Source organism: Ornithodoros turicata, unplaced genomic scaffold (assembly GCF_037126465.1).
Source record: "Ornithodoros turicata isolate Travis unplaced genomic scaffold, ASM3712646v1 Chromosome17, whole genome shotgun sequence".
Classification (NCBI taxonomy): domain Eukaryota; kingdom Metazoa; phylum Arthropoda; class Arachnida; order Ixodida; family Argasidae; genus Ornithodoros; species Ornithodoros turicata.
Window position 1 is genome coordinate 3,562,520 of NW_026999326.1, and position 70,616 is coordinate 3,633,135.

Sequence of the window (70,616 nt, forward strand, 5' to 3'; positions counted from 1 at the left end):
TTCTGTCAAACACAACACCGAGGAACTTCCGTTCAGTGCATACGGGCAAGTTTTGACCATTGATGGATAGTATCGGGTCTGGGTACAGACCACTTCTCCTTCAAAATGGAACACAAACAGTTTTCTCGGGTGAGAAACTAAACCCGTTTTGATCTGCCCATTTAACCAGTTTGTTAACTGTAAGTTGGAGCTGCCTTTCGCATGTACTCAAGTTTGTTGACGAATAAGAAATCTGGACGTCATCAACATATAAGCAACAGGAAGTGGACGGGGGAATTGCAGCAGCTATTGAATTCATTTTTATAATAAAGAGAGTAACATTAAGCACACAGCCTTGGGGAACTCCATTTTCCTGGATGAAAGGACGTCAACTAGTTGTCCCCAGTCGAACCCTAAACGTCCTTCCCTGGAGGAAATTCATCAGGCAACGTAGAAGTCGCCCTCGAATGCCAAGCGCATAGAGATCCCTGATAATACCGTAGCGCCAGGTGGTATCATATGCTTTTTGGAGGTCAAAAAACACTGACACACAGTGATGCCGTCTCACAAACACCTCACGGATTGTGGATTCTAGCCTAATCATATGGTCCAACGTTGAACGTGCAGGTCTAAAACCACACTGGGGGTTGTTAAAGCAGTTACTGTCCTCTAGATAGTACGTCAGCCGGTTATTGACAATTCTTTCGAATGTTTTACCGAGGCAGCTAGTTAATGCAACAGGTCGGTAACTTGTTGGACTGGACTCATCTTTCCCGGGCTTCAAAAAAGGAATGACTGTGGCTACTTTCCACGCTGATGGCATCTGTCCCTTGTCCCAGACCGTGTTGAAGAACTTCAGTAGATGCTCCTTGGAATCATCGGACAAATGACTAAGCATTGGATATGCAATGCGGTCTGGTCCAGGAGCGCTGACTTTTACTGAAGCCAGCACTCGTTCGAGTTCTACCATGGTAAAAGGCTGGTTGTACTGGTAGTTTTCATTGCCTTTCGGCTTGCTCCTTAATACTAGCACTAGTTTCTATCATAATGTGAGGAACTCGATACGTCCCCAGGTGGAAAATATCTGCAAGTGGAACCACTTACAAGTTGTTTATGAAACAAATACCCCTTTGAGAAACCATTTAAAAATTGTTCACTTTAAAATCCACTTGGAAGCCGTTCCACCTTGGAAACCACTTGGTAGTGGTTCCACCTCGGAAGCCACTTACATATGCTTTTCCACTTTGGGACCTATTTGCAAATGGTTCCACTTGCAGAACCAATTGCTATGTGAGTCCACTTCAGTTTCCAGCTTACACTCTACGCCCAGTAACGGTTACATACGACACGAACATCAGGTACATTTTAAAAAATCATGATTCAAGAGGTACGGCGAACGTGATAAAATATGAAGTACCGCGCACGTACCGTTTCGTGCATGAGGTACATATGCGATACGCTGCGCCTTCGCCGCGTACAAACGAGATCAGGCAAACGTCAAACATTGTCAGTTCTCATTTCAAGCTTCCAACCTGACATGGACAAGGGAATCGTGCCGCCAGCGAAGTCCAAACTGAAACAATCTCACACATTCGCGACGTGCATAAAACACACCCACACTATTTTATTACGAAAAGACATACCTTGAAAGTGGCATCCAGGCCGATACGTACGTATCAGCCTGGTACGTATCAACATTTCTCTGATCAGAGAAATGTTGACCAAGGACGTTAGCCTGCTCTTCTAGGCTCTGACACGGGATGCCATTAACCTGAAGCAGGGGAATGGAGAAACTAGTGTAATCACCCTTAATTTTTCGAAGTCTATCCCACACAACCTTTGACGGTGTTGTGCGCGTTAACGAAGAGACAAAGTTACGCCACGACATCCGTTTTGCTTGTTTTCTGGTTCATTTCGCCCTGGCTCGTGCCCTCTTGAATGTCAGTAGGTCTTCAGGAGTGGGGTATCTGCCGAAGATACCCCATGCTCTATTTTGTTGCTTTCGTGTCTGTGTGCATTCATCCGTCCACCAAGGTTTGGGACGCTTGGGGAGCCGACCAGATGTCTGCGGGACAGACTGTTCAGCGGCACCTATGATGGCCGTTGTGACAAACTCGTTTGCCTCTTCAATGGACATGTGTTCAAAGTAAGGGGGATTCAAGCTTTGCCTCGTTCTGGAAAAGGCTCCAGTCAGCCTCTGGAAGTTTGCAGTTTCGCGGTCGCATCGAGTGTTCGCATCGAGGTCGCATCGCATGTTTATGTGCCTCTCACAACCTGTATCTTTATGCAAAAATACTCCAAAAGCCGGGAGACGACATAACTAGACAAAAAGTAGAGAACTTCGACTTAACATAACAAAATAACAAGGTTTACTCAGACGTTTCGTCTGCGACGGACATCATCAGTGCCAAACTGAATAAAAGATTGCACAACCGGTCGCTATTTAAGGAGATGGGAGTATTGTTCGGGGAGGGGCCATGGTTTTTGTTACAAACCGAGAGGTCACGTCATCATACAGTGAGGAATACTGCAACCAACTGCGACACACTTGATTAAAAGCATTGCTGCGAGTTAGCTTGTTTCCTGACTGAACTTGCATTCTTGTGAAAAAACTTGAATATAACAACAACAACTTTATTTTGACTTTGGAGAGTGGGGAGGTTCATCGCCAGAGGCAATACTCTGCCCCATTGCTGGTGGGGATGTGAGGGAAAATAATAATAAGTTGTAGCGAGATAGTTTCCTTGGTTTTGTGGCACATTGCGCTCACTTCATCCGCTTTCTCTTGGGCCCCGCTTGGGCTATCGCAGCCTCAATGGGGGTCCTGACACATGGTTTGGGAAACACTGAGGCATATTGTTACATGTGACATATTGTCGTGTACTGAAGCCTGCCTCACTGTTGTATTGTTTCTTCGCATGGTTATTTCTTCAACGTTATTTGAACGAGGAGAATGAGGAAATGTATGCCTTGCATGTTCTTGATGTTCTCTAATTGCTGACCCCCGCTGTTGGGCTAAAATTCAGCAACGACACAAAAAGATTAACAAATGTAGAACAGGAGACAGAAACACGGACACAATGACATGATTGAGATCATGATATGCTGTCAACTTTTTTTCTGTGTCTTTGGTTCTACATTTTATGAACATGTCCACATTGCCAGCACCCTTTCCCTCTTGCTACGAAGAGATTATCTCAGTAATAGAAATGCAGGTTCTCAAATGCACGTAAACAGTGCTTACAGTTTGGGGGGTCTTCACTCATTTAATATCTATGCCAAAAAATGCTCCCCTAGTTCACATGTCATACTGAATATGAGCGTGGTCCACAGCCACAAACTACATTTTAAATTAGCACTGCAGTATGTTTATCGGCACACATGAAATTACCCTTCTTAGTGCATCATGCAACCTCATTGATTCTGATGCTAACTGCTCATGAAATAACATGGGGTGGGGTGATAGACACTGGCATCACATGTTGCGTCACTAGCAGTGACGTACTCACCATGGCCGGTGCTAGGGGTGCGCGGAGCCTGTTTCACACAAGCAGTAATGAAAAGATAAGAAATGATAAGATTTTCGCAGTTGGAGATTTTAGCAGTACGGGAAATGGCAGCAAGAGAGAAGGGTGCTAAATCCTCGGTATAGCTTGCAGGGTTGGGAGATGTTTCTTAAAAGTGGGACTTTTTCTCATCACATGACGGAATGGCACATAGCACATTCTTCTCTCATTTCTGTTTTAGTCGAACATCCCGGATACTTGATATTTAAAAAAAAGTAATCCGTGGTCGAGGGCTTCGTGCGCGGGACTTAATGCCCCGCGCTTACCTTAGGTGCCTTACCCTATCGCCTTAGTGCCCTAGGTGCCCACGCTTAGGTGTCTTGCCTTATCGCCGGCCCTGGTACTCACTCAGCAGTGACGTCACTAGCAGTGATTTTTCACTGAAGCCTGCACATCAACGATGTAATCCACATCATGATTGCAGAAAAAGTAAGCACATGTTTGTTATTACTTGGTATACAGTTGAAACTTGTTAATGCGATGACGGTCATTCTCGTGGATTTTGGCAATAAAACCATTTTAGGATAAAGAACACCTCTTAAGGTGTAAGCTATGAAAAGTAGTAAAATGAGTGAGACATAGTGAGGCATTTTAAAATACCTTTTTTCCTTAAAGGTCAGCTACGCCGATTTCCCGATGTGTTGAAACGGTTGTGATATTCAGAACGAGCACATCCAACTGCCCCCGAAACGCACCTTCGTTTCTCAATTTTGTCTTCCTATTACGAAAATTAATTAATCAAAGAAACCAAAACAAGCCATGGGCGCAGCCATTTTTGTGACGTAGATGGGATAAACCTGCTCCATCTACGTAGATAGAGAATCGTGCGTCTGATTGGATGAAAGCTGAGGCTTTCTCTGACTTCCCTAGCGTCTTCTCCCGTTTGCGAGGAAATCCAGTTATGGCCGCCGGCTACGATGAGCGTTTCGTCCGAGGTAATCCCGAGAACTATTGAACGATTGAAACAACAACCGCGAACTCACATCAACATCATTTTCGGCGTGAAATTGTGATTATGTGCTCGAGAACTTCGCAGTTCAACCGTTCAGCTGCCATTCACGTCAACCCGTTTGCTGCTTTTACAACAAGTGCTGGAATGGGAGCGATTGAGCAACAACGCGAGACTTGGTGATTGTTTGAGAATATACCTGCAGAGGACTGGTCTTCAAAGAAAGAAGGCCGTATTTCTGCCCATGCACATCGTGCGATTGCCAGGCTTGTTACACGAGATACATATATTGTGCAGCATCATAGCGCGACTGCAATGAACGACGTAGGAATGTATCGTGACCACTCGAACTGCATTCGTTGAATCATTCGTCGGTTATATGAAAGTGCTCATTAGAGTTGCTCCGCACAAAAAGTGTTGGATGTAGTTTTGTAGTGTGTTGTTTATCTCGTAGAGCGCATCGCGGCATGTAGGTCGAGAGCCCTTATACGTATTTTTTGCATGTTTACTTGAGTTTGCGCATTGTTCTATACCACACAGGCCATATTTCATTCATAATAGTTTCGCAAATAAACACGTACGGGTTGATCTCATATTGCTTTTGAGTTAGGCATAGTGTCTTCAGATCAGGGTATGTGTATCCTGTTTGCTGGGCCCAACAGATGTTATTAAGGGTAGTGCAACATTTCCCACTTCTTGAACCATGCTAACATTGCCAGAATAAGGAACATTACACTGTGCTGTGTATTCTACACTCAGTTGTCTCGCGACGTAAACCCCCAATTATTATATTGGGTACTCCACATGTTCAACCAGTGAGCACTTCCCATATCCTATTTTTTTTTAAAACATGTGCTTAAAATTGCACAACTGCCACTCAAGTAACTTTGCCACCAAATTAGTCAGTGACAAAAGGTATATGTACTTTATCACAAATTTAATAACCTTGGTAGAAATGGTTGATGGTGTCCTCTGCCTTGTACGGTGCACTTCATAGCAAAATACACAATAGTCCAAATGTTTTCCTTGTCCACAAATGCCCTGTCAAAGCTGAAAGACTCTTATCAAAATGGGGAAGCGGGCTTGCTTGTCCAGAGAAACAAATATGAAACTGCAGTGCTCAACGTAAATAACTGCATGCTCAGCAACTAAGGCTGGTGATGCCGAAGACCTAATATTTCTAGGTTAAAGGGAACAAAGGAGAAAAGACCACTGCAGCGTATTAATGTTGTTTCAAAAGTATAACACCACAAAATTTGTGAGAGTCAGTTGGTGTATTTAGTGATGTTGGTCACCTCCTGCACCAATTTTTAATAAGATTCAAATGCGTTGCTACCAACCAGGACCTAAGCCTGACCTATGATCTAATAATAATAATAGTATCTATCTATTACCTATATGGACCTTCACCACTAGTTTGGTCTAGGTTTCACACGTGGCTTCTAGTGAAATTCGAAGCTGCTCTGTAGAGCTGACAGGAGACTTGCAGAGTAGAGAATTTTTTATTTATATTTTCCAAAGAACATGTAAAAAACAATGTGCTGTACCAACTGTATTCAAAGAAATACAAATATACTTTGTTTTAGCTATGTGCATATTAGCAGATTACAGATGACCGATGACACACAATGGGCGTCAAGGGTGAGAACATAAGAATGCTACCACTGCAGGCACTGTCCTGAAATTCGAAGTCACCATTTGTCAGAAAGCAATGACCACGCACAGCCTAAGGATCATATTGAGCTCCTTCCATTATTTTTATTAACAGCATGTTGGCTGCCATTCAGTCCATGAAAGTGACCCTTATCGTTGAAAGAACGGTTCAACAGCAAGCGAGCTAGTGATAGTGTCCATGATGGCGAGACCTGAAGAGGAGATACAAGAAGGGACATAAACACGCTATGTTGAGACATTGTGTATGTCCCTTCCTATCCCTCGTCTCAGGGTTTTTCGCTATGGACCTTCATGATGTTTCCTTCGGCAAACTTTACATATTTTTATGTAGAATTGTGAAGGTACAGCCAGGCGCTGTTAGCAAATCACACAGTACTTTTCTTGAATCAAGAATCCATGGAAGGTACACAGTCATCTTCAGCATTGCACACATCTGTGGGACATGTTAATCACTTTGGAATGTCACAGACATGTCATGGAGGCTGGCACATGATTAGTGGTGCTGAACAGACAACTATTTGTCATAGTTTTGGCATAAAAAGTAGTTTTGTCACCTGCATGTTGAGACAGATGTATCTCTACATACTTTGCCATGACACAAATATATGAAGCAACAAATGTACCCTCTACCTTATTATGGTTATTAGTCAACACTGCCAAGAATGTGGGAACACAGTCTTGTACCACCTACACCCTTCAAAATGACCTTCACACACGACACATTGTAGGTCAACGAGACTCCAGAATGATGTCCTCTCCCTCCCCATTAGCTGAAAACATTTTTCTACAACCTTGCATAAGGGGAAGTTAGTACAAGAAATGCACACATTCCTTTTTTGAGCAAATCAGTATTCAGAGCGTTACCATACTGTGGTAGGCCTGCAGTGCATTACGTGGTACAGCACACACTGTAAAAAATTTCACCGTAGAACATGTCCCCCATTCTAATGACAGTCTTCTCCAGTTTTTCAAACTGCCATTTCCCATAGTGCTTTATGGTATGACACAGTATTTCTAAACCTTTATTGTAGTTTACTGGTTGTAGCGGAAAAAAGACACCACTGTTTCCGATCACAGGACGCAAGCCATAAGTGCTATACGGAAACAGTATATGCTGCTCTCTAGCAGTTGTTCGTGTTTGAACATGGTATGGTGCATGCAGGGTAAATTCCATGGTTAAAATATCCAAACGTGAACAACTGTTAGATTACATGATGTAGAATGCTCTATAGTACAGTAAAACCTCCAAAGTCGGACACCTCCCTACCTCGGACAACTCCCCATGATTTCATTGCACGGGCAGGCTAACATTGAAACTACATGGGGACGAAATTCTCTATGTCGAACACCTCCCTATCTTGGAAGTAGGATAGGGTTTTCCCTGCAAAGTCGGAGAAAACCCTGGTCAAATTACCTCAATATCGGCCCATCTTTGCACCATCCCAAAAAATCCCAAAATGAGCCAGTGGCCTTGACTTTTGCCCCTTTTTTCCCCTATACTGGTCTCAGCATTTTGTTGCTTTAGTTTTTAGACTCCAAAAAAAAAAAAACAAGTGCTGTCAGCCTACATTGTAATTCTTTATGTGAGCACTTGTCTTCAGTTTGTCTAGAGCCTTTGAACAAACACTGCACCAAAGCTATGAGAAGTGGGCTGACGCTTCAGAGACAAGTCCTTGCTGCTCGAAAAGCTCTAGAGGTAATGCCATTGAGTAGAATCTGAACGGAATTCAATATACTAAAATCAGTAATAATTATCAGTGAAGAGTGGGTAGAGGTACCACTACCAGGAACCACCACCAGGTACCACTAAGGACCTTAAATTGAAGGAGGGGGACATTTCTCACAGCTGTGATCTCTTCCATTTTTTGTTGCCGTCATATTCTGTAACTCGGACACCTCTATAAGTAGGAGACGCTTCGGCTGCACCGCGGGTGTCCAACATAGGAAGGTTTCACTGTATTTGTGTTCCGTGTCATGTGACCACAAACAATATATGCTTTTGCTCATGCTGCACAGCACAGGCAAATTTATTTGCATGTGAGGATAATAACATGAAACCCGAGGCGCGGAGGAAAAGGCATGACTTTACGGTCTCTGTGTCAGTTGTTTCATGTTGTAATTGCGTACCAGCTGGCCTGTACCTGAGAATAGGTTTGATGCATTGTACACGCACCATAGACATGCAGTATGTGGTGTGTTGTGATAGTAATGCCAATTGAAGAATAATGCTCCAGGTGGATTGTTTCGGTACAATCTTGAACTATGCATACCAATGGGTAGGGCATCTGCGTGACAGGTTTACCTGGAAGTAAGAACGTAAATGTTAGCTGAAGTCATTGAATAATTAACATTATCAATATACTGCTGCAGATGATACAAACAATAGCACACAAGATGCTCCGATATGTTCTGCAGTAATGTCTCTGTACTCACAATATTAGTACAGCAGCTACAGAAAGGCATAAAACAAGTTTCTGTATACATGATACCACTTGAATTCAACAAAAGCTTCTGCTGCACTGCCAGAAGACAACAGCAGACAGATTTACCTTACTTCACCTGAGAAAAAGTATGTACTGTTGCACACATGATGCTGTTTGAATGTCTTGAAAAACATAATTTATGACCGAAAGACATCAACTGGAAGATTTTGATTTACCTTAGTCAAAACTGAGAAAAAGTATGTGCTGTTGCACGCATGAAACTGCTTGAACTGCCCTTGAGCGCTGTGGAAGAACACCTTATTTGTGACCAAAATACAACAGCTGAGCCAGCACTGAATTTATACCTTACTCAAAATACACAAGATGTGCTGCCGTGCATATGATACGATGATACTGCTTAAATGTACTCTGAAAGCGCTGGCACCTCAGGCATGGTTGCTATAAGCTAGCGAGCAACAGCAAGGGTATACGAACACAAGAAGTCGAGCACAAGTGGTGGAATGCACTTGATTAATCGGAAAATGAAATGTTTCAGTACCAGGTGTCACTGTTCCGTCAACAAAAACAGATGAACTTTGAAGGGGCGTCTGGTTGGCACTGGTGACAGCCTTCAGCTTGAACCCCAGACGGTGATAGTTGAGACGAGGAGTGCAAGCTTTTCGGTGGTGCCAGAATGCCTGCGAAATCATTTAACAAATAAGGCAATTCCAAATCTGTACCTGCTGGGGCGTAATCTCTAAAGGATGAAGCAGTAACTAACAGATAGCGTATTTTTCTCTTCTACGTGATGCAATTTGCACCGCATGACTGACTTGTCTAACATTACGCGTCTTACCTTTTTCTGCTGCCCAGTCCTGCCCCTGCAATCTCCTGCTGCAGATAAGGTTGGCACAGCATCCCGGACGAAACATCTTCGGCTTCTTGTGAAAGAAGTTGCGCATTGCTTCCGTAACATTCGTATGAGCCAGATGAACTGATCAAATCGCTGCTTTCGAAGGTGGCACACAGTCGAAGTTGTAACCGATTGTTGCAGTCAATAGATTTCTCTTTCGCCTTTATGAAAATTGTGGTTTGAAACACTGGAACTGCATGCTGAAGTGTTCTTGCAGACGGGAGCAAAATGCTCACGCATTCTCGGCACGCAGCACAGAACACGAACCACACCTGTACTGGCCTAGCAAATGCTTTGCAGTCGAAGGAAGCAAAACTCACGTTCCTCGTGGGTTTAGTGAAGTCCAGAAATATACTGGCTCCCTAATAGCGAACTGTTTATCACTTCCCCAATGTGAATCTGCGCAGCAGACGGCTCGGCAGAAGAAACTGGCCAGCTTGGCGGAAGAAACCAAGCCAAAAGTCATGCCAAGCCGGAGCGCGGGCAGACCACGAATGTGTCGTCGACACAGGGTTTGCGGGCCACAAGACGGGATGTCAGTGAAACTAAAAATTCACTTTTTCGGAAAACCGCGAGGAGTTTGGGATAACTATTTTGCATACATAATCAGTGTTCCCTTATGAACACATCGTGTGAGTACCATTCCATTCTGTGACACTCGAAAATCGGCGTAGCTGAGCTTTAATCTTTTCAATGTTGACATATATCTGCTTGTGTAACTGCCAATCTGGGCTACTCCGGCCAAAACCAGCCAGAGATGTAGCTTGACTCTCCTAAATATCACTGACAAAAATTTTGTGCAATTTTTAGACGATGCATAATAGAATGTACATCATCATTTTGTTTTCTTGAACAATGGTGGCGCATTAAAGGTACTATGAAATTTCCCGAACCCCATACATTTTTTTCGCTGGAAACTGTTCTTCCAGCCGAGAAACTGATATGCCACAAATTTTTTCGGACGAAATCGCTCCACTCTGCGAGGAGCGCGCGCTCGAAATGTCTCTTCCGCGTTCCTCCTCTCCCGCGCACATTCTCTCGTCGATGGTGTAACTGTACGGACCGCACTTCTGTGCCCCGTTACGTCACCTGTGTTGCGCAATGGCAAGTAATTCTGCGAGCTGTCGAGTGTCGCTGTCCAGTCGCACATAGAAGGTCACAAGGTCTCTGGGCGCGTCTGAGGGTTGAAGTTGAAGCATTACGTTTTCGTGGTTGGAGGCGTTCGGATAACACGCTATAATGAACAGCTTTTTGCGTGTGAATCGTTTGCTACAGTTGAGCTGGCAAATATGACATGTGAGCTGTACTTTTTCATCGAATGTATTCGTCCTCTGCTCTGCGGCCGTTCACAACAAGGAACTCAAGTACCTCCGTGGCTTTGGGAGTTTTGCTGACGAGTTACGTGGGCCTCTAGCGATTCACCGCAACGTGTATTGGTTGTATCGCCGTCACCAATGGAAAGTGTCTGGTGGTTGCTTGGCATTGCAGTTATATTTACGTCAGTTGCAGTTATGTTTACGTGTTGGCAATCTGACAACAAAGGAAGCGCTTTGTTATATTTGGAAGATGCCCCCTTTCTTGCTCGATTTATTTGCACGAATTATCGTAAAAGACTGGGTGGTCTAATGTTTTGTTTTACTTTGTTTCAACTCGTGTTCTTCGTCATCATTACTGTTATTATTCAAAGCAGCTTCGTGCCCTCAGGCGATTTTGATTTACTCTGCATTTATTGTTCTACAGATTGCTCTATTTCCTTCCATCGAAGGACTTCTTGTTTGCCTAAGATTATGTTTCATGCAAGAATTTATTTATGAGCACGTCACGTATTCTGTATTCAATGTTGAGCACGTCGTAAATCTGAACATTTAGCATTGCCAACAATCATGCCTACAAAAACTCAGCTGTAGCATATTGTGTAAGAGTATTCGGCACATCGTATTTATTTCTGATCAGTGTTTGTCGTTTAACAAATTTATTGTTCAACCAGGTTTCCAATACTGTGTAATACATCCATAACCCTAAGACTGAGGGACACAATCTCACGACACCAGTTCGCCTGCTTCATTGCCCTCTTATATTATTGTGTTAGGTAAGCTTGAAGTCACCAGTTGAGGTAACTGGAAAGAAGCAAAAAACCCCAGTACCGACGTAGCATGCCCAATATTTTGCAAGTAGAAAAACCACAAGTAATTGGTACTATTCCAAGCAAACTGCTTGTTGGTCTTCTGCCGGAAATCTGGTTCCTTTGTGAAAAAACTGTTCCATTTGCCACCGGGACAGAGTCCTCGCTATGCAGGCTCCTCCGAGGGTGTGGGCACACTTGTATGTCCGTCAAGGACGAGGGCATCAGGCTCAAACAGCTGATATGTCGACATTTAGCTGAAATAGTACAATAACTAAGACCTAACATCTACATATACACATTATATGCTATACATGCATAATTTTTATTTTTAATAGAACACAGGATATGTTCTATTTTACACTATCACACAGCTCATCTAACAACTGTATTGGCACCAGTGTTACCAGCATATAAGGGCTGAAGTAGCTGCACGGCCTTGCAGGATGGCCAGGGCCAGTTGAACTGGATGAACACAGCAGTACACCACTGGTATGATAATGGTTGGTAGGGTTATTTTTTTGTAATGTGAAACAAAACGCAGAGTTGTAGCAGGAACAAAATCTCATGAGGACATAGTGCATCAAAAGTAGGTTCCTTTAATTTAGAGGTGACCTGCAGAGCACTTGCTGGAGTTGTCCTGGTACGTTCCCGTGGTGAAAGACTTCAGCAGCCATACACATGGGCTGCCCTGACTTGAGAGAAGAAAATAACACAGTATACAACTCCAGTTCTGGTGAATGCAAATGATGTAATCTAACTCAGCAATGATTATAAGATAAGAAGTGTAAACAAGAAAATGCCCCCTCAATATCATATTTGTGCACATAATAAAGCAAACTGTAAATCAAATAACAAAAAAGGTAAAAGAAACTTGTGAACAATATACAGAGCCCGAATGGTAGGCAAGACACTGCATTAAAGAGGAATCTGGAAAGAGGGTGCACAGCATTTGTCTGCTCTGAATAGTAGGTTAAATGATCATGCTGTCTCACCTAGGGGGTTTCAGGCTCCGCTGAGGAAGTCACCTGTAAACATGAAAGCAGATGAGTGAAGAGAAAAGAACGGATACGTATGTTCAACATATTACATAAATATTTTGTTGAAGTATGGTTTCTAAGATCATGCTAAACGAAGTGTACTTTTACCAACAGTGTACCACCTGAGTTTAGGGACTAGATTCGGTAACTTCTATTTTCTTTTTTTACTCTCTCTGTGCGGTAAGCGGCGGCAAGGTTCAGAGTCACGCAGATGAGAGTTAACCTATTCACGAAATCCTGAAATCTATTATAGCATTTGAACCACACGGACTGAGAAACCTTTTTTAACCCCAACGAAAAATACTCACACCTTTGCGCCGTTTAGGTGGATGTTCTTTCCCCGGTGTGGACAGGTATTGTGATGGTGCTACACCTTGATTCAGACGCCACTGAGCGCGTTATCCAGTACGTTGAAGAGATTCAGCGTACCCTTCGTAAATTCGATCATGGAAATGTCCGCTACAAACACGATCAGTCGATGGCACCACATCGTCTTTCCTCTCCGCCGGTCCGATTGCTTCGTGGCATCAAAGGCTGTCCGTCTCGTCACTGGGAAGCATGAGACATTGGATACCAGGCGAATATTGACGTAAATTTGGGCAACCATTTATCCCACATCGTCTCGGCATGTCGACGAAAACCACAGGATGCGTCAATGCGACTGCGGTAGACTGCGACCATCGCGCGGAAGCTGCCGTCATGGAGATTTCCACTCCCGATGAACGCATACGCGGGATCCTACAGCGCATGCTCCTGGCGGGACCCTTCGGCTCGGCATCACGTCACGATGACGTGTTGCCGAGCCGGCCGTGGTCCCGTCAAGTTGCCCGCTGTGTCTCCGCTCGGCAGCTCGCCACGGCGCGCAGCCTGCTGTCCTCCCTTCGCCGCATGGAGGTAGGAAACTAAGGAGAGGGCTATAAGATCGGAGGGCAGTGGGACCCCTCTAGCGGTCGCTCCTGGCAATACCACGCCCATCTAGTTGCCCAGTCACGTGATCTCCACATGTTTCGGCGTTATGGCGGTCTGCGCGGAGACTTGGAAGTTTAGCAAACCTCATCTTCAGGAAACCTCTTACCTTCAAGGAGTCCATTCGCACAATACTTTGAAGGTTATGGGGTGTTTCAACATTGGCCGCGTGATAAATCACAGCAAAACAGAAGAGAAGCCAGGCAATGTCACGATGACGTACGTACCTCTTCTAGCGATTTAGTGATCCATTGCTTCCACACTGAGATGATCTATCTTGTGTTTCAACGGGTGTGATAACTTCTAACTCCGAAGATGTTATGAACGCGAAAACAAGTTATTCGGCCGCAGCTCGTCTCTGTATTCAGGTAAGGTACGCCCCGGACATGGAGGACGCCATGTTTTATGACGTCTTGCCGTGACGTTTATGGGTCACGTGTGTGGGCAACTAACCACAATGCCATGCGCGGGTTGCATTGGGAGAGGCGCTTAGGGCATCTCCTTAGTTTCTTACCTCCATGCTTCGCCGCTCCGTTTAAATTCCCTCCCGAGAATACTCCTCGCATGATGAAGGTAAAATTTTGGTTCTAGACTCGGAAAAAGGTTTTCTTTGTGATGAAAACGAGAAAAAAAATCATTTCATAGTTCCTTTAAGCTGTGCCGAAATATGAGGTTGTCTCTTACGAGCTTCCTTCTGACATCTACATTTACAGCATTTGTTTACGATAAATTTCTTGCAAATTAGCATTCTTGAAGAAGCCCCAGATTATTTATGCTTGTAAACCGCTGCACGGGGATTAGCTTGACATAAAAATATCAAGCTAATCTATGTATATTCATTGTTTAACCAAGCGTTTGAGAATATCAAGCACTTGCCAAAAATTACTTTTTTTTCAGATAGTACATTCACATTTAGGTCGTCTAAAAGAAATCTCTCCTTATTTGTATAACCAGTCCTCTCCTATAACATATTGAAAATCTACAGGCTTATTTTTCGTTACAAAAGCAAAATTTTGTCACCATGATGTGATGCAGCTTCTTCCTCGGTTGAGGTCATCTAGGAAGCGAAAAAAAAGAAAGAAGATGCCTGCCTGAAATGGCTGTCTCCTGCGAAAATCGACACTCTGCTTTTCCATTTTGATGATGATGATGTTTGGGTTTTTTTGGCGCAAAAGCAACGAGGACTAGAGAGCGCCAAAACAGAGGTGAGATATGTTATGGTCTAAACTAAAGGGCTAAAGTGGGGATATCTTATATGTCACTGAGACAGCCAATGTCTTTTAAAAAATTGCATACATTACTAAAAGGAACAACAGCCTGATCACCGAGCAAAAGGGCTGGGTGAAAAGGTAAATACTGATCATAAAATTCTTTATAATATCTACGGCGGTGCTGTTCGTGCAATGGGCAGGTGATCAGCATGTGCAGCACAGTGAGCTGCACACCACAAACTGTACAACAGGGTGGGTCCTCCCCACAAACCAAGAATCCGTGCGTGAGGTATGTGTGGCCAATTCTGAGGCGACTTCGCAAGACGTCATGCAGCCGACATTCTAAACTGCTTACACGGGCCCCACAGTGGGGCTTGATGACATGAAGCTTATTTTGTTCCTGTGTATCCCAGAGGTGTTGCCATTTGGTGTCTATATTTGCCTTTAAAGAGCGCCTGAATTCTTCATATGGGATGTCAAAAGGGGTAATGTCGGCGGTGAGAGCAGCAGTGGCCGCTCTATCTGCACACTCGTTGCCATGGATGCCCACATGGCTTGGCACCTAGCAAAGGATCAAGGAATACCCTTTATTGTCCATGTCCATGTCCATGCCAAACACTGTGCTCTGTGTACAAGGAAGTTTTCCCCCGTCCTCAGACTACATATAGCATGTAATGAGCTTAAGGAGTCTGTGTAGATTACTGAAGACTTCATGCAATTCTGCAAAATGAAGTTCAGTGCCTGGATGATTGCATAAACCTCAGCACAGAAGATAGATGCAACATTCTTTAACCTGCGATATCTTATTTCTGTCTCGGACACCATGACGCATGACACCGCTGTGTTTGTCTTCGACCCGTCAGTATATATCTCAACATGGCCTCCAAAACTCTCCCGCAGATGCTGAAACTCGTGCTGAAGCTGAATCAGAGGTGTTTCATGTTTATTGTATTTTGCCAGTGAGGTTAGTTGTTTGACATGTTGTAAAAAGGTGAGCTTGCTGTCAAAGTGAACACCAAGAAATTTATGTTCGTGTGCAACAAGCAGATTGTGACCATTCATCTTGAGGTCAGGTTCTGGGACAATTCCTCTAGCCCTTGAAAATGGCACACAAACTGTCTTATTGGGTGAGAAGGTGAAACCATTCTTTGTAGACCATTCGGAGAGTTTGTTTATAGTTAACTGGAGTTGTCTCTCGCACATGACCATGCTTCTGGAGCAATACGAGATTTGAATGGCGTCGACATATAAGGAGTAGGCTAAGGAAGGTGGGATTGCATTGGCAACAGAGTTCATCTTGACGAGAAACAAGGTAACACTAAGGATCGACCCCTGTGGTACACCATTCTCCTGGATAAAAAGGTTGAGAAAGCTGTACCAAGCTGCACTCTGAAGGTCCTTCCTTGAAGGAAGTTGGCAATGCATCGTAACAAACGGCCTCGTACCCCCAACGAATGCAAGTCTACGAGGATGCCGTGACGCCACGTGGTGTCATAAGCTTTTTCGAGGTACCTGGGGAGAATAGGTTAGGGGAGAATACCGACACGCAGTGCTGTCCTTTTACAAAGGCTTCACGAATGGTAGATTCCAAGCGGAGGAGATGGTCAGTTGTTGAACAGCCTGCTCGGAAACCGCACTGGTATCGACTAAGGCACTGGTTTTCCTCAAGAAAGTGTATCAAACGGTTGTTCACCATTCGCTCAAAAGTTTTGCCTAAACAGCTGGTGAGCGGGATAGGCCTGTAGCTACCAGGTGATGATGGGTCCTTCTCCGGTTTAAGGACAGGGATAATTGTAGCTACCTTCCACTGAGTTGGAAGACATCGTTCTCTCCAAACCAGGTTGAAGAATTGTAAGAGGCGTTCATTCGATGTACCCGACAGATGGCGTAGCATAGAATAAGTTATCCTGTCTGGACCCGGTGCTGTGTCTTTTGAAGGAGGTAACGCCCTTGAGAGTTCAGACATGTTAAAGGACATGTGCACTGTTGTCACTACCACCATTTAAAATGCTGCGTTTCTCAGCACGCATTTTGACCTTAAGAAACTCCCTGGTGTAGTGGGAGGAGCTAGAAATATTCTGAAAGTGTTCCCCCAGAACATTAGCTTGTTCTTCCAAGCTCTCACAAGGGCTATTATTAATTTGCAAGGGAGGAATAGAAAGGCCTCGATAATCTCCCCTGATTTTTCTCAGCCTTTCCCATACCTTTTTGGAAGGTGTGTTACTATTCAGTGAACTCAGTAGAACTCGCTCGAACATCCTGCCACGAACGTCAGCCTTCCTGCTGCCCCACAGTGGATTGTGCGCATTGAAGTGTCCCAGTACAATAAACGGCTCGGGTAGTTGATCTAGGGGTTTCTCAAATTCTTTTTGTGCCACGGCAACTGAAGGTGGAAGGTATAAAGAGCATACTGCTATAACAGTATCGAAACAGATTTGTACAGCAACTGCCTCGAGTGTTGTTGTGAGTGGGACATTTCGTGCAGGAAGTTCCTTTCGAGTCAGCACTGCAACACCTCCTGCTGCTCGTCCTGCGTCTACCCTGTCTCTCCGGAAGATGTTCCATTGTCTTAAAGGATTCGAAATTTCAGGGTAAAGGTATGTCTCTTGCAAACAGAAACAGATGGAATTATGTTTTTCTGAGAGATCATGGATGTCATCAATGTTTGTGGTAAGACCCCGGCAATTTCACTGAATAATGCTAGTAGGAGCCATGAGGAGTATGAGGAAGAGGAGGAGAATGAAAGACCACTCTTTCATTTGAGTGTGTGTAGGGATTTGCTTAGGCATCTTGTAAGAGAAGAGCATTCAGGGAGGTAGCACTCGTGGTGGGGCCGGTTTGCTTTTGTCCCTGGGTTTATTCCCCCTTCCTCTGCCACCAGCTTTTTCTCTTTGCTCTCTCACCTGAGAGGTCATGCCTGGAAGGCTGGATGACGACTTCTGCGACGTGCAGTCGTCGCCATCGAGCTCCATGTCCTGTGCAACACTCTGGGAAGGGCTTTCAGCAAACCCATCCCAAAGAGAAAGCGTGCTGCCAACCTCCTTCGAGGTGCCAGCTGCTTCTTCCTGCTCAGCACTTTGGCTGGTCAGGGAAACTGAAGGGGACACCTGAGTGTCCGTGGGAACATGATGGGGAGTCTGCAGTGGAGGCCCAACAGTTTGGGTCTCCACCGACTTTCTGGGTGGTGCGACTCCCCTACGCACCACCTCAGAAAAAGTGCCTTTTCTTTGAAAATCTAGCTGCGCACGTGCCGCTTTGAAGGTCAAATTTTGTTCAGTTTTTATTTTGAGAACTTCTTTTTCATCTTTGAAACGTGGACAAGTTCTAGAATATGCAGGGTGATCGCCCTGGCAGTTCACACAATGGAAAGCGTTGCCGCATGACTCTTGACTGTGGTTGGTACTGGCACATTTCGGGCAGACCAGCTGCCCACGACAAACCTGGGAATGGTGGCCAAAACATTGGCACTTGAAACACCGTTTAGGGTTTGGTATGTACGGACGGATGCGACAGTTAACATACCCGGCCTTTATCTCCGGTGGGAGAGCATGAAGTTGAAGTGTCAGAATTATATGCTTTGTGGGGATCTCTTTGTTGTCCCTTCGTAGGACTATCCTTTTTGCACTAACGACACCTTGCTCTTTGAGTCCCTCCTCAATCTCAGACTCTGTACATGACAGAAGCTCACCCACAGAGATGACCCCCTTCACCATATTCAAAGTACGATGTGCGATGACAGAGACCAAAGTCTCGCCAATCTTTCCAACGGACATTAGCGCCGAGCTCTGCTGTCTGCTCTGGATCTCGACCTGGATGTCACCCGAGCCAAGCTTCTTGGCATTGTATGCCTTTCCGATAGCCTGTTCAAGTGTCTTTGCCACAAGACAGGGAGACATCTTGGATAGTGGTTTTTCTTGATCATCAGAATGTATAACAAGGATCTTAGGGAACCATGGCTCTTCAGGTTTTGCTCCGATCTGCAGTGTGCGTACTTCGTTGCGGCTCCTCTTAAAGGGCCGATCATTCTTTTTGGCTGTTTGATGATCCATGCAGTGGGAGCATGATTCGGTGTAGAAGGCGTGCCACCCACCACGGAGCCCAACTCAGGGAACGTGTCCCACACGCTAACACTACCTCTACACTATACCCAAGTGCAGCTTATCAAAGACAGAAAGCACTGCCCAAGGTTGACCCTTGCCGCCAAAGAGGGTGAAAGGGTGAGGAGGGAGATAGAAGAGAGGGTAGAAAGGAAAAGCAATGAAAGGGAAGATGGCGACTAGCTGAATAATCCGGGCCGGCCCGGCCAGGATTATTCAGCTAGTCGCCGACGACGAACAGAGAACGTCCGTTCCCGATGGAGTTGCTTCCAATTAGTGTCCATGCGCCCGCCCGCCCAGTGCCTCTTCTTTCATATGTCACACTCCCCCCCCCTCCAAGGTTAGCACACATGGGTGGATGGTAGCGGCGCAGTTTACAAATGTTCACAATGTCCGTAGCTCTTCCGAGAGGCTGCACAGGACGGTCGATTTCGTAGTTCACCGGTGAAACTTTGCGTATGATTGTGTATGGACCCTCCATGACTGGCGCAAGTTTCCCTCTGTTGGCCTGCCAAGGCGTCTCGTAGAGAACATGATCACCAGGGTTGAACTCAGTGGGAATGAACCTCTTGTCATACAGCACCTTGTTTTTGTTGTGGTAGGCCAAGGAATTCGAGACGGCTTTCCGTCGTGCCTCTTCTAACGGCACCAATGGCTGAGAAAGAGGTGGCTGGTATGACGGAAATCCAAAAAGCAGGTAGCTGGGGGCGAACCCGGTGACCTCGTGTGGGGTGCGGTTGTACTCGTCCATGACCTCCATCAACAATTCCGGCCATGGCGTTCGCGGTCTCTCATTGATTTTGCACTTGAGACGCGTGATGATTGTTTGATTGGCACGTTCATTGAGGCCATTGCATTGCGGGTGCTGCGACGACGTGAAGAGCTACCACCCGTCTATGGGAACCAGGGGCCAAAGCGGTGTGTTGCTTTCCCGGAGGGGCCCCGAAGGGTCCTAAACAACCTCCGGGTCCACTCAACTGCCAGGATCCCCCTTTCTCCAGACACGGGAAAGCCACGCACAGCTATACGTGGTGGTCTCCCTCCTGCGGCGATCCAACCGTGAGTGCAGGAGGGGGCTACTGGGGCTGCTGCCCTGCGATGGGGGCGCCAAGTTCCCGACGCCGGGCTTTTCCATTTTGAGAACCTACAGGTGTATTTGTTCTTATGCCAGAAAAATGTTTGTCAGCTGATTCATATGCCATCCGTATGACGCTATAGCACACTTTGAACAATTTTAGCGTTCTCCTGTTCTGCCCAGTTCTACAGCTCAGTTGCCGTTGCTGCTTCATAACAGCTTTGTCAACATTTATGACTGTTTCCACATACCTGAAGTCATCTGGAAAGTTAACAAATCTCATCATTTCAAGGACAGACCCTCTCCTATAGCATGTTCAGAATCTTCTGGCATGTGTTTTCTGTAGATCTTATTGCATCAGCTGACCATATTGTTCAGTTCAGTTCAGTTCAGTTCAGTTCAAATGTTTTATTTTACAGCTTGTACAGAGGTAATGCCATACAAAATGGGGTAAAGAAATTGAATGCATTATACGGCACGAATTAGAAGGATCAAACGCCATAGGCGTGGAATTGATCCAATATTGTATGCATACAACTCAAGCTGACATACGACAGTGATCGCTAGGAAACACAAAATAAAAAAATAAAAAATAATTAGTATTACAAACGACTCATACAGGACCAGGACCTTTCAATCAAAGAAGAAAACACCAATATCAACAACATGAAGAGTCAACACCTGATATGTAAAGCACCAACGACAATTACACAGCGCTTTCACCCATGAAATAATCATGAATCATCTTCCTGAGAACCACTAACGAATTACAAGTATGAATATAAGGTGGAAGCGAGTTCCAAACTTTGGCCGCGAAATACTGGAAAGAAAAGTAGCCATAGTTGGTTCGAATACTAGGCAAAGTCAAGACAAATGATCCCTGATTCCTTAATGGGATTACGCAGGTCTTGGTCTGTAAACTTACAAACGGTACGGAAATTAGACTGTGCCGCAGTTTGAAAACAATTACACACAATCTACGCATAAGCAAAACCTGAACCGACGGTATATTGAAAACATGATATACAAAAGAGACACTTTCTTGAGGCGATAGCGATAACATGGCACGAAGCGCCTTATTCTGGGCTATGCGCACTGGATGTGTCGTGGACCGGTATGTCAATGCATAACATTCAATGCCATAAGATATATAACTTTGAATATGTGACATGTATACTGTTCTGAGAACTGATAAGGGAAAGAGATATCGAAGTTTGACAATGGCATATATACCTGAGTATATTTTTTGACAGATGTGCGAAATATGTTCATGCCATGAGAGATGTTCATCAAACACTAAGCCTAACAGTTTAACTGACGAACGTCTTTCAATGATATGTGCACCTAGGGACAGAGATATGCCGTCTGTTCGAATGTGCACTTGTGGTGGCTTGAATAAGACATAGGATGATTTGGCTGGACTGACTACGAGTTGATTGTAAGTTAACCAGGTGTTTAACCTTAAAAGAACGTTATTAGCTTTTGCATACAAGTCCACAACGTCATGACTCTCAACAAAGATTGATGTGTCATCTGTATATAAGATTGTTTGAGAGTTAAGGTATGAAGCCAAGTCGTTTATGCAAACAAGAAATAAAAACGGTCCCAAAATGGATCCTTGTGAAACACCAGTAGAATTGGACCCAAGAAACGAAGACGTTTCCCCGAGTTGTACAAATTGTCTTCGATTCCGGAGATAATTACGTATTAAACTGTGAGCGACGCCACGGACTCCATAGCGTTCCAATTTTATGCACAATAGAGAATGATCTATAGTGTCGAACGCTTTTTTAAGGTGCACAAAAACGCCCATGGTTAACAATTTTGATTCTATATTACGTTTAATCAGTTCACTAATGGAGAGGGCAGCCAATTCCGTTGATTTATTTCTACGGAATCCAAACTGAAAGTCTGATAATAAATTGTGTTTCTGAAAAAAGTCCTCAAGTCTAGTAAGCAGTAGACGTTCAAATATTTTAGCAAGTGTGGGCAAGATAGATATTGGCCTGTAATTCTCCGGTTGTACTCTACTACCTTTTTTAAAAATAGGCTTAGACCTTGGCAATTTTTAATTCATCAGGAAAACATCCTTCGCTTATCAGCTCATTAAAAATACACGACAAGGGTTCAGATATCAAGCATACTGTGTTCTTGAGAAAGGAAACCGATATCTTATCGTACCCCACAGCTGCGGTTTGTTTCAGTCTCCGAATGACTGATTCTACTTCGCCGGGACAAGAAGGTGAAAAGAAACACGTGTATTCGTTGTGGGATGGCAAAATATTGTCTTGCCTTTCATTATCGCCAGCAACTACCGGTGAAACAACACTTAAGAAATGTTTGTTCAATATATTACATATAGCTTTCTGATTACTAGTTTGGGTTCCGGTGTCATCCATTATGTTTAAGACAGCAGAAGTTGGCTTCACCTTCCCTAATGCACTATTGATAAGATTCCACGATTGTCGTGGATTTCCAAACGCGGCAGAAAATTTTTGTTGAAAATAATTTTTCTTTGACACGCGTAGTAATTTCGTCGTCAGATTCCGATATCTTATGTACCGTTCTTTTATTCTCAAATTATCGGGATTATTGCGCACCTTTTGATACATATTAGCGCGATGGTTTATGGATCGCAACAAGGCAGCCGTAACCCATGGCTTACGTCTTATCTGTCTCCGAGATCGCAAAATGGTTCTAGATGATGCGTCAACACATTCGAGGAGCACTTTGTGGAATTTACTAAACTTAGCAGCAGCGGAAATGTCAGTGTTTACAAAGGACCAATCCACTCCACCCAGGAGTGTTCTTGCCACATCAAAGTCGCAGATTTGGGAACGAGTCACTTGTTCTGTGATAACATGAGACGATAACAATCCAACAGCAAAGATGATATCATGATCCGTCATATCGCACGGTACCACCCCAGCTTTGAAAACAGTCGCGTTCAAATTCGATATGACATGATCTATTAAGGTGCCGTCACAGTCAGCCGGAGTACGAGTGGGCTCTCGGATCCACTGATCCATACCATTCGCAAGCAAAGTATGCAAGTACTCACTGGACTGACTATGTTGAAGCATGTTGATGTTAATGTCACCCATTATTATAATGTTGTATTGGGAGAGAAGGAGACCACTAAGAACTTCGTCTAGTTTTACAAGAAAGTCAGTCACGCTACACTGGGGCGACCTATATATGACACCAATTATAACGTCTTTACCCTTAAATGCTAATGAGTCAGGACTAAAAAAGTCAGAAGAGACCTCCACAAAAATAGATTCGCAGAAATCGCACTCGATTATAATGTCTCCTCTCAGCCTGTACGGCAACACCTAATTCACAAGTAGCGCTACTCCACCGTGGCAACCGACTGTGCGACTGGAAAATTCTGTGTTATAACCTTGAAATGAGTAGTATACTTCATTATCCTTTCTCAACCAAGTTTCAGAAAGCCCAAATACAGTTATGGGATTTTCTGTTGATGTAATTAATGAACATAGTTCATCGTAATGTTTATTTAAACTACGCACATTTAAATGAAACAAAGAAAATGTGTTACACAAATATTTCTCGTCTAGGTCCTGTAGAGAGAAATATGGAGCAGAAATACTGATCGGTCACAAGAACCAAAGGTGCAGTCGCCGTCTCAGCCCGACATAAAATTGATATCTTCCTTGGTTTTGATCTGTAGAACTGGAGAGTCATCAGATTTCCTGGCATAAATCTTTCCTTTGTTTGTCCACAGATGCTTCCAGTTTGTTATCTTTTTTCGTGCTACCGCAGCGCCCATCAGTTGTTTATTTGACGGTGACAAATGTTCATTGATAAATATTTTGGCAGCACTGGATAGTCCCAAGGACGCACAAGTTAACTTCTGCTTCCTGCCCTTATGGAGCAATTCGTCCCTCTTCGTTCGAGAAATCATGCGAACGATAATATTTTCCTGATCAGATTGCCGTGTTGGCTCAGATCATGTCAGAACGCGACAAAACAGCTTTTGGAAACAATTTGTTATGACCTCGTGTGCCCTTCAATCACTACAGAAAAAAAGGTCACAGTCCTTCTTTCAGTGGAAATGGGTATTTTTGCTGCATTAACAGAAGGTGGATCAAAGTAACAGTACCTCCTTGTGGCCTGGGTGGACCATGCCTCATTGTGCTTTATGTCCAGTAATTTCTTCTCCAACCGTATGGCTTTTGCAGTGAGCCACAACGTATGCAGCCTTCGAGCTTTCTTTCACCCGGAAGAACAGCTTACAGCTCTCCAGGCATCAGAGTATCTGCACGCAAAAGGGGGCTGCAATCTAGCCCTCTAGGTGCCAACGTTTTAAATGGTACTGCAAACACAGTCATAGTACCCTTTATCACGGCACAAAGCATTTATGTCAAAGTCATGCTTGTGGAGGCAAAGCCACGCTTGCCAAAGCCAAAGAGGCAAAGTGATGCTTATGGAGGGTTTTATTATGTCATGTCTTCTGCTTTTAGCTGGAACAAACCAATAAAAAAAATTGCGAGGGAAGAAATATGCCACCTTCGGTCGCCATCAACCAAGCAAGATAAGTCAATAAAGGTGGTTGTTATTCACCCTTCTATGTGATTGTGTTCATGTTAAATCAACTGCTTGGATCTGATAGTACCAGCTAGCTTCCTTGTAGTATAACATGTATGATTGATTGATTGATTATGTGTTTAATGGCACAAAGGCAACAAAGGCCATAGAGCGCCAAAACCATGGTGAGTGTGTCGGAGATGATTATGGGAAAGAGGATGTGAGAGAGAGTGTGTGATAGTTAAAACCTATCTACAGGTATGAGGTATGAGCGATGAGATTGACCAGGATAAGAGAGAGAGGGGGATGACGATAACAAGCGAGCATGGCAGTTAAAAGCTATCTACAAGTGTGACAATGAGATATTTACATGAGGAGTTCGGTGATATTGGATAAAAGCGGAGCAATGTATGTGACCGCATGAAGGACAAAGAGAAGGAATTAGCTATTCTGGGGTAGTAGGCTGTCACACTGGCATAGCTGGTCAAAAAGAAAATGTGGGTCATACATCACATAAAACACAAATACCAGTACAGTTTCAGCAACCACTGGATAATTTCTAGTAGGTGCAGTGCATATAGCATGTCCATGAACTGATATTTTTATTCTTGGAGAAATCATATTTTTGCAGTTATAAGGGATGACAACATGTTCTACATCCGAGGCGCATGAACTAATTTAATTAGTACATGCGCCTCGGATGTAGAACGTTCCAGGCGTAGAATGTAGATGTTCCAGGCGTTCTTTGTATGCTTTGTAGTAGTTTGGGAAACAACATACGGAAGTTTCTTCCTTCCGCACTGAATGGGGAAACATGGCCGCGAAAATCTCCGTTCCGACGCCTCCTCACGTGTAAGGGGCGGAGTTCGCAATCAACTACAGTACGAGAATAGTGTCTACTTTTAACGTACTTTCCTGTCCGTTAGCTCTGGCCTCAAAAGCGCTCAGGTCCTTGCCTCGGCACTTCAAGAACCCCACACTCGTGTCTGTGCTTCTTTGCTTTGTCCACGTGTTTCTTTGACGCTGCATGACGCGTGACAGCCGAACCACCAGTGTGCACGATATGGCCACGCTGCATAAAGTGCAGTAAGCATCGGTTTATTTTACACTAGGTTGGCACCAGAATGAAATGAGGTCACCATTTTAGTCGATCCGTTTGAAGATGTCACTGTTGAATTTCGTGTTTCTTTCTCAAATGTACATGGGCCCTCGTCCCGTGATTCTAACAGAAAACAAGAAGAAGAAGAAGAAGAAGAAGAAAAAAAAAACAAGTCAGCAGTGACTTTTGCCTATCGTTACTTTTGTTCACCGTTGCACAGAGTGCCGGCACCACTTAAAAGACGACAAAGGCAAAAAGAACCGCAAAAGCGGCAAGTGCTGCTGCCGCGCACCCCATCAGAAATAAGCAAAACGAGCCTGACGGGCGGCCTAACAGACATGAGAATAAACCAAATTGTCTCGGATTGGCTGGCTTTGGATTTTGTTGGATATGAAGAGAGCTTCGTGGATGGGTTAGTCGTGGGGCGGTTATGGATGCTCGTGACTCCCTTTTGGCAGTGTTACCAGAGTGGTACGGACATCGTGGGTAATTTGGCGCAACTTTGATGTTGCGGCTCAAGTTGGCGCAGAATGGCGCAGCACTTCCACCCCTGTAATAGGTGGTTTTCATACGGACAGCCGCCCCTAAGCATGCTGGGAAATCGGACTTCCGGTTCGACGGGTACGCGGTTGCCGTTGACTCATACCAGTATACCGCTCTTTCTATGCCCGTTTTGCGATGGCTGCGTGTCATCAAAAGGATATTTCAGCAAGGTAGGCAATTTTTGTAACCTTCAGCTTTATCTCCTGAGTGCTTGCCCACCGTAATGTGCCGGGAATAATGTTTTTTTTCGGGTCGGCCGTAGTGAACATGCCCGGCGAAGCAGCCGATGCATGTAGGTGTGGGGGCAGGCTCATATACTGAGATTCTTTCTATCTTTCGCAGCGACAAGCTTCTGGATAATGTTAATTACAAAGAGAGAAAGTACTGGCAGTGCCAGGAACTATGGCCTACGATCAAAGAGGAGGATATACGTGCCTACTTCGTCACACGTGAGGGTCTCGACGGCAACGCGGTTGAAGCCCACAAATCAATGAATGCTTACTTATATGTGACATCAGGTAACTAGTAGATCCCTTTTGAAAGTGTATGCGTTCTATAAATTCTGCTCCTTGATTAGGGAAGGTGCACAGCATTCACGTGTCCGTACCGGAGCCAGGACTGGTTGTTCTCAAAGGAACAGTAAGCCCATCCCAGAGGTCGTGTGACCCGTACGTGTGCTGGGTCCTGGCAGAAAAAAGTGGAAATATAAAGGATGCGACGTGCACTTGTATGGCGGGGTACGTACTGGTGATTTTAATTTTGTGCATCCCTTTGCATTTGCAGTTTCTATTCCTAACTGTGTCCCTTCATGTGCAACAGGCCCTGCTGCATATCATGACTGCATATCATGACTGCATATCATGACTGCATGCTTCCTAAAGTATGACTATTTGCTGGAGACATCACTCTGCCTTAGTCATCCTTTATTTTGGAGAGAAACACCTTTATTGTGTATCTGTGATTGTATTTCTGGAGCGATCAGTATTATCATATTAATAATGAACATCTCTGACCTCAGGCTTATCATTTCCAAACGTTAACAGTGGATACCTTGTACTGAAGCACACAACACAAAAGACATGTACAAAATTTTCTTTCGATCATTTATTGTGGACATCTAATATTGCAAAACTCTTCAACTGACGGATTGTAATGATATCTTCCCGTTCCATCTTCGTGAAGGCTAGGGAAATCTTGTAGCCATTCCGCTGCCGTGTGCTTCGTAGTTACAAGGTGGCATAAGGAGAAGGAAGAACGCCCTGTTCCTACAGATGTTCCGTGCCAGTGGTTGGTGCCTCGGCTGAAAAGGGTAAGTACATGGCAGTGAGTGAAGATTTAGAAGAAAATGTAGCCATGTGGGCAGCTGTTACCATTTCCATTTATTTTAACCTTAAAAGGCTTCACACACAAGCAACCTGCCAAATAATCTGCAAACCCTTTTAAGATCTAAAGTTCGCAAATAAATTCGGAATAGGTAACTCCCAAGGCAGCTGTGGATCTGGAATACAGTCACCACTCACTGGAGAAGAGGAAATCAAACAGCGTCCCATCAAAGAAGGCTGCCTTGGAGAAGAGGAAATCAATCGGTGCCCCATCAAAACAGGCTGCAACCACCTGCGCTATCGACGTCCCTGCTCTGATTTCTGAGCTTAAAAAGGTACTGCCACATTTATTTTTGCAAAACTCCCACTCGCTGCAGTGCCGTGAGACATTGCAGTAGTGGAGTAGGCTCATATACCACACAGAAAGGGAACAAAATAATACAGTTCACATGTAAGCTAAAGATGAAACAATGATCCAGCATGGGTATCTGTTTAGATGAAAAGATGCAGCTGTTTTGAGACAGCTTCATGCAGCAATGAGTTCCAATCTCACAAGCTCGTCACAAACCGGGATGATCAGTCCTGAACAACATGAAAGCAGGTGTCTCAGGAAATATTTGCACTGAGGCCAGTTATCTCTGTATATATCATGAGCTGATTTGAGCAGACAGTGCCTTCTGCATAGGCCTAATGACGCTCCTCACGTCTTTGCCAACTAGCAGGAACAAGTCTGTGTGGAATAATTGCCTATAACAAATCTAGCTGCTATATTTTGTACCAATCCAATTCTCTGTAGCCCATATATGCTGCGTGTCCCAAGATAAGCTCCCCAGACCATTGTACGAACAGAGCGATAAACAGAAACCTGAAGCAATCTTTGTGGTACTTGAGTTCCACTCGTGGTGTAGAACCTGTTTCTACCTCAAGTACCACAAAGACAACGTCAGGTTTCTGTTTATCGATCTGTTCGTAAAATGGCCTGGGGAGCTTTTCTTGGGACACATGGTATATACATTGTCTTTTTTTTATTGGAAACACAGTGCTTCACAAAGCCTGCAATAAATGGAAACTGGAGGCTATCTTTACGATACCTGGGGAACAAACAGGTGCTATTAATTCTGTAGCACCTGTTTTTTGCTCAAGTAGCAGAAAGATAGCACTCATTTTTCTTTTGTTGCTTTGTTAGTGAAGCGCAGTGTTTCCAATACAAAAAGACACCCTGTATATGTGCAGCACTTAATTTAGTCGCATTCATTTCCTCTAGGTTGCACCGACTGCAAGGTTTTTCACGTTGGTTGAAAGGAACACTGCACAAGTTACAGAAAGTGGGCATACTGAAACAGCTGCTGGTGTGTACCACATATCCCTTCATCAACCTCTCTGCAACTTTAAGCCAGATCCAACTTGCAAGACACCCTTAGAGCTTCTAAGCATCACCAAAGAAGATTCTGACAAAATCGAACTTGAAACAAGGACACAAAGAAAAAGCAGCTCCTGGTTCCTCCACCGGAAGGGACGAATAACAGCATCAGTGTTCAAGGAAGTTTGCTCTTCAAGGATGGTCAAGTGCTCTAGCCTCATCAACAAGCTGTTCCGACCGACCATAATCAATGCACCAGCCGTGCAGTATGGCATTGACAATGAAGACAGAGCAAAAGAGGCAGTGCTGAACACACTGCAAGGAAGCCATACTGGTGCTCGGCTACAAGACTGTGGGCTGATGATATCTCCAAGGTACCCTTATTTAGGATGCAGTCCTGATGCTATATTCCACTGCGAATGCCATCCACCTGCACTCGTCGAAATCAAGTGCCTCTACTCACTGAGGAAAGTTCATCCTTCCGAGGTTGCTGAAGAAGGACAGAAACAACGCGACTTCTGCCTGGACGCCCACGGTGACTTAAAACTGTCACATAAGTATTATTACCAAGTGCAAGCTCAGCTACACTTAAATTCTGTTGGTAGCACAGTATGCTATTTTTATCTCCATGTGGATCAAGGGGGACTATTACTTTCAATCCCAAAGGAAGAGGGATTTATGTCCAGAAACGAAGAGAAACTGAAGCTCTTTTTTGAAAAAATAGTGCTGCCAAGGATCTGTAGTAGGTATTGATTGTGTAGGAACAATATGTAAATAAAACTCACCTTTATTTGCAAGCGATAGTGAAAAGTTTGTGAGCCCGGCAACCACGGAGAGAATGTTGTCAAAATCTTGAACAAGATGGTAGGGGACTGTGTTAGTCAGTATCCTCCACTTTTTTATGTGCCCAATTGCCCTTTCCACGATTATCCTTGACGACGATATTCGTCTTGAACTTTCAACTTCATTGTGGAGCAACTGCGTTCTTCCTTTTGTGAAAGCCGGTGTTATCAGCTGCACGTCCCGCAGGAAAAACTCCTCATGGAGAAGGAAACCCCGGTCTGCTAGAATCTGGTCACCTGGTAGCAACATACCTAGGAACCCTGCAACACACATAGTGGTTGCTCATAAATTGTGCCCAGTCCCGATTGCTTGCCCCCCAGCCCACTGACTTACCACTCTGAAGAGTTATCTCCTTGTCCGAAATTCGTCCACCATAAACAGGAGAGACGAAGGTGATTGCGCCATGTGTATTCACACAGACGAGGAACTTCAGTGTGGAGCCCTGTTTGTAGTTGCTCCACACTTCTTGCTGCGTGGACAGGTTGAAAGGCCTGGACATCAAGGCAAAGATGTTCAAGGTTGCATAAACCTGAACAATTTCACATGCTCAGTATAGTCGTCATTAGGACTGCGCAAATCCTTGAAGTAGTGAAAGGAATAATTAGGTGTCCAGTTCAACTTTCGAGGCCAATACAAAACCAATGTGTGATGAAACCAGACGAAAATGAATATACCAGCTTTTGTCCGACATGCATATTTGTGTATAATCAAGCACATTGCAGAAGTCTGATGGTACTCTTCATGCAGATTGCTAAGGAGGGGGCCCTTTTTGGATGCCTTGTTGGCTGCACAGCCAACAAAGTTGCTTAGAGTAATAGAGCTCTTAGAGCTGCTTAGACTGTATTTTTAGAGCAAGTAATTTTGTAAGTGGTCTGATTACAATTTTGAGTTGTCGAGTTCATTACGTTCACAAGCATCGACTTTTGCTTTTCAGAAATCGGGAAGTAACAGGCAAAACCGTGTACTACTTTTTTTTACTCATTACCCCATTAAATTTGGAGTCACGTAATATGTGACAGTACAAATTCTTGCCTTTTTCACAAGGCTAAAAGCGATGGTAATGAGTGTTTTTTGTTATGCGTGTGCACGTCCTGACAATCACATTGTTTGTTCATGAAAAATTGCACAAGAGCTACGTACCTCGACACTGGAACTTCAGTGCAGTCTATAATGCCCCTTAGGTTTGGGAAATGGTGCCGTTCTTTTGTTGTGAGCCAGCTCCTCGCTATGTCGGGATCAGGGAACACTATCAGCTGTCTACACACTGAGGACATGGGGGCCAGCCAGTCTTTGAATATCCGGCTAGCAGTGGGGACGGACACATGAAACCTGTAGGCTAGGTCTGTTATGTGCAGACCGAGTCTCAGGCGCATTAAAAACAGCAGCAGTTGGCTTGGGTGTGGAAGGCATTTGCGTGCAGGTGGTAATGCAGCAACCACAGCTGCCAGCACTGCCAAGAATGTTGCCTTTGTGAGCCCTGTACACGAGGACATTGTGCATTAACATTCAAGTGTTTCCTTAGGGCTACAGCAAATGCCTGTACCACATGGAGAAAGAAATGCACAACAAAGGCACACATACCTGTGTAGAAAGTCACCTTCTTTTCGCTCATCTGCCCAACATCCTGGCACGTATTCAGCTTTGCTTTCAGCCTCCTGCACCTTCGTCTCAGTGTGGAAACCTCGTCGCTGAGTGCATCCCGTTCTTTGACCAAGGAGTAACAGTTTGCACACATCCCTGTTGATTCTGTCGCCTGGACCTCTGTGAAATATTGTTGTTTGATGCATTTAAATAAGAATCCATATTTGCAATGATGTTGACTGCAGTTGTATGTACTTTAACTTGCCTGCGTCTACCATGTTGTCACCAGTTGGCGACCCTTCCGCTGCGTCCATGCTGTCCACATCGCTCATACTGTCCATATCGTCCAAACTTTCTACAGCAGTGTTGATACTGGAGCAGCTAGCCTGCTGTTCCTGCGATGCCAACCGTTTTCGCGATATTGCAGCATGGCGATGATGCCTGGCAATGTTCAGGAAAGGTTTAGTGATGTTCAGTACGTGCTATGACAGTGTTCTGGAAAACATCAGTAAGTGCACGTACATTTCAATCCTCCTGCGTGATCGGGCACGACTATCGTTGTTGTACGAGAAGATAGACGGCACATAATCGACGTGGCTGGGGTCGTCGCTGCGTTTCTCTATTGAACAAAATATGCGACGGTAACGCATATGAACGGCGCTTTTCGAACACAAAGACATTACCTTCGACAAAATGCGCAGAGCACACACGTGCGCCGACGCCGGGAATCCACAAGTCGCCGTTCTTTTGCTTTCGTCGGAGCGCTACTGCCCATTGCATCTTACGCTGAGGGTCCCAAGGTACTCGGAACACCTTGTGACCCTTCTCCGTTGAGTTGGTGCAACCCAGGGCCGAACACCCAACCATTTTTGCCTGTCAAATTGCGAACCCACGAAATGGTCGGCTGTTTATACGCTAGCGAACAGGCAAACGCGCGGGAACTTCGAACCGGAAGTCCAAGATGACGTCACGCCCGTAGGGGCCTGAAAACCACCTATTAGGTCTCGTTTAACTATTGCAAATAGAAGGTCGGTGCAAATGCAACGTCCGTTTCCCTATGTGCCGCTATAGTTTTCAAAAGCACGCTCGTGACCATTTGGTATGAGGACATGGCCCCGAAATAATGGTTGTGTGAGAGTAAGTTTCGGAGCGTTCTTTTGGCCTTTTCACTTGAACGTGAGGAAGAAACAACGCTGCAGAACTGCAAGCAGCATATTTAATGTAATGTTGCACACGATGCAAGTTTTATAGCGCTTTCATATTTCAGCACAATGTTTATACGCAGTAAAAATAGGTGCATCGCACCATTGCATACAATGAAGTAGCTCGTACCGTAAATTTTAGACCTCTTCTTGGCATGGGTGCTCAGGATAGAGTGACCTGTTAATAAACGTACTTGGGGATTTCTGAATGCAAATATCATAGGAGAGAAAGGAAGGCAAACAAATACAACAGAGGGTGCCATTCATTTCTCACACTTCTGATTTCAGTTATTTATTGCTCTTGGTTTTCTTCAGCTCCGACATCTGATAACTACAATTTGCACTGTATATACATACGCTAATAAAAAAGATGCAAAAATTTCTGTGAGAAAATTTCATGCTTTTTAAGACCTTGAAAATGGCATTCTTAGGTTCCAGGGTATTCAAAGACCAGTGCAAACAAAGTACTTGCAGTATTATGTCTAGATACATCTCTTGTAGCTTTTGCATGGCAAATCGTTGTCTAGGAATGTGCACGAATCAATGTGGATGTTCCTGAAATTAGAATCTTATTTCGTTACACTTTGAGATTACCGTATGCTGGTTACAAAAATTAAGGCACCTCCGCTGACTCAAGTTATTCATGCGAGAGAAAATAGTTTTTACTTGCAAACAAACAAACAGTTTCTTCGCATTCATATGCAGCTTATTTGCAGAAATGCATTTCGAGAGTCTGTCCAGTACCTGTTCCTTGCATATATCAGAACGTAGCCTCACAAGGAAAACCAAAGGTAGGAAAGTATGCAGGCAGCTTCCGATGTCACGATTCTACGGTTCTGAGGCTGGAACACACACAGGCGGACAAACACAACACATCCACAAGGTATCGGGCTTTTTCGTCGAGCGTCACTTTTCGACTCTACGATTTCACAACCAAGGCAGCCGAGAATAGTTGGAACCAACACCGAGAAATCATTTGGTGACTTACGACACGAAGTCAGAGTTCAACATACTCAAATTTGACAGGCGAGCAGCAGAACAAAGCATTAACTGCAGTGTCAACAGAATCCTGATAGCCGGCGAAAAATACAGTAAACGATTCGTCCAGGCTCGGTACTCTCGTTCCCAACCCACCGCAAAGAGCTACACCCTACGGGGAACTATTTTGAGACGTGGGAGCGAAAAGCCTTCGCTGTTTGAGGCTGTCGAGCAATCAGAGACAATTTATTTTGAAAGTTTGCATCTGAAGCGTTTGTATCGCAAAAGTTGTTTTTTAGGGCTTTATCTTTACACCCTGGATTTTTTCGTGATTTATTTTGAGGAGTTTGTTCTCGAAGTTTACTTTGCGAAGTGTAAACCAGAGTGATCCCAATGTGCTCGTTCCAAGTTCGGTTGGAGGAAAGGTGGATTCCAAGATATTTGTAAGAATCTGCTCAGGTTAATGTGATATCACTTAGTGTGTAGGGGAAGGGAGGAAGACAGGAGACCCGTCTTCGAGAAAACGACAAAATGCGACACTTTCAATGTTCAGAGGCATTTGCCACTCAATGCACCAACACTGGATTAGTGAATGGTCGCGTTGAAAGGTTAGTTGGTCAGAAGGAGAGATGATTTGCCTGTACACTACACAGGCATCAGCGAAGAAACGAATCGTAGAAGATATGCCTGAAGGAAGGTCGTTTATATAGATAAGGAAAAGGAGAGGACCGACGACTGAACCCCTGTGGGACACCAGAAAGCACAGGCACATTTGGGGGTAGGCGGTTGTTGCAAGCAACAAACAACGAACGATTAGTCAGAAATTGAGCTACCCAACGGACAACATACGGGTCGAGGTCAAGCAGAGAGAGTTTGTATAGAAGCTTAGAGTGCGGTACCATGTCGAAGGCCTTGCAAAGTCGAAGAAAGTGGCGTCAGTCTGATGATCATTGTCCGCGTGGAGAAAGATGTCGTGAACAAAACTGGCTAGTTGAGTTTCACACGAAAAGTGTTTTCGAAACCCATGCTGCAAGGGAGAGAAGAAGCATTTTTCTTCAAGGTATTTACCTACTTTGGAGAAGATTATGTGTTCGAGAATTTTACATACTATAGATGTGAGTGAAATGGGGCGGTAGTTATTAACGATGTGGCAGCTGCCTGATTTGTAAATAGGGACAATCTTCACCGGTTTCCAGTCCTGCGGAAAGCAGAATCTTGGAGTGACTGTGTAAATACGCAACGTACGAGGGGCGTTCAAATAAAACCGGGACTTTTCATTTTTCACAAAAGTAAAATTAACTTACAGGCGAGAAATTAGTTTTATTTTTCAACGTAATCTCCAGCTGCACAAATCCCCTTGTCCCAGCGTTTCACGAGGGCTTGGATGCCAGCAGCGTAGAAATCCTCACCGGCGCGTAGCAGCCATGATCGGACTGCATTCTTGACCTCATAGTCGCAGATGAAGTGGCGGCCTCCAAGGAACGCCTTCAGTGACCCGAAGAGATGGAAATCGCTGGAGGCGAGGTCTGGACTGTAAGGGGGACGTGGCAGCAACTCCCAACCAAGTTCCTGTAAGGTGCGTGTCGTGATATGCACTGTATGCGGGCGTGCATTGTCCTGTAGGAGGAGGACCGCTTTTGTGATGAGGCCTGGCCGCGTTTGCTTCAGCGCCTTATGCACATCCCTGAGAACCTGGCAGTAATATGCACTATTGATCGCACTATATGCGCTATTGATATCGAGATATGTTAGCCGTCGGTGCTTGAGGATCAGGCGCTCCACAAGTTGGAGGTTCTCAGGAACTCTGATACTGGGCTCTGAGCCGCCCCGGGCGGGGTCGTCGTGCACTTATGTACGGCCGTCTCGGAACCATTTGCACCACTCAAACGCTTTGCTGCGGATAAGTGTATCGTGGCCATACTGAACCGGAAGTCCTCTGTGAATTTTAGATGACTTTACGCCTTCATTCACGAGAAACTTGGTGACAATTCGCTGTTCGATGTGCGCGCTCACCTCGTTGTCGGCCATCTTGTCCAGCACGTGCCTTCTGTTTTGCACAAACTTTGGACCACCACGTGGTGAATGTGGAGGCCTGTCGCGTGTAAAAACGCCCCTCATAGAATCTTGCTGGAAATAGATCTCGTGTTGAATAGACCTTCGGGTTAATTGAGTCCGGACCAGCACTTGACGACAGCTTAAGTGACTCAATGATTTCACAAATGCCATGAGTGTTGATATAAATGGGGACCATAGGTGAGGAGCCGATTACTGATAATGGAGTGTGGGTGTACTCGGTATCGGGGTTGAAAACGGATGAAAAGAAGGAAGCGAAAGGCATTGGGCACAGTCGTTGTCGGCGATAGTATCGCCGTTGGTGTCAGTTAGACTGATAAGGTGGGATTTCGGCGGAGATAAAATTTTCCAAAATTGTTTTTCTTTATTCGTCAAAAGAGACGGAGGAAGAACGCACAAAGTAAATATAAATGGTAGCGAAGGTGGGAAAAAATACGAAATCTTTGTTAGCAACCCTGCGCATTTCATGATACACATGCGAGTGTGGTTGTTGAGGGGCAAACTACGAAGGTATACAAAGATAATTTAATCGGAGGCGCAAAGAATGTCTTTACTAATACAATATGCATGTTTTTAATGTAGCAATTCGCGCGGTCTGCCAGTAATACGCAAGATTATAGACAGAGCCGAGTACTCTTCCGGTTCCTGTCGCTCTCCATGTTGTTAGCTACGAGTTTGCTGTACGTTGACTGCGCACTTTGTGACTGTTCATAGCCGTTTTCTTCATTGTCGTCTTTTCAATTTCAAACCACCAAGTCCAACTTGGGACATTCCTCGGGGGAATGCCACATTTCAGGACGGTGGCCAGCTATTGCTTTATTTGAGTGTCAAGAATGTGGACAGTACTGACTTTGGAGCTGTCGGTTCCTCTTCCTGCCTTTGCGACGTTTGTGGGTGCGTGTGAGGAAGCCTTCAAAGCCAACGTTAAGGCATTCCTCACCTCCCAAGAGGTCAGGTCCAAGCTGTGTGAAGCGTTGGACATACTTTTGCCAAAGACATTGAGTTTGTGTTTTTCATCCGTGTATGATGATCTATTTTACTTTTTTCTGAGGGTACGACTGTTATGGTTTGCACGAGAAAGGAATGAGTATGTACGAAGTAGTACGTTACGTCAGAAGCACTGCAGCAGGCAGCGAGACTTTAGGTCTGTTCGATTAGACTTGCACTCCCTGAACCAGTTCAGGGCGGTGCAGGGCCAGTTCTGAACTAGCGCAGCACTAGGCCAGCTCCAGTTCAACGGTGCAACACTAGTGTCGCCGCGAAACGAATATCGAAGTGCAGAGCTAGTGCAGGCCTTCTGCTCTCCGCGAGTCTTAACACCGCTACGGATTGTGAGAACGCGTGTGACATTTCAATCACATGTGCATTGTTGCTTTTTAATTTCGTACACAATGTACTGCTCAACAATTGTGCAAACAGCCATGGAACTTGTGGATTCTGACAGCGAGGACGAAGAATTCGACGACCCGGTAACCGTGATAGCGTTGAATCTTCTGCGATCTGACAGGAACCGTGTACCAATGTACACCGAAACTATAGTGAATCTGTAGCAGCCCACATCGCCATCGTTAAGCCGCGGCCTGCACGCTGCACGTTTTTCCACTTTCTTTTTTTGGTGGCAACCGCCACTGGAATAAACCCTCAGTTCTTTCCCGCAAATTGTGGTGTGAACACCTCGTTTACTTCGCTCCACAATTTCTGGTGACCCGGAGAAGAACACCGCTGCTATGAACCCTGCTGGCGACCAGCAACACCCTCCGCCTGGCGCAACCGCCCCCGCTGCTGCTGCGATGCCTCCCATGTCCCACGTCGCTGTTCGATTGCCGCCATTTTGGCATCGAGGACCCCACATCTGGTTCCAGCAGGTCGAAGCCCAGTTCCTGCTCGCTGGAATTACTTCCCAACTCACCAAGTACCGGCACATCGTCTCTTCCCTACCACCAGAGATAGCCATGGACGTTGCCGACTTAATAGCAAGCCCTCCACCTCAGGCGCCCTACGACCTGTTGCGCACTGCTGTTCTCCAGCGGACTATGATGTCAGAGCGGAAGCGCTTGCAGCAGCTCTTGAATGCCGAAGAACTCGGTGACCGACGACCTTCGCAGCTACTTCGCGCCATGCAGGCTCTCCTGGCGGATCGCTCAGCCTCTTTCGACGAAGCACTGCTTCGCGAGCTATTTTTGCAACGGCTACCCCCAACCGCACAGATGGTTCTGACTACAGCCGCCAGCTTGCCACTTTGTGACTTGGCCGGCCTTGCCGACAAGGTCATGGAGGTCGCTTCCCCTGCAGCAAGCATAAGCGCCGTCGGCCATAACCACCCTACTTCTTCTTCAGGCCTTCTGCAGCAGGGCACGGTGCCGCCGCTTTCACCTGCCGCTTTTGCGAGTACGAGCGACATGGCTGCCGTGAGAGCGGATATCCAACGCCTCTCCGAGACTGTCGCTGCCCTGCGCTACCCCGATAGCCGTCGCCGGTCTCCCAGAAGATCCAGCCGCTCCCGTCGTTTCCGCCACTCTCCGCGACGACAAGACGGCCGAAGCCAGTCTCCGTTCGACGACTCCAACCCACCACCTTGTTGGTACCATGAGCGCTTCGGCGACGCCGCTCAGCGATGTACGCGCCCTTGCGGCTGGCCGGGAAACTCACCCGGGAACCGTTGATGGCGGCCGGCGTTTCCCCTCCTCAAGCTGCAAGTCGCCTATTCTTCGTTGTCGACCGTTCCACCAAAACTAGGTTCCTTGTCGACACCGGGGCCGCTGTTAGCGTCTTGCCCGCATCCCTTAATGAGCGGCGTCGTGAGCCGCTGTTTCACTTGATGGCCGTTAATAACACTACCATACCTGTCTACAAAGAACAGCTCCTCAACGTTAACCTCGGTTTACGAAGAGTCTTCCCCTTGGTGTTTCTCGTCGCTAGCGTCTCACAGCCGATACTCGGCGCGGATTTTCTTCATCACTTCGGCCTTTCTGTGAACGTTTCCCGCCGCCTTCTCGTCGATGACAACACCCACCTTCACGTCCACGCCATATCTGCCGCACAACCTTGTCGCGACCTCTGCGGAACATCCCTTCCAGCCGTTCCTGCTCCCTATGCTGCACTTCTCTGCGAGTACCGATCGCTCACGCAGTCTCCGGACTGGACGAAGCCCGTGAGCCACGAGGTTGTGCACCACATAGTGACGAACGGCCCACCAGTGTTCTCTCGACCACGCCCCTTGGCACCTGAGAAAATGAAGATTGCCAGGGCCGAGTTTCAGCACATGCTGGAGATCGGCATCGCTCGCCCTTCTTCCGCCAACTGGTCCTCGGCTCTCCATATGGTCCCCAAAAAGACCGGGGACTGGAGGCCTTGTGGTGACTATCGCGCCCTAAACCTAGTTACCATTCCTGACCGCTATCCCCTCCCGCGTCTTCAAGACTTCACCGGCAACCTCCACGGCATGAGAACCTTTTCGAAAATTGACCTTACGAGGGCCTACCATCAGATACCCGTCGCCGCCGAAGACGTGCCGAAAACGGCCATTACCACCCCGTTCGGCCTCTTCGAATTCGTCCGCATGCCGTTCGGCCTTCGGAACGCCGCCCAAACATTTCAAAGGTTCATAGACACCGTTACCAGAGGCCTGCCGTTCGTCTTCGCGTACATAGACGATATCCTTGTTGCCAGTCGAGACCCTGCCGAGCACATCGAACACCTCCGGCTACTTTTCTCACGGCTTGCTGCACACGGGATCATCGTCAACGTCGCGAAGTGCGAGTTCGGAGTACCATCTCTAGAGTTCCTCGGTCACACTGTCTCTGCCGAGGGCATATCTCCGCTTCCGCAGAAGATCGCCGCCATCCTCGATTTTCCTCAACCTCCGTCCGTGCGCCAGCTCCGGCGTTTCTTAGGACTCGTCAACTTTTATCGGCGATTCGTCCCACACTGTGCCCACACGCTGCGCCCCCTCGAAGAAATGCTGTCCCAAGACCACGTTTCCCGCGGTCGCAAGAGCCGCAAGCGGAAGTCCCGGGACACTTCCTTTCCGCTCTCTTGGACCGACGCTGCTTCTGACGCCTTCACGTCCATCAAGTCGCTGCTGTCATCGGTAACCCTTCTGGCCCATCCCACGCCCGATGCAGCCACCGCACTTATGGTCGACGCCTCCGCAACAGCTGTCGGCGCCGTGCTGCAGCAGCACGTCGGAACAGGCTGGCGACCTCTTGCTTTCTTCTCAAAGGCCCTGAAGCCCGCGGAGACGCGGCATAGCACTTTCGGCAGGGAGCTCTTAGCCGCTTACCTCGCAGTCAAGCACTCCCGGTACTTCCTGGAAGGCCGGGATTTCACCATTCTAACTGATCATAAGCCGTTGACATACGCCCTGCGATCGACCAGCAGCCGCTATTCTCCTCGTGAGACGCGCCACCTCGCTTTTCTAGCCGAATTTACCTCTCGCATTGAGCACGTCTCCGGATCGGAAAATGGTCCAGCAGACGCCCTGAGTCGCGTAGCCACCGTCCAGACGCTATCCTCAGAAGCTCTAGCCCGCGCCCAGCACAATGACCCCGAGCTTGAGGCCCTGCGTAGCTCGACAACATCTCTGCGTCTTGACGACTTCCCCGTTCCCGGCACAGACCTTCTACTCTCCTGTGACACCAGCACCACTCCACCTCGTCCTTACGTGCCACCCGACCTCCGCCGCGCAGTCTTCGACTCACTACATGGCCTATCGCACCCAGGAGCGCGCCCAACACAGCGACTGATTGCTACCCGCTTTGTATGGCCGAAGATGCGCGCAGATATCCGATCTTGGGTAGCCGCCTGTTCCGCGTGTCAAAGGTCAAAGATCACGCGGCACACGTCTGCACCACTGGGACGTTTTCTGCCCCCGGACTCCCGCTTCGAACATGTCCACATTGATATAGTCGGACCCCTCCCCATCTCTGCTGGACATCGATACCTCCTAACTGCCGTCGATCGTTTTACCAGATGGCCAGAAGCGGCTCCCATGTCCGACGCCACCGCCGCCACTGTCGCCTCGACCTTCCTTTCGACCTGGGTTGCCCGTTTCGGAGCCCCAGCTGTCGTCACCACGGACCGTGGCGCCCAGTTCGAAGCGAGGCTTTTTGCCGCTTTCCTCCAACTCCTGGGCACGCGACGGATTCGCACCACATCCTACCATCCGGCCTCTAACGGTATGGTAGAACGCCTGCATCGCCAGTTAAAGGGTGCCATCATGGCCCACGAGGACACCGCCCACTGGTCATCTGTCTTGCCCGTCGTCCTCCTCGGCATCCGCGCATCCGTCAAGGCCGACCTCGGCTGCAGCGCGGCCGAACTGGTGTACGGCACTACCCTCAGGCTCCCGGCTGACTTCTTTGACGTAACAGAGGTCTCTACTCCCCCCGGAACTTACGTCGACACGCTTCGTCGCGCTTTCACAAACGTCCGTCCTGCCTCACCTCGTGTTCCCTCGCCCAGATCCTCCTTTGTCCCTCAGCAGCTGTCTTCTGCCTCGCATGTCTTCATGCGCCGTGACAGGGTCCGCCGCCCGCTTGAGCAACCTTACACCGGCCCTCACCCCGTTCTCCGTCGTTCGGACAAGTTTTTTACCATCTCGGTTGATGGCAAAACAGAAACCGTGAGCCTGGACAGACTCAAGCCGGCCTTTGTGGAGCCACCCGAGCCACCAGTAGCCCTCCCGCCTCCCTTCCCCACTCAGCCTCCTCTGACCGCCACCAGACATGTCACTTGGGCTGACCGCTCCTCTCGGAGTCTGGGGGGAGGCAGTGTAGCAGCCCACATCGCCATCGTTAAGCCGCGGCCTGCACGCTGCACGTTTTTCCACTTTCGTTTTTTGGTGGCAACCGCCACTGGAATAAACCCTCAGTTCTTTCCCGCAAATTGGGGTGTGAACACCTCGTTTACTTCGCTCCACAAATCGTTATTTCGACTTCGAATTCAAACGTCTCTTCCGGCTCTCTCGGGATACATTCGAGAATTTGGTTCGAGAATATTATTTGCCTTGTGTCGTCTGCTGCCATTGCCGCCATTACTCTGCACTACCGTTGAACTGACCCCTGCGGGAGTGCAGAGTTTCCTTACACTAGGGCTACACTTGGCGTGCACTGGTTTGAAACGAACGAGACGGTGCAGCGAGCGCTCGGCTGCACTGGCGAAACGAACGGGCGAGTGCAGCACCACCGGAACTGGTTCAGGCAGTGCAGGCCTAATCGAATGTACCTTAAGTTCGTAATCTCTGCACGTTGTTGTTATGTAACCAGAAGTTTTCTTTCCATGCAAAGGGATATGCATGATTCTGTTGTCTATCCAGTGCTTTCAGTTGTAATGTAACCTAGATTACACATGATCTCTTATAATTCTTTCATTCCTGTGAAGCATACGATTTGTCAAAGTGCACTTTTGCACATAGCTCCTTACTGTGTTATTTGTATTTTGACAGCCATGCAGAGTTCAGTAGTCTGTGCCAATTATTTATACGTTTAGTGTTTGTACACCTGTGTACATAGCTACCTAGCATACATTTTCTATTTTGAATCTTCAGCAGTTTGCCTATTCTTTGATACGTATTAAGTGTATACTTGTGTGCATAGATCCCTAGCACGTAATTTTATATTTTGAATCCTGCGCTGAGTTCAGTAGTTGTGTGCAAGTATGTAGGAGCAGTTATGTGCAGGGCTAAGCACCTTATGCAGCTTGCAAATCTACACCACATGGCAAAATGTGCACAAAATAGCAGAAGCACAGAACATTGTCGATACTTTGACATTTCGTTAATACAAAAATGCTGTTGTAATCAAAGTAGAAGTAGTCATCAGCAGGGTGTGTACACAATGAACAAGGTTGTCATTCCCGGACAGAACACTATCTCCTGCGGATGTCCGAAATAGATCCCAACGTCCGTGTCCTGAAATGGATGTCAGGTGGACATCCATCGGAGCTACATGAATGGACATCCCTAACCGTACATCCGCAGGATGTACCGTAACGGCCGTTTGAAGAATTGTCCAAATAGGGTCCCTGACGGGATGTTACGTGGTGCATTATCGCAGGAGAGAGAGAAACATGGCAAGGCGCATCGCGGCGTGGGTTCGACTTTCGATGAACGAACTAAACGCCTTACACCAAATGGAGTAAGAAACACAAATGTTGCATCATAATGAGTTAATGCACCAAGCAGTTCCTCAGTCCACTGTTATTGGTATACGCAATCACGTTAAACTTAAACACCCCACCCTTTAGTTTGACTCGCAGGCAAACTGGACTCCCGAATTTGTGAAAGCTCGCCAGACAAGCAATATACTGTCACGAAGCGAAATGGGTCGGCGAGTCGTCGAATAAACAGCGAACGGTTTATTAGACTACTTGGTAGCAAAACACAAGAGTGATAGCTCTCTGAACACAACTGAGTCCAAAGAATCAATGCTCCAGCTTGGAGCGCACAAGCATTTAAGCGTCGCGCCGAAAAGTCTAGAAAGAGCACGTGCGTTTGCCAGAGAGCAGGCGATGTGTCTGGAAGCTTCTTGCTTCTTCTTCAGCATGCGCCGGCATGAGATGTACCGTTTCGTGCCTGCCCTGGAAGTTTCGCGATGATGATTCGTGGCATTGCCCCCTCCGTAGACGGGGCATCGTCTCGATGCCGTTTCTTCCCCCCCTTTTTTTTTTCATGTTGTTTCCTTCCAGCCAGTCTTCAGCGCTACCTGCTGTAGTACGGCTTGAGTCGAACGACGTGAACTATTTCAGTCCTCGGGCGTCGTCGAGAGGGAACACTGCCCTCAGGTACCACTTCGTAATCCAGGTCTCCAATGCGTCGAAGTACTTTGTAGGGACCGAAGTACCGCTTCAGCAGCTTCTCGATCAGGCCTCGTCGTCGAATCGGCGTCCAAACCCATACCAAGTCGCCTGGACTGAAGCGTACGTCTCGTCGGCGCAAATTGTATATTCTTCCATCGACGCGTTGTTGTTGACCAATCCGTAGTCTGGCCAGCTGGCGGGCTTCTTCTGCTCGCTGTGTGAAGTCTAGAGCGCCGTTTTCCACATCACTGGGTTCGTGGTGCAGCATCGCGTCCAGCATAGTCGATGCGTCATGGCCGTGTGCAAGGCGGAACGGTGTGAATCCCGTTGTTTCCTGGACAGCCGTGTTATAGGCGAACATGACGTAAGGCAGTATTTCGTCCCATGCCTTGTGCTCGACGTCGACGTACATCGAAATCATGTCGGCAAGGGTTTTGTTTAGGCGTTCGGTGAGCCCGTTCGTCTGCGGATGGTACGCCGTTGTCCTCCGGTGAGCGGTGTGGCTGAGTCGAAGGATTTCTTGTGTTAGCCTGCTTGTAAATGCCGTTCTCCTATCGGTGATTAAGGCGGTCGGAGCTCCGTGCCGTAGTACGATGTTCTTGATGAAAAACTTCGCCACTTCTGTAGCTGTGCCCTGTGGAAGTGCCTTAGTCTCAGCATAGCGTGTCAGGTAGTCGGTGGCGACGATTATCCAACGATTTCCGGAAGACGAACGTGGGAAGGGCCCGAGTAGATCCATCCCAATCTGCTCGAACGGCGCCGACGGCGGTGCGATTGGCTGAAGGTACCCAGAAGGTCGTACCGGCGGCGTTTTTCGTCGTTGGCATTCCCGGCACGTCCTTACGAAGTGGTGTACGGTCTTGGCCAGTAGTACTTTTCCCTTATACGGGCCAGTGTCCGGCTGTATCCCAAATGACCTGATGACGGTTCGTCGTGGCAGGATTCAAGAATCTCGATGCGCATGTGCCCAGGCACAACGAGAAGCCACGTAGCGCCTTGTGGTGCGTGGTTGTCTTTGTAGAGGACACCATTACGTATGGAAAAACTTGGGAGTGAGCTTCTGAAGATGGGAGGAATATTGTCGGCGCGGCCCTGCAGATAGTCGACGAGTGTCTTCAATTCGGGGTCGTTATACTGCTTGGTAGACATGGTAGTCGTGCTCATTAGACCGAGGAAGGCGTCGTCGTCCTCGAGGCTGTTGTCCTGTCGCTGGAGTGGTGCTCGGGACAGGCAGTCGGCGTCGCTGTGTTTTCTTCCTGACTTGTAAGTGACGGTTACGTCATACTCCTGTAATCGGAGGCTCCATCTCGCTAGGCGTCCTGAGGGGTCCCTTAAACCAGCCAGCCAGCACAGAGAATGGTGGTCTGTTACCACCTTGAACGGCCGGCCGTACAGGTAGGGGCGCAACTTTGTGATGGCCCATATGAGTGCAAGGCACTCTTTTTCGGTCGTCGAATAGTTCTTCTCTGCCTTGGTTAGCGTTCTGCTTGCGTAAGCGATGACACGTTCGACGCCGTCGTGAAGTTGAACGAGCACGGCTCCTAGACCATCGTTGCTTGCGTCGGTGTGTATTTCTGTTTCGGCGTTTGGATCGAAGTGGGCAAGCACGGGTGCGGTCTGTAGACGCGTCTTCAATTCATCAAACGCCTGTTGCTGGGCTTCACTCCAGATAAACGTGGATCCGTCCTTCGTGAGGGCATTCAGGGGTGACGCAATTCTTGAAAAGTTCGGAATGAACCGTCGGTAGTAGGCGCAAAGGCCAAGAAAGCTTCGAACGTCTTTCACGTTAGAAGGAACACGTTATTTGCGATGGCCGCCGTCTTCTCGGGGTCGGAGCGTACGCCGTCGCTGCTCACGAGATGGCCGAGAAATCTGACTTCCTCGTAGCCGAATCGACACTTCTGAGGCTTCAACGTCAGCCCTGCAGTTCTGATAGCCTCGAAGACTTGCTTTAGCCGTTCAACATATTATTCGAATGTTCTTGCGAAGACGACAACATCGTCGAGGTACACCAGGCAGGTTTGCCACTTCAACCCGGCGAGAACTGTATCCATAACACGCTGGAACGTCGCTGGTGCTGTGCAAAGGCCGAAAGGCATAACCTTGAATTCGTAAAGTCCATCCGGAGTGACGAAGGCAGTCTTCTCACGGTCCCGTTCGTCGACTTCAATTTGCCAGTACCCCGTCTTGAGGTCCATGGAAGAGAAAAATTTTGCGTTTTGAAGGCGATCGAGCGTGTCGTCGATGCGGGGTAACGGGTAGACGTCCTTTTTCGTTATCTCATTGAGTTTCCGGTAGTCAACGCAGAACCTGAGTGTTCCGTCCTTCTTCTTCACTAGTACCACCGGCGATGCCCACGGACTGGTCGACGGCTGGATAATGTCATCTCTTAGCATCTCTTCTACTTGCGTTCGGATCGTTTCTCGCTCTTTGCAGGAGACCCGGTACGGCATGCGGTGAATTGGACGGGCCTTTTCGTCGACGATGATGCGGTGCTTCGCAATGGGCGTTTGTCTTACTTTCGACGATGCAGCGAAGCAGTCACAGAAATCGTTGAGCATCTGGAGAAGGGTTTGCTTTTGAGTTGTATTGAGTTGAGGGTTTACGTCGAAATGTTCGGCCTCGTGTTCCGTGGTGACCGCGATGCGAGCAGTGTCCATCAGGCAAACATCCGTGGTGGAGTATTGGTCTACGATGACGGCTATCTTCGTGCAGTTCGCCAGGTGTTGTGGCTCCGGGCGAAAATTTGTGACCAGGAGTTCGAATATTCCGTTTTTTACGGGCACAATTCCTCTTGCTATCCCAATTCCTGGTTCGAGGAGAAGTTGCGTGTTGCCTTCAGCCAACAAACAGCCAGTCGGTGCTCTCTCGCACGTAGCGGTCACAAGGACTGACGACACGGGAGGCAGGTTGACGTGCTGAGTCGTCACGGTGGTTACGTCTGTGTTTGCGCGTTTCTCCGGGGTTATTCGTGCCCACCACTTGTCTTCTGCTGTTTCCGGCGTTTTAAAAGAGATAACTCCATTTGTGAAGTCGATGATTGCTTCGTTTTCGACTAGAAAGTCCATTCCGAGTATTACATCCCGTGGGCAGTTCGGCAAGACGGCAAAGCTGACGACGTACTGGATGTCACGCACTTGTATGACTGCCGTGCATCGGCCAGTCGGTGTTACGAAGTGTCCACCAGCAGTGCCGATGTTAGGCTCATCCCACTTCGTTTGCACCTTGCGAAGCTTCTTAGCCAACCTACCACTTATAACAGAGTCGTCGGCTCCGGTATCGATTAACGCAATCATCTCATGGCCGTCGATGAGTATTTTCAGGTTATTGGCAATTTTTCGAGCGTCGTGTTGGTGCTGCGTTGGTGTTCGTCGAGTTGGAGGAATTGTAACTTATGTGGTCGGTCCGCAGCTTCACCTCCCGGAGCTGCAGTCTTCAGTTTTCCCGGTTAGGGCTGCGCCACACAGGTCGTCTTGCCGGTGACGGTGAACGTGCTCTTCCTGGCGACCTGCTGCTGTGGGGGACGCTCGGGGACAGGTCGCGTCGCGAGCCAGCAGAAGCATTCTGCTGCCGTAGATAGTCTTCAATTGCGGCGAGGCGACTACCGCGCTGGGGGCGGGGGGCGTCGGGTGAAAAACCGGGAAGGCCAAGTCGTCGGTAGGGACTCGGCGATAGACGTGGTTGGCCTCTCCGCAGTGGTAGCAGAGCGGTCTGAAGTCGGGAGTCCACCAAACGTCCGTTTTGCGAAACGGCTGACAGTGTGGCGGGACGCTCGGAGTAGGTTGGACAGGCCGAGGAGGCGTCCAACGGTTTCCGTAGTACGACGGACGAGTAGGTGGCACCTGTCTCACAGCGGCGGCGTAAGTTGGTCTGGTACTTCGGCGTCGGGGTTGGCGGTTGACGATGTCTGGATTGCCTGCTGAACCTCGTCCTTGATGATCGCACCGATCGAAGACAAAGGGTCTTGAGCCTTCTCAGGACAGAGGAGAACTCGTACTTCTTCGCGTACCACCTCTCGAATCAGCTGTCTGAGCGATCCGACGCCGAGGCCAGCGGTCGTGGAGAAAGCCTCGTAGCCCTGGTGTCGTTCGTTGACGGTAGCGCGAGAGAGCAGGGTCCTCTCAATGCGGACGGCTTCGTCCAGAAAAGCGTCGGTCGTGGCGGGTGGATCCCGGGACAGGGCGCGAAAAATTTCTTCTTTTACGCCTCTCATGAGTCACTGAACCTTCTTCTCCTCATATGCTTTGGGGTCAGCTCGCCGGAAGAGCCGCAACACATCTTCGACGAAGCCTGTAACGCTTTCGTTTGGCAGCTGGATCCGTCTCTGGAGCAGATGTTCAGCGCGTCCAGCTCGTTGTTGAAAAGCGAACGCCTCGCGGAGTTTGCTTTTGAAGACGTCCCAGGACGTGAGCGAAGTCTCCCGGTTCTCGAACCATGTCTTCGCGGTGCCTTCCAGGGAGAAATAGACGTTGACGAGCTTCTGGTCGTCACTCCAGTTGTTGAACTTCGCGATCCGCTCATAGTGGTCGACCCAATCGTTCACGTCGTCGTAATACTCCCCGCTGAATGTCTTCGGCGACCGTGCAGGGGCTATGGGCGTGGCAACAAGTTGCGCCACTTGGGTACTGGTCTCCGCAGTCATCTTCTTGCGTTTAGGGGGTTCTAATGGACCGAATTCTGCAGGCAGACTTTCTGTCTTCTGCTTTGTCGCAGTTGGTCTTCCAGGCCCTTGGACAAGGAATGCCCGGCACCTCCACCAGAAATGTCACGAAGCGAAATGGGTCGGCGAGTCGTCGAATAAACAGCGAACGGTTTATTAGACTACTTGGTAGCAAAACACAAGAGTGATAGCTCTCTGAACACAAGAGTCCAAAGAATGAATGCTCCAGCTTGGAGCGCACAAGCATTTAAGCGTCGCGCCGAAAAGTCTAGAAAGAGCACGTGCGTTTGCCAGAGAGCAGGCGATGTGTCTGGAAGCTTCTTGCTTCTTCTTCAGCATGCGCCGGGATGAGATGTACCGTTTCGTGCCTGCCCTGGAAGTTTCGCGATGATGATTCGTGGCAATATAGTATCTGTTTTGGCTTTGGAAAGGTATGCTTGCCTTTCTAAGTGATCTTCATGGTTCTTAGAGATTGTATATGTACGTCTTTATTTTTGCTTTTTAAAACTTCGTGCTCATTGTCCGTAACGGAAATACGAGAAACAAACGAAAAGTATGCACGAAACGATGCAACAAACGAAAACGATGCAGTGGCCGAACCCGAAAGATATGGCGGGAAAAAACGCCAACGGGCCTAGTAAGCATCTGTCCAATTACGCGGCAACTCAATCAAGCAGTATGAATAATAATGAGAAAATGCAGGGCCCTGAGTACGTACGCAAGTAAGTCCGTGCAACGTCCGGGTATCTCCGTGTAACTTCCTGTGAGGACAAACGACGGACATTTGTGGGAAGTCCAAACCAAGCCACTTGGAGATGTGGGGGACGTCCGTCGGAAAAATGTCTTTCTCCCAGGGCGATCCGACTTTCCGGGAAAGGATACCCTCAGGAACACCATGGGAAGTTTTGTTCCGTTTGGGTTGCTGGAAGCTGATACTGTTGTGCCTGTTTTGCAAGATAAAGTATCACAGACCTCTAAAATGAGGTAATGGACTTGTGCCTTCTTATTCCCCCATAGCATTCGTTACAGTGCCAAAAACTGTGGGCAGACATAGCACCACACAGTATGCAAATATCATATAATGTGATCTTCAAGTGCAAATATGTTCACTTCCACCTTCTTTGTACGAGAGATATGTGGAAAGTTCCAGATGTGCATGAGGACAGCTATAGCAGCATGCATTGGACATTAAGGTCCTGGGCCCCACCTGTGTTTGCTGGAATTTGTACATTATCCTTTCGTGCTTATTCAGTACATGGACTGTCATACTGGTTATTTTGCACATTATTCTGTCGTGGGTATTTATGATGAAAGATGGAAGTCAGTGAAAAGTCGCTGTGTTCCAGCCTCAAAACATCAATTGTCTCATGTGGGTATGTATACTGTTTCCAACGGCATGGCGAATTTACCTGTGATAAAGAAAGCAAGCCCCCAGCTGGTCTCCTGTGTCCTTTGGTGCACGCATGTCGCTAGCGTTGATTCTTCTCTGTTTACAAATTGTTTGAGTTTTGGCTCTTGGGTTTGCTTTCAACAGCGGTTCTGACATTCTGCGGCTCGACATCGCGATGGAACGCACGCGCAGCGCGAGCGCCCGCCCCGCGCTATACGTAATGGTGACGTACCAGGTGACGTCATTATGACGGAATTTGTAGTTTGCCCCGCAACGGATGGATGGCGCTGACGGTCCTTATCACGGCCGCCCTTGAAGACGTGGTGGCCAATGCAGGCTTCGCTACCATCTATATTTACCTTGGAACGTATGTTTAGCTGCCTTGATCGAGCATCCGTATTCACGTTCACAGTCGTGAAATTTAGCCCATGATACGTCGTCGCCAAGACGCTTTGCCTTCCTGAATAAACGCTTTTCTTGGTTAACAACGTTTTGACACTTTTCGCGAACCAAGGATTGTGATAACGAAAGGAAAGTTAGATCAGGATTGTGATCAGAATGTTTCACTCTTATCTTTGGAACATGGTACTCGGTAAGGTAATTTATGTTGTCACGAAATGGAGCGAGACGAGGTGCCATGAAAGGAATTTTCATACAGAGATTCAAGGCCCTCGTTGATGGCTTGGAAGTTAGCTCGAGCGTAGTCGTAGATGGTTTTATCATTGAATTTGTGAACATTTGGGCGTCATGAAGAGATATCGAAGAAAATGGCCTTGTGGTCACTGAGACCATCAGTGACATGCAAAGAAGTGATGTGCTCAGAAGTGATGGGAGGTTAGAACCATAGGCGTAGCACGCCAATTTTCCCGGGGGGGGGGGGGCGAGCCTGGCACTCGGGCGGGGAGGGGAGGAGTCCAGCGGTGCCCGAGCCGGAAACGAAGTGACGAACATGTGCAACGTGTAATATTTATTATGTGGTTGCCAAATTCTCGGCTGGTACATGATGGCAGGTGCGTACCGGCACATTGGATGGTAGGAAGCAGACACGAGTATCAGCGAACGACGACATGTCTTTAGAAGCCGCGAAAAAATAGCATTCTTCTAGCCAACAATTTGAAACGTGTTTTCCCTAGGAGTTGTTCGTTTGATAAACTCGTTTGCTACAGCGTTCAAGTCGACATGACGAGCTAGCTCTTTGTGGCAATGAAGCAAGGCAATATGATTTAGCCGGGCTTGTCCCATTGTGGAACGCAAGTAAGTTTTGAGCCGCCGTAGACACGAGAAGGACCTTTCTGATGTGCAAGACGTCACAGGTATGGTCAATACAATTCGAAGAAGTTGAACAACTTCTGGAAGTATCGTCCTCAGTGGTTCACTTTCATTTCCTGAGAGCAGCTCTTTTACGTCCTGAAACGAAGTAAGGCTTACGGAACGCTGCTTTGCAATGTCCAACAGCATATCTCGATGAAGCTGAGGGCGACCTGCATCAAGATCTCCTTTATAGAATTCGCACAGATAAGCGCTGTCAGTTTCTCCCATCAAGAACTTTTCGACTTTCGTCACGTGGTCCCACATTCCGGCAGGAAACCGAGTGCACAGAGACGCATGAACCGTGTCAATTACCATGTAGAACCTCTGTCGATAATAGGCTTCCGAGGATCTAAACTCGTGTGCTTGAGATCCTTCGTCGTAACGACGTGGTGCTTGTCGCTGCCTTATCGGAAGGCTGGGGCTCCCAGTTTTGAGCTCCTCAGCCGTGGCTTTCACCGTGCTCCAAAAGCCAGGGAATTTGTCGCGGAGTTCAGCTACACATTCTTTAACGGCCTTCACTATTTGCTCTGCATGCCCAAACTGCTAGCTCTTCTTCTGCAGAGCAGAATTTGCGCTCTCCAATCTCTCAAACACCAGGATCATCAGCCTGAGCATGAAATATGAATCAAATTTTCCGAGCGCTTTTGCATAGCCACTGGCTTTTGCTCCTGTGTCATTCTTTTCATCCGATGACAGAGCGAAAAGGAACTGCACCAACTCAGAGTAGTTACTTGACACTGACCGCAGTGAGGATGCCTTTAGCGTCCACCGGGTTTTACAGAATTGTCTGAGGGCCGGTGTCCCCTCCTTCTGGAACTGTTCGAACCAGCTGAGGCGCTTTGGAGATGTTTTCACAAAATTTACCAAGTCGGCGAACAAGCTTACAAAGTCTCGACACACATCAATTTGCTTACACAAGTCTTGCAACACTAGGTTGAGAGTGTGCGCAAGGCAATGTACATACATCGCTCTTGGTTCAATATCCTGAACTAGGGCTTGAAGTCCACCGCTTTTGCCGGACACATTTGCAGCCCCGTCGTAGCATTGTCGGCGGCAGTTCTCAATTTGAAGATTCAGTCGACACAACACGTCTTTCAGAATTGAGAAGAGGGTGCTTGCTCTCGTATCGGCCGTCACGTAAAATCCAATAAAGACTTCTTCCACTTCAAGACCCTCTTTGACGTACCTGAGGCAAAAGGATATCTGCTCCTGCGTGCTAATATCAGAGGTCTCGTCAGCAATCACCGCGTAAAACAACGCGTCCTGCACTTCTCTGATTAGGGAACGGAGCATGCTGTGGGTAATGAGTTCAAGCATCTCATTTTGCAAGTCCGGCGAAATCCACTTACACCTACTTTTGTTGAGCCATGCACCGAGACCTGGCACATCCGCTTCCCGCAACATAAGAAGCTGCCTCAAGTTACCTTCGTCCTCATCGTGACCGCGAAGTGAGAGCCCTTGACATGCCAGAAAGCGAACAGACGACAGAACTGCCAACAGAGCTTGACGACTTTGCTTCATTTGGCTGAGCTTCGATTCAGAGAGCGCAGTCGCTACGTTAGCTCCTGTGCTTGCAGTTCTCAGCGCCGTGGAAGCTTCACGATGAAGCGCTGACTTCTCATGACTCCGGAATCGTTGAAGAGCTTTCTTCCAATTCTCGAAACCTCGTTCAACGAATGCAGCGTATGAGTCTTTGTCTCGCGATGTGCATGGAAGCGGGATTTTTTTGTCCCTGGCAGTGACGCAAATGGCACAGTACACCTTACCAATTTCAGCGTTGTAGGAAAGCCATCCGTAGGTGGATTCCCAACTCTTAAGGTAGCCCCGCCCGCCGCTGCCTTTGCTGGATGATGGCTCGTTCTTCTCATGACTTCCTCCAATGGTAAGTTTTTCAGATGGCTGGGATGGCCCGTCTCCTGCAACATCTGCTGAGCTTGCACCAGTGGACTTACCAGCAGCAAACTGGGTGTTCACGTCACTATCGAGTGGTGAAACACTGACGGTGTGTGGATCTTGCGAGCTGGCGGTTTCGGGCGCATCAGTAGACAATCTAGGCTTTTTAATGACATACTTGTCCATTCTGCATGTCGTGTTGACGGACCCTTCTCCTAGAACAACGTGTCGAACAGAAATGGTCGTCGCGGCTGCCGGGCAGCGTCGCGCGAGCATGCAAGGTCACTAGCAGACGCGGCGCTTGCCTTCACTGGTTGCTCGCATGGCAACGGCGGGGGGCTCCCGGCTCTGGAAGCGTTTAGGTTAAGCTCACGCCGCTGGCAAACGAAAGGTGGAGGCTTCTTGAACTCACAGCCCGGGGGGGGGGGGGCTCTGCCCCCGCCATAGATTAGCCCGGGGGGGGGGGCACGAGCCCCACTGCCCCCCCGTTTTCTACGCTTATGGTTAGAACCAAGTCAAGGGTTGACTGTGTGGCATGTGTTATTCGGGTAGGATGTGGAGCGACCTGCGATAGATTAAATGGAAGGCATAAATCCACGAACAGTAACTCTTCTGATCTCAGGGAAAGATTGCACTGGAGCAAGTCCCAATGTATTGACGGGTAATTGAAGTCACCCATGAGGAAGGTTCGACCTGAAGGGTACTCCTGCTTTAATCGGGATAAATCATTCGGTAGATTAGAAAGGAAAGATGGGTCATTCATGTCAGGTGGTCGATAACAAACGCCGAGCGCTCAAGGAAGAAAGACGTGGTAATTTAACCCAAACTATTTCAGAACAAGAAGATACGAAGGCAGAAAAAATAGGCAATGTCAAGTTGCCGGTGGTGAGTAAATCAGAGTGATATTAAACGGTAGGAACAACTTATTTATTTACACATGGTAAACAAGACTTTCGTGCACGAGACTGTAACGTGACTATAACTGAATTTTTGTAACCTGAAGAAGTGCAGTCTCGTGCACGAAAGTCTTGTTTACCATGTGTAAATAACTAAGTTGTTCCTACCGTTTAATATCACTCTTTGATTTATTTCAGAACAGTTAGATATGGGAAGATATGAAGGATTAAGATAATCTTTGACAACAAGAAGAACGCCGCCACCCCTTCTATCAGGTCTATACTTCCTAAGGATGGTTAAACCGGGAAGAAAATTCCATAGCCCATCGTTGGAGACTCAATCGACAACCATGTTTCGGTAAGAGCAAGAATCCCCGAAGAACTTGAACAAACAGAATATTCCACCTGATCTACCTTAGATGACAAGCTGCGAATGTTGGTAAATATTACTGGTAGACCGGTAGCAGGAGTGGCTGCTGTGAAAGGATGACAGACATGTGTGGAGGCATGGACGTGGACATGTAAGGCATGGACTCCCTCACGAAATTCGTTGGGGGGTCAAAAAATCGGATTTTCGTCCTATTATCAGCTTGTCGTGGCGCAAATTAAAGCGCTCGTTCTGAGATTTCCCGAATTCCATAAGGCAGCGACAGGGCCAAGCGAGTGGTTGCGGAATAGTCGCCTGATATACTTCGGAACCTTTAAGTTTATAACCTGACGATTGGACGCTTTCCTATAACTTGTAGGCTCAAAACTTTGCGACAATCAGCCTGGTTTTGCCACTGGTGTACTTGCCGATTCTGTGCACACGTTCGAAATCAGAAAGACAGGACTGTTAAACTGTTAAGTTATAGGCTCTGTTTATGATCCTATTGCCCAAAGAACGTGCACTCTGAACTAGAAGGTTCTTAGCCCGCTGCAGACTACTCACAGCATGCAGAGAGCTAAGACTGTCTGTGTAAATTACTCCAGATTTAATACGTGTTTGCAATATAAAATTAAGTGCCAAGATCAGTGCGGTATACTTCAGCAGTAAAAATTGATGCTGTTGGATTTAAACGGTGCGACCGAGTCACCGCTGCAGATACCATGGCGCAGGAAACGCTGTCATAAGAGCGTGACCCATCTTTGTATGTTTCACTGTGGTCACCAAAAGAATGTTTTAATTCGAAGAACCCATGTTGAAGAACTAAGGGCGACGTATCCTTTTTATTGTACACAGTTAAGGAGTAGTTGAACTGTGGCTGTGATTGCCAAGGAGCACATCCGTCACCCTGTTCTAGGATCCAGGAATCCTGATACAAAAAGTTATAAAACTCTTGATACTGCAAGGCTCGCATGCTAAAAGGCCGTACCAATGATGGACTGTGTACAAATAGTCGCTGAAGCCGTGTGCGTTGGACACAAGGCAGGGCGGGATTCTGACAATGGCTTTTGACTTTAAGACCATAAAGAATGGTAAGGTAAGACAGTCGTCTGTCCAGAGACCACTCATTAGACTCGACGTACACTGGTGAGGTGCAGAGAGCTCCAAGTGCTAATCGCAGGCCCTGATGGTGTACTCGGTCAATTAACCTGAGGACTGATGTACGAGCTGAACTGTAAACAATACATCCATAGTCCCTCTTGGACCGAATTACTGACGCATATATTTTGTGGATGGTTGTTCTGTCTGCTCCCCAAGACTTCTGAGCGGTAACTTTCATGAGACTTAAATACTTTTGCATACTTTTTTACTACTGCATTTTGCTTTTAGTTGCTTGATGTGCGGCAAAAACGTAAGCTTTCTATCAAATACCATTCCCAGAAATTTGTGTTCTTCTCGGACAGCAATGTTCTCACCATTCATGTGAAGTGTAGGGTTCGGAAATAGTCCCCTTTTTCTGGTAAACAGAACGCAGATAGTCTTTTCCGAAGAGAACGTAAATCTATTCTGGTCTGCCCATTTAACCACTCTGTTTGTTGCCAGTTGCAACTGCCTCTCACAAGTTGCAAAATTTTCAGACAAGTAAGACATTTGAATGTCATTGTGGTGCGCGACGACAAAGTTATCGTCCGTCGCGCGCGCACCATCTGGCGCTTACGCCAATAAATCATTCTTTCGCCTGCCATCAACCTGTGTGGCTGTTTCCTACCTTTCTCCTTGACGCGACAACCCATAACTGGTGACCCGTACCTCTCCCCGCGCCCTATCATCCCTCTCGCTCTGTGCCGCGCTGTCTTCGCCAACCTCCACGGCCTCGCCCATCCGGGAGTTCAGGCTACCATCAAGCTAGTCACTGACCTCTACATCTGGCCTGGTGCGCGTCAGGATCTCCGCCACTGGGTGCGGTCATGCGTTCCCTGCCAGCTGAGCAAGACCCATCGCCACACCACAAGTTTCTTCCACCCTCGCGGCGTTTCTCCAAAATCCATCTGGATACCGTCGGTCCTCTACCTCACTCAGACGGCTACCGCTACTTGTTGACATGCGTCGACCGTTTTTCACGATGGCCGGAAGCCACGCCCATGAAGTACTCCACCGCCCAAACCGAGCTACCGAGCCACCAAACCGAGCCACATGGGTAGCGAGCTTCAGAGTGCCTGACTAAGTCATCACCGACCGAGGCCCGTTACCTTCATGGCCACATGGGTAGCGAGCTTCAGAGTGCCTGACGAAGTCATCACCTACCGAGGCCCGCACTTCGAGAGTCACCTTTTCCGGGCCTTCACGAAGTTCTTAGGAACCGCCAGACTTCGAACCACTGCGTACCATCCTGCCTGCAACGGTCTGGTCGAACGGTTTCACAGGCACCTGAAGCAAGCCTTAATGACCCACGGCGATCGCAATCGCTGGAACGAGTTCCTCCCTTTCGCCCTTCTGGGAATCCGAGCCGCCCTCAAACCCGACCTCGGCTACTCGTCGGCCGAGATTGTCTTTGGAGCTGCCCTACGCCTGCCCGCAGACCTCTTCTCCCCAACGGAACCCTCCAGCACGACCCCTACAGAATACGCCCGGCACCTTCAGAGGCTTTTCGCCGACTTACGGGCAACCCCGACACGAGCCGTTTCCACTTCTTCCTATGTTTCTCCCGACTTGTCGAGTGCCACGCACATCTTCCTCCGCACCGACTCGATCCGCCGGTCCCTGCAACCTCCTTTTTCTGGCTCGCATCCGGTCCTCAAGCGCGGTGACAAGACTTTCACCATCAACTTGAACGGCCGCCCGGAGGTCGTTTCGATCGACCGTATTAAGTTGACATTCGTCGAGCCGAGCTCTCCCATTTCCTGTACCCTGCATGATGTCGCCGCACCGCCTTCAGCCGCACCAGCGGCTTCCAAGACCGTCACCTCGGCTGACCGTTCGCAAGCTCCTCCCTTAGGTCCTCGTCGACCTTTTCTGCCCCTCCCTATTCGCCACCTGCCTCCCATCCTCAAGCACCCTCGGTGATCAACGCGGGAGGGGGGGATCAGCGGGGGGGGGAGGATAGTTGTGGTGCGCGACAACAAAGTTATCGTCCATCGCGCGCGCACCATCTGGTGCTTACGCCAATAAATCATTCTTTCGCCTGCCATCAACCTGTGTGGTTGTCTCCTACCTTCCCCTTGACGCAACGACCCACATCATCAACGTACAACGAATACGATATAGACGGAGGAATTGCAGAGGCTATGGAGTTTATTTTCACAATGAATAATGTCACACTGAGCACGGATCCCTGAGGAACTCTATTCTCCTGAAGAAATGGTTGTGATAGACTGCTGCCCAGTTGGACCCTGAAAGTTGTATCTTGGAGAAAGTTGATGACGCAGCGTAAAAGCCAGCCCCATATCCCTTAAAAGTAGAGATCCCGGATGATACCATACCTCCACGCGGTATCATACGCCTTTTCTAAATCGAAAATTATTGAGACACAGTGATTCCGCCTGAGAAACGCTTCTCGGATTGTGGTCTTCAAACGAACAAGATGGTCTGTCGTTGAACGTGCAGCTCGGAATCAACATTGGTACTTATCGAGACAATTATTAAAGATAGTGTACTAATCGGTTACTGACAACTCTTTCAAGTGATTTGTCCAAACAGCTGGTGAGGGCAATGGGCCTGTAGCTAGTGGGATCTGATGCTTCTTTGCCAAGTTTCAGAAGTGGAATTACAGTTGCTTCCTTCCATGCTGTTGGCATCTGCCCGTTATCCCAGACTTTGTCGAAAAAGTTTAGAAGACAGCCTTTGGATTCCTCTGATAAGTGGTTGATCATGGAATATGTGACCCTATCTGGACCAGGAGCACTGACCTTAACGGAGGACAATGCTTGCTGGAGCTCTACCATAGTGAACGGCTGGTTGTATGTATAATTTTAGCCACCCACAGTTGAAATTACTTGCTTTTCTGCACGATTCTTTACAGACAGGAACGTTTTGCTGTAATGTGCAGAACTGGAAACACTTTGGAAATATTGACCTAGGAGGTCGGCCTGTTCGTATAAACTCTCACATGGAACACCATTGACTTGAAGGAGGGGAATGGAGAAACTCTGGTAGTCTCGTTTAACTTTCCGGAGCCTATCCCATACTTTCTTTGATAGGGTACCATGTGCTAAGGAAGAAACAAAGTTGTGCCAAGAAGATCTTTTCGCTTGCTTTCGTGTCCACCTTGCTTTGGCACTTGCTCTTTCGAAGGCAAGAAGATTTTGTGAAGTGGGGTATCTACGAAAGGTACCCCAGGCACGATTATGTTCCTTCTAGTCTTTTGCGCAATCGTCAGTCCACCAAGGTTTTGGACGTTTGGGGAGCCGACCCAATGTCTGTGGAATAGATTGTTTGGCGGCATCTGTGATTGTGCTTATAACAAAAGTGTTTGCCTCTTCGACTGACATGTGTTCAAAAGAAGAGGACTGGAGGTTGGCTTCCCTTTGAAATAAACTCCAGTCAGCCTGAGCTAGTTTCCATTGAGGTAGTCGTGTTGTCAGTGTATTTGTAGCACCACACAATTTCACGATGACAGGAAAGTGGTCACTCCCTCATGGATTCTGTTCAATTGCCCAGTCTAAACAGCTAAACAGGGAGGGACTGCACAGGGAGATATCTAGACAAGAAAAGCTTTGTGTCGCTGCATTGACGTAAGTAGCGTGTCCCGTATTGAGCAAGCAAATTGCCCTTGACATCAGAAACCTTTCCAGCATTTTCCCTCTGATGTCTAACCTTTTGCTGCCCCACAGAGGTCTGTGGGCATTCAGATGCCCAAGAATAACGAAAGGTTGAGGCAACTGGTCGCAAAAACGCTCAAAGTCTCTCTAGTGGATTACTACGGAAGGGGGGCAGGTACAATGAACACACTGTAATGACCCTGTCGAGTCATACTTGTACAGTTACAGCCTCAAAGTTAGTAACAAGTGGAACGGCATTGGAAGGAATGGACTGTGGAGTAATCAGAGCCACACCTCCAGATGTACGTGAGGTGTCCGTACGATCTTTTCTAAAAACATTATATCTTCGAAATGGATTTATACTTTGTTTGTTCAGGTATGTCTCTTGCAAACAGAAACAGACAGCTTTGTACTTTTCAAGGTCATATATGTCATCTATGTTGGTGAAGAGGCCTCGACAGTTACATTGCAGAAGGACCTGTCCCATGAAGAGGATTGTAGTTAAGAAAAACAGAGACTTTGACGATTATGTGGATTTAAGGAGGCAGCACACTTGGTGGGGGCTGTTTTTGATGCTCCGTGGATCTGTTCCCTCTGCCTCTACCAGTCGATCTCTCACGTTTCCCTTTTCATTGCGAGAAACTGCCTGGGATGCCTGGGAAACTTGAAGACGACTTCTGTGAAGCACGGTCTTCGGAGGGCACTACCTAGGCTGCTAACGGGCTATGGGGGCGCCACTTTCCCGACGCCCTGGGAGTATATACAGCGAACCCTCGTTAAGCCACTAAAGGGGCCGGTTGTTACATCACTGAAAAACGTAGCGACGACGGGAGACAAACAGAAGCAAAAAACACGGCGAACGTCATGCTTTTATTACGCACAGTCAGAATGGAGACAACCAAACAAGATCAACAGTGTCCTCCAATGCTCGCAATGCTTTTACACAAGCAAAAAATATTCGTCGATAAGGGTGACCGGCATGGCTGATAAGGTGTGCTATCTTTCGGTTTCTGGAAGGCGTTGTTGATATTGTGTGGTCCCATTTTTTTCTGACCATTCCTAATACAGAATGAAAGTTCGACGTCCCAGTCAGCCATATACATCCTCAGGATGTTCCATGGAGTAATGACCTCTGATAACCAGGATAACGTTGAGAAACTTTCCATGGATGGAAATTGTATTAACATATTTTTTTCAATGTTACTGCCCGAACAGGTCTACAGGACATCCTGGCCGACGAACAGAGGACACATTTTGAATAATTTGAGGCATGTAGGGGGCTGCTCCGTGGTTATCCTGTGGACATTGTAGCAGGTTTTTGTGTTGGGTTCTACAGGTAGTATATTATTTGATTTTATTTCCTTATTCTATTTACTTGTGATGGTTACACAGTAAAGACAGCATATACAGAACAAAGAACATTTATTACACAATAAGCTGCTTCAAAGCGGCACATTTCCCTGCGCTAGTGTCCCTTAGTCTTGCGGAATGTAGTAAATCAGCTTCCACTTCATTGCTACAAAAGAACAGGTTTTGAGAATTTTCCGGAGCATCCTAGCTATAGCTTTCACAGCACTGAGCATAGATTTATTTTGTCAACGCCAGTTAATTCCATGCGTCAATCTAAACCGACACAGATAAATATGCCACGCAGCAAAATTCACCTCTGAACCAGGCGTACGACCTGAAACTGTATTCGAATCAGAAATACTACCTGAAAACACTTCGCTATCCGAAATATATAGCACTCTGACAGGATAGGCGTATTCAGTACCCACCTCGATCACCGATGTCACCGCTTGAGCGAGCACTGTTTGTTGCTTAACATATCTGTAGTAGTTAAAGGCACCGAAAAGTAAACATAAACTAGGCATGGGACGAATCCACAATTTTTCGAATCCGAATCCAGGGAAGGTTCAACGAATCCACGAATCTTAGCAATCCTTTCTTCTAAAAATGTGTATTCTTTAGAAAGTTTACTTCTAGTGAAGAGTGTTCTGAAGCAGAATATGACGGCTTTGTTTAATGTAAAACAAATTAAATAATCCTTCAGTTTCAGGAGAAAATATACCCATATGGTTCTTCTTAAACGTAATTTATTTAACATGTTACTCATCGACTACAAGAAATACATGAATTCTTGAGTCTGAATTATTTCCGTAAAACTAAGCAACAACCAAACGCAAAACCAGGTTACTTTCAAAATTGTAATGTAACAGTTCCTGTCTCAACAATTCCAGAACAACAGTTCCAGAGCATTATAAACAAACAAACACGAAAACACCTGTCGGCCAATGAGGCTTTCGGCGGACTCCGGAGGAGCCAATTTGAAAAACAAACAAACAAACGTGGATTCGAAAGATTCGATTCGCCGTTTTGGGCACTGGGATTTGGATTCGCGTACCTCGAATCCCTGCCTAGGATTCGAGGATTATGGATTCGTGGATTCAAGGATGCGGTTGGCACATCCCTAATATAAACCTATCTAAACTTTATGTTCAGCGAAAAGTTTGAACCTTCTAAAGTTCTAATGCCAACGAACTCTGCTGAAATCGCAGTAGTTTTCTTCCATCGAATTTTCGATCATTGCATGTCTAGGGACCTAGTACGAAGCCGACAGTCTGTCAACAATTGCATCACACCGCGCCATCTGTCGAGGACGCATGCAAAGGGCGGATCTCATAATACGTGCGCTTCCGCTCGCTAATCCCGCGAGAACGAAAGTGGCATAGGGCATCTGTGACCACTTTCTACTTCGGGAATGCCGAACCTGAGTGCGCTAGAACTCCGCATTCTAGAACTATCGCTAGCACAGGACTCTGTTCGTATGATAACATGCCCTGAAGTGAGTCCTTCGCAGCTGAAGATTCCCCCGTCCACATATTTACAGGAGTCACTGCGCCGTCCTCACCAATAGTCCTCACCAGACCGTGCCGGGAACACGGACGGGTTACTGAAATCTACATGTATCAGGGAGAAGCACTTCTGTAAGCCGAAAGAAGCACTGTTTTTTCGTCGTGCAGGTGTTCATGTGGGAAATGCATGCCGATGACTGCGGACGAGTGTTTGTGCTGCCGAGAGGTAAATGCGTGTAAAGAGGAGAGAGACAATTGAATCACAAACAACGAATATTTCGAAATACTGTGCCTTGACTCCGAAGTCCTGCAAGTGTCTTTTACATACATCCGACAAACCGAAGAGTATGACAACATATGTGGCAGCGCCGTGTAGTCTTTACGCGATACATCCCTAGTAAAAATTCCAGTTGGATTATTGGACTGGTTCCACTTGCAATATAACTGAGTCTAGCCTGGAAACTAGGCTAGTTCCAGGCTGGAAAGAGGCTGAATCCAGCCGGAGAAAGAGTGGTCTAGAACCAGTTCCACGGTGGACGCAGGCTGGAACAAGGCTGGATATGCAGCATGTCTCCAGCCGGTGTCTCCATCATATCGTGTCTCGATCTAGGAGAGCTTCCACTTCAGCCTACCTTCTGTTGGAACCCATGTTTCAAGGCAGAAGGTTCCGCTCAAGTAGAAGCAACTTATACAAGAGAATTTGCTGCACAAAACAGAAACTGGAAACATGATAACAAATCAATAAAGTGACAATCAGCAATATATTCAAATACTTGTTTTAACAAGAATAGCTAATACCCCATAAGAGGTATGATAATAAACATGCTACAAATAGTGTACATGCAACACAACGAGACGATAATGAGATATCACACAATTTGATGCAAAAATTTGATACATGCATGTGCAGAATCCCAAAGGTCACCTGTCAGTCGCTCGTTCTCATTTAACTGTCCGACAAAGTAAGTCCGTCCCGTGCAAGTGGGACAGTGACATATCATGAAGCAGTTTAGATAACTATAGATAACTATGGTTCAGATTGAGGACTTGTGGATCAACCGCGTTACACACGGCGCTTACCCTTTGTGGTAATTGAGCTCGTGCACGGGTTCAAGAACAAAATGCATAACGGTGCACACGACTACACAAATGCAAAGACGTTCACATTTTCAGAAAGCTCACGTCTCGCAGCGTAAAGCCAATCAACAATACCTTTTTGCAATCTACTCATGTACGTGGAGTTCTGTGCATAACCTTGCACACTTTTGTGTTGTTAGGTTTGGAGATAGTGACTTATCTCGCGGCCGGTGCAGCCGGTTATCATCCGTTGATATCGTATACGTGTAGTAGTAGGGGGCGCTGAAGACTGTCATCGATACCCTTAAAAAGACGGGCGTGTTTGTATTGTGGCACTTCTCGGGGGATCCTCGAGCTGGAGCTTTCCTTTCAATAAATATATATTCCCCCCCCCCCCCCCCCCCCGTTCAGTAGGGTTGTTTCCTCTGCGACTGAAGCGCGGAAGGTCGCATCGGCTATCCGTCAGTGCCACTCACGCGTTCGCCCAATTTTCGAGCCTGTCACTTCACCAGCCGGGAAGGATGGCGTAGGAGGTTCGTGCTATACAAGGCGACCTCTTAGCTTAAGTCGAATATCACCCCCGCCTACGCCGGATCAGGCGTTAGAACCGCGTTGCACGTGTTCGACGGGGATTAATTTCGGTTGAGCGCCGACATGCAGAGGGACTCGCGACCGATACAGTGCTGCCTACAGTATGCGACCTTAAAGGCCGTGTAGGTGGCCGCCGAAACGTCGCTCACTAGAACCTAGTGCTCCTGACTCGTCCTGGCATCCAGTTCGCTGTCATTCACACGACCGCGGCTTCATAGTGATTAGAGGGTCCAACGACCCCTCTTCGCCGGGAGATTCCTTCTGGTCACTTTCCTGTATTACCTTTCCTTTTTTGTCGACTCATGAAACTCAGAATCCAGCAAGTGCTCGCCGCAGGAGGCCCCTACCTCCCCGTTCCTCCACCGCGCCAAGACAGAGGCCGCCCGGGCTTTGAGGGTTCGAGATGCCGATGTGGTAGCAGCCCTTGCGATCATCCAAAGACACAGTCCGGAAATGTTACGGGACATGCAGCAGCAACCTGCAGAGTGGCCAAGAGGAAATGACGTCCTAATCGACATTCCCGACGACGACATGGACGACCTTCTCTGAAAATATGAGAACTGAACTGGTTCGTGTGTGATCGCGCCCTGGGACCTCTTTTGTTTTTCAGTGCCGTGACGGCACGTCGAGTTTTTCGGTCGGGGGAGTGTTGGGTTTGGAGATAGTGACTTATCTCGCGGCCGGTGTAGCCGGTTATCATCCGTTGATATCGTACACGTGTAGTAGTAGGGGGCGCTGAAGACTGTCATCGATATCCTTAAAAAGACGGGCGTGTTTGTATTGTGGCACTTCCCGGGGGACCCTCGAGCTGGTCACGGATCGTTGGCATCGCTGGGTATGCACGTATGGCAATAAATTGTTGTTTCTCTGCTATTTGAATGGTTGTTTCGTACTACCTCCTGCGAGGCGAACGGATGCGGAAGGCCCCGGGAGTGGGACCCCTGTGCCCAGTTGGGCAGGGGCGGTAGTTTTCCAACAGTGTGTTTATTTATTTTATTTCATGTATGTATTTTATTATTATTTTATTGAATTATTTTATTATTATTTTATTTATTTATCTTATTATATTTGGGCATAAATTATTTGCACACATTAGCGAAACTAATTTCGGTTTGCTTTATATAAGCCAAGATTATCTTCACAGCGTTCACAGCCAAGAATCTCGCACATCCAGCTTCCGAATGGAAGTTGGATGGTTTCAGAATGGAAATTCAAACAGCACTAGACCCAGCATGGATACAGCTTTGGCCATCCCAGCTCCAGCCTGGAGTGGCTTTTCCAGGCTGGCTCCACAGTGGATCCAGGCCGTTCTTTTTCTGTTTTTTTTGTTTTTGTTTTTTCACTAGCGTTTTCCTTTCAGCCCAGCAAACCAGCAATATCCCACAGACTTCCCAAATTGGTCTCACACGTCACAGATGTCACGCGTATCCTCGCAACGTCCGCTGTATATCCACCATGGGACGTCACAAATGTCCCCCAGTGAATATTCTGTGAATATACTACGGATATCATAAGAATGATATTTCTTTACATTGAAATAAAGATTTCTTGTGGCGATAGTAGCCATTTGCAGCATTCTCAGAATGCCTCACAACTTCATTTTTGCATCAAAATGTTATAAACTACCTTTAAATAAATAGTTTCTCACTTAAGGCATGTCCAACAGAAGGAACGTGAAAACTCACAGAATAAGCTTAAAACACTGTCATGCATCACTGTAACGGCTCTGGCGTTACAGTGTAGGAACGGAGCCTCAGACAACCACACCCTGGTACGGTCAAGTACGAATAACCTTTTTTTCTCTTTCCTTCTTCCTCGTCCTCACACATCCTACATTACATTCTCTTCATCGTCTTCCCACATCCTACATCACATGCCCAGTTTTAAAAGGTGCCGACCCGGCATCGTATATACAATAATTACAGTGGCTACATTACATATACATATTTACATCATAGGAGGCAAGAGGCGTCAGGTAGGGCTTTAGTCTTTCAACATGAACGATGTCGCTCCAGGCACAGTCCTCAGGCTCGATTTCATAATTGACAGACGAGACACTATGCGAAACGGTCCGCGGAATCTCTTGGGGCCCTTGACACTGGTTGGGGGCGACTTGAGGAGCACCAACTGTCCCTTCTCGAAAGTGATGTCCTGACGTCGCCTGTCAAAGTAGGACTTCTGTTTTTCTTGAGCCAGTTTGATGTTCTCGGCAGCCAGCCTCCTTGCACAGTTCAGCCTCTCATGAACTACGGTGGTGTATGTCGCGGAGTCTTTCAGCTCGGCGAGCTCCTGTCGGTTAAAGACAACATCGAGGGGCAGCACCGGATCGCGGCCGTACACAAGAAAGAAGGGAGACTGTTTGGTGGATTCTTGGAATCCAGTGTTGTAGCAAAATACAACATAGGAGATTATGTCTGCCCACTTCTCTCCCCCGCTTTTGCCAGCGTCATCATCTGCTTGATTGTCTTGTTGGCCCGTTCACAAAGCCCATTAGCAGCCGGATGATATGCTGTGGTCGGGTTGTGCTTGATCCCTCGACGTCGGAGGAACGGTTCAGTTGACCGTGCCATCATCTGGGTTCCACGATCAGTGATTATCACTGCCGGGCAGCCGTGCTTGAGGACCAGACGTCTTTCAATAAAGTTCTGAATCTTAGTTGCCTCGATGTTTCTGACCGGCTTGGCTTCGACGAATTTGGTCAAGTAGTCTATGGCAACGACGACAAACTTGTAACGGCGCGACGGCTGGAACGGACCGATGATGTCCAAGCCCACGGTATGGAATAGAGCATGCACTGGTATAGGTTGCAATAGACCAGAAGAGAACGTCGACAGCTTGTACCTCTGGCACAAATCGCAATGACGAACAAACGTCTTGACGTCGTTGAAGATCTTGGGCCAATAATACTTTGTGCGGATGGCCTCGTACGTTCTTCGGATTCCCATGTGTGCGCCGCAACTGCCTCCGTGGAACTCGTGAAGTACGTGATCGATCAGGACTTGGGGCAGGCATACCAAAAACCGTCGGTGAACAGAACCCTGGGCGACTCTATAAAGCACGTTTTCATGGGACACGAACTTTTTGAGCGCTCTACGTTGCTGCTTCCGAGTACCACTACGCCGTTCAAGGAGATCACGTACGTGCTGGCAAAAGGGGTCACGCTGTTGCTCCTGAAGTAGCGTGTCTGCTGAAATACTGACATCGGTGGCCTGTAGTACAGTGCCGCTTCCGCCCGATGGAGGGGCCCTAGACAGACAATCTGGTGCGTAGTGTAGTCGGCCGGTCTTATAGATGACATCGAAGTCATACTCCTGTATTGATAGAGACCACCGCAGTAAGCGCTGATTTCCCTCTTTGTATTTCAGCAGCCAGCACAAGGCGTGATGATCCGTAACGATGTCAAATTTTCTTCCGATGAGGTACGGACGTAGCCCTTCCAGCGACCACTTCACGGCGAGGGCTTCGAGTTCCGTTGAACTATAGTTTTCCTCTGCCCCTTTGAGTGCTCTGACAACGGGACGGTAGTTGTTATCCTCGTCCTTTTGTAGCAGCACTGCACCAACGCCTGATTTCGAAGCATCGGTGTGCACCTGTATGCCGAATGATGGGTCATCAGAAAACAGCTTGAGGACCGGCTCGCTGCAAAGCGCGTCCTTGAGGTCAGAAAATGCTGTTGATTTTGTGTCAGTCCAGCTAAAGAGTACGCCCTTCTTCATGAGGTCACGTAGAGGAGCTGCGATGGCACTCTACCTTGGTATAAACTTACGGAAGTACGATGTCAAGCCGAGGAACGACTGCAGCTCTTTGACATTTGAAGGAGTCGTGAACCCTTGAACCGCTGCGACTTTTGCCGGATCAGGTGAAAGGCCACGCCTAGTGACAACGTGTCCCAGGTATGAAATCTGGGTGCAGAAGAAGAAACACTTCTGTGGCTTGAATTTGAGATTCGCAGTGCGGAACCTCTGGAAAATGGTTGCCAGATGTTCCGTGTGGTCTTCAAACGTCTTGCTGTAGACCACAGAGTCGTCCATATAGACCAAGGCGTACCGATACTTCGCGTCGTCAATGACCGTATCGACTGCTCTCTGACAAAAGTATGGTGCTCCTTTCAACCCGAATGGCATTCGCAAGTACTCGTAGAGACCCCAAGGAGTTATAAATGCAGTCTTCTCGATGTCTTCTGGTTTCATCGGTATTTGATGAAAACCAGACGCCAGATCCATAACCGAGAACAATTTGCTGCCAGTCAACGCTTGCAGGGCATCTTCGATCAGGGGAAAAGGGTACACACAGTCCTCCGTCACTGCATTTAGTTTCCGGTAGTCCACGCACATGCGCGTTGTGCCGTCCTCCTTCTTGACAAGCACCAGTGGCGATGCCCATGCGCTACGTGAGGGGCGTACTAGTCCAGCATCAAGGAGGTCCTTGATCATAACCTTCACGAGGTCGCGTTGCGCTGGAGACAGTCGCCCCGAGCGCTGTGCTATTGGAGGGTTGTCCTTCGTCGGAACATCGTGGGTTTGGACACGGCAGTGTCCCACGTCGGTTGAATTGCTTGCGAAGGACGACAGGTGCTCTGTGAGAAAGCGTTCGACTGCTTCTTGCTGCACGTGGGTGAGGTCTGCACCAATGTTGACAGAGATATCACCTACATCGAGCTTTCGGTGGTCAGAAGAAGGAACCTGAGCAGGAGGGCACAATTGCTTGCAGCCACTATCCAGAACACTCGAGCACTGTAGGACTTGTTCCAATTCGGACTCGGTGAGGCTCACGGCTTCTGTACCGTGCACTTCTTCAGCAACCGCTACAGTCGCCTGGGCTGGGACCATTACCGGCTCGAACGAAGGGTTGACTAATATTATGCAAAAACATTTCTCTGCCTCAACCAGCATGGGTTCAGCAGTCAGGCCGTAGGGCTGTGACAGCAGATTGGTGCCAGCAGTCATGATGGAACCTTTATCACAGGCGACCTTTACCTTGACTGCCTTGCGACACCTGGGTGGTACAACAATCTGTTTGGGTAGCTGGACCCTCTGTGTGACCTTCCTGTTGGTGACGTGGAAGCTGTTTCTACCCCAGTCAATGACAGCTTGGGATGTTTCCAAGAAATCATTCCCTAGGAGCACTTTGTCTGCTTCTAGGTGGGGCACAACGAGGAATGGATGCAAATACGTCTGGTTGTCAGCTGAGACCTGGACCGGACCTATGCGATAGCAAAGGAGACGTTTAGTAAGAGCTATTGCATTGAAAAGATTAAAAGAAACGTGGATCCACAGTGATTTTGTTAGTTATCACTAAGTTCCGGGTCATGTACCTAAAAATTCACTAGGGGTTCACACATGGTGTGGCAGTGGCGAGAAGTGTTGAAGAAACCTCAGGCTGAAAACCAGCACTGTCTTTCTGCATGGCTGTAAATCTTGACTTCTGTGTTTAAACGAGATGTTGATACTGATGCTTTCAGTTGAGTTCAAAATATGTAAATTCAGGCCACATATATGGCGATTCACTTCTAATCAGTCAGTAGCACAGAGAATAAATCTTCGTGGCCCATACAAGTGCCGGTTCATACCTTTTTTTTTTTCTTCTGCACGTCGTTTGCAACCCATTTTACGTCTGCTTCGGCGTCACTCATTCATCCCGCCTTGTTTCTGGAATGGTTTTACGATGAAGAAGTAACAAAACTTGATGAAAGTGAGCTCTCAAAACCGTCTTACCTGTCGTGTAAGATGTGCCGCCTCGTCGCATTTCAAAAAGTAGTGTGCAACTTTTGTTTATTGAAGTCATCTATTTGGTGGAAGTTCACGGTGGAGTCGTGCTCGACGACATACTTTTCCGATTCGTTCGCATATTGAATATGTAGAGGATGTGGAGTTCCTCTACATGAGCCCCGACCGGCGATGATGGTATGCCACGGAGAGGCGATGACGGTGGCCTATCTCCATGGCCGCGCCGGTGGAACTGAGGCGGGTGCTCCAGGCGCGTGGCCATCTTCGTCGTTGTCCACGGCCCGCTACAGTGCTCCCCCCCTCAGACGCGGAGTGGCGATAAGGAAGATAAGAAAGATCCAAGAATCACGTCTGTACCGGAGGGAGAGAGCAAGGGTGACCGTGGATGACGCGCACTGCTGGACATGTCCACGGGCGGCACAGCACACGTTGCAGGCAGAGGTTGATGAGTGGGGCGGGAGCGGCCGAGATGAGGCTTGCCAGAGATGAACGTTGACGACGTCGAAGTCGCGATCTGGCGTTGGAGTCGTGGCCTGGGGTGCCGCAACCGGCACGGGAGCGATAGCTCGTAGGGTCCCAGGAAGTGACGCCAGGTGAGGCTGCGTAGCCGTGAGGACTGCCGAGACGCCGGCTGATGCGTGCCGTGGCGTCGGCTGCCGCGACTGCCGAAACCGGCAGGCGAGCATGTTGCTCAGGTGTCGCGGCCGGCAGTGGACGCGAGTTGAGATGCAGAAATGAAGAGGGTGGTGAGTGTGCCGGGGGCCGTGGACAGCGCAGGTCGGTCCCTGGAAGCCGTGGAGCGGGTCGGTGGGCGCATGGGGATGATGAGTCTGGACGTTGCGTGGTCGGTCGGATCGGTAGCGTGGACGGAAGCGGGACGGATGCGGTCGGCGTGTCGGTCGTGATGCGTCGGGTAATGGTGGTGGCTTCCAGGGATAGCTTGCCTTGGTAGTGCTAGTCGATTTTGTCAAAACTTTGGGATGGAGAAGGGCCGAATTGCTCCGAACTTGATGTTCATCGTCCGGGTCACCAAATGTAGAGGAGGTGGAGTTCCTCTACATGAGCCCCGACCGGCGATGATGGTATGCCACGGAGAGGCGATGACGGTGGCCTATCTCCATGGCCGCGCCGGTGGAACTGAGGCGGGTGCTCCAGGCGCGTGGCCATCTTGGTCGTTGTCCACGGCCCGCTACAAATACACGACACGTAACTGCCAACAAAGGAAACCACACCGAACGACACAATAATAATGGCGCCGTCATATGTTTATGTACAGGAACACATTCAGGATCAGGCATGCTACAAGTACAGGGGGCGCGCTATGTTAGTCGTAGTGACACGGAGAGGAAATATTCCTTGCGGATAATGTTATTAATGCCCGCGAGAGAGAAGTAAAAAGACGTTTACATTAAACTAAAATAAGAACTAAATTTCAGCAAACCTTACTAGTACATAGGTCATGACATAAGTAAGTGAATTTCGGAAAATTTATCCAATCCGACCCAATCCAATCCAGCTGCTTAAAGCGGTTAGGCGCGGGTGTGGTGGAGTGGTTTCTGCCGTTCATTTTTGGCACTTTTTGTTTTTTATTCGGTTTACTCGAATCATAGCGTGCGTGGACTGGCCGTGACAACTGACAGCAGTAAACAGAGCCTTCAGTGAATGTAAATATTTGCATCCGTTGTTGACGAAGCGCGTTGCGGTTTCAGGCTTAGGTGTTCGTACTAGG

The 70,616-nt window shown here is 47.6% G+C and overlaps 7 protein-coding genes across 7 annotated transcripts; 4 read left to right on the forward strand and 3 right to left on the reverse strand.

The window, feature by feature from the left end:
• Positions 1–17,650: 17,650 nt before the first annotated feature.
• On the reverse strand, positions 17,651–18,892 carry LOC135372780 (uncharacterized). Its single transcript, XM_064606248.1, has one exon. The coding sequence runs from the start codon at positions 18,890–18,892 to the stop codon at positions 17,651–17,653; it is 1,242 nt and encodes a 413-aa protein (XP_064462318.1).
• Positions 18,893–26,235: 7,343 nt separating this feature from the next.
• LOC135372805 (uncharacterized) lies at positions 26,236–27,134 on the forward strand. Its single transcript, XM_064606272.1, has 4 exons — positions 26,236–26,378; positions 26,551–26,726; positions 26,786–26,945; positions 27,028–27,134. Exons 1-4 carry the CDS (start codon positions 26,344–26,346, stop codon positions 27,044–27,046), a joined length of 390 nt encoding a protein of 129 aa, XP_064462342.1. The 5' UTR covers positions 26,236–26,343; the 3' UTR covers positions 27,047–27,134.
• Positions 27,135–27,149: 15 nt separating this feature from the next.
• Positions 27,150–29,689, forward strand: LOC135372807 (uncharacterized). The gene is made up of 4 exons (XM_064606274.1): positions 27,150–27,289; positions 27,391–27,517; positions 27,683–27,865; positions 28,795–29,689. Coding segments are annotated over exons 1-4 (1,161 nt in total). The 5' UTR covers positions 27,150–27,287; the 3' UTR covers positions 29,644–29,689.
• On the reverse strand, positions 27,226–32,222 carry LOC135372806 (uncharacterized). Its single transcript, XM_064606273.1, has 8 exons — positions 31,998–32,222; positions 31,837–31,933; positions 31,580–31,755; positions 31,315–31,494; positions 30,874–31,210; positions 30,067–30,224; positions 29,676–29,993; positions 27,226–27,508 (listed from the first exon to the last, which is right to left on the reverse strand). Exons 1-8 carry the CDS (start codon positions 32,179–32,181, stop codon positions 27,474–27,476), a joined length of 1,485 nt encoding a protein of 494 aa, XP_064462343.1. The 5' UTR covers positions 32,182–32,222; the 3' UTR covers positions 27,226–27,473.
• A 5,072-nt stretch (positions 32,223–37,294) lies between these two features.
• Positions 37,295–38,230, forward strand: LOC135372781 (uncharacterized). Its single transcript, XM_064606250.1, has one exon. It carries the CDS (start codon positions 37,295–37,297, stop codon positions 38,228–38,230), a length of 936 nt encoding a protein of 311 aa, XP_064462320.1.
• A 13,038-nt stretch (positions 38,231–51,268) lies between these two features.
• LOC135372782 (zinc finger MYM-type protein 1-like) lies at positions 51,269–52,804 on the reverse strand. Its single transcript, XM_064606251.1, has one exon. It carries the CDS (start codon positions 52,802–52,804, stop codon positions 51,269–51,271), a length of 1,536 nt encoding a protein of 511 aa, XP_064462321.1.
• A 3,330-nt stretch (positions 52,805–56,134) lies between these two features.
• Positions 56,135–56,944, forward strand: LOC135372783 (uncharacterized). The gene has a single exon (XM_064606252.1). The coding sequence runs from the start codon at positions 56,135–56,137 to the stop codon at positions 56,942–56,944; it is 810 nt and encodes a 269-aa protein (XP_064462322.1).
• The last annotated feature ends 13,672 nt before the right edge of the window (positions 56,945–70,616 follow it).

Coding starts and splice junctions, on each gene's coding strand:
- LOC135372780 (XM_064606248.1), bottom strand. CDS start 18,892: ATGGATCATCAAACAGCCAAAAAGAATGATCGGCCCTTTAAGAGGAGC.
- LOC135372783 (XM_064606252.1), top strand. CDS start 56,135: ATGGCCACATGGGTAGCGAGCTTCAGAGTGCCTGACGAAGTCATCACC.
- LOC135372805 (XM_064606272.1), top strand. CDS start 26,344: ATGGCTGCGTGTCATCAAAAGGATATTTCAGCAAG. Junction 26,379..26,550: donor CAAAAGGATATTTCAGCAAG/GTAGGCAATTTT, acceptor TATCTTTCGCAG/CGACAAGCTTCTGGATAATG. Junction 26,727..26,785: donor TTACTTATATGTGACATCAG/GTAACTAGTAGA, acceptor CTCCTTGATTAG/GGAAGGTGCACAGCATTCAC.
- LOC135372782 (XM_064606251.1), bottom strand. CDS start 52,804: ATGGACAAGTATGTCATTAAAAAGCCTAGATTGTCTACTGATGCGCCC.
- LOC135372781 (XM_064606250.1), top strand. CDS start 37,295: ATGAACCCTGCTGGCGACCAGCAACACCCTCCGCCTGGCGCAACCGCC.
- LOC135372806 (XM_064606273.1), bottom strand. CDS start 32,181: ATGGTTGGGTGTTCGGCCCTGGGTTGCACCAACTCAACGGAGAAGGGT. Junction 31,211..31,314: donor GAAGGTGACTTTCTACACAG/GTATGTGTGCCT, acceptor CCTCGTGTACAG/GGCTCACAAAGGCAACATTC. Junction 30,225..30,873: donor ACTGAAGTTCCAGTGTCGAG/GTACGTAGCTCT, acceptor CTTGATGTCCAG/GCCTTTCAACCTGTCCACGC.
- LOC135372807 (XM_064606274.1), top strand. Junction 27,518..27,682: donor TGGTGCCTCGGCTGAAAAGG/GTAAGTACATGG, acceptor AATTCGGAATAG/GTAACTCCCAAGGCAGCTGT. Junction 27,866..28,794: donor TGATTTCTGAGCTTAAAAAG/GTACTGCCACAT, acceptor CATTTCCTCTAG/GTTGCACCGACTGCAAGGTT.